This window comes from Anomaloglossus baeobatrachus, chromosome 2 (assembly GCF_048569485.1).
Source record: "Anomaloglossus baeobatrachus isolate aAnoBae1 chromosome 2, aAnoBae1.hap1, whole genome shotgun sequence".
In the NCBI taxonomy this organism is placed as follows: Eukaryota; Metazoa; Chordata; class Amphibia; order Anura; family Aromobatidae; genus Anomaloglossus; species Anomaloglossus baeobatrachus.
In genome coordinates this window covers 77,031,893-77,103,981 of record NC_134354.1, presented here as the reverse complement: position 1 = coordinate 77,103,981, position 72,089 = coordinate 77,031,893, and positions in this window count along the sequence as shown.

The following is a 72,089-nucleotide window of genomic DNA, read 5'->3' as shown; positions in this document are numbered from 1 at the left end:
AACATTTAGTAAACACAATACATATCTTCCTTGGAGGCTTTATTAGATTTTATATTTTTTTATTTTTTTATTATTTAATATAACCTTTTTTATTGGTAAATAATAATAATAATAATAATAATAATAATAAAAAAAAAACATTTAGTAAACACAATACATATCTTCCTTGGAGGCTTTATTAGATTTTAATTTTTTTACAAGACAGCAAGGTATTATTTCTTTTTGAAACCACAGGTACTGACCCTTATTAGTAAGTCAGCGTAGTCCGTCAGCCACCGCTAGTGCCCTCCATGCCAGGGATCCGGTACTGCGTCATGGTTTCCATTCATGACGATGTGAAAAGGACCTTAAATACACACTGACCCTTAGCTGAAAATAAAATAAAATTATATTTGCTTCCTTTTATTAAGTGAGCACAGGAGCATCTTACCCTGTTATCTCCAGAAGAGTTTCTATGGTAATAGATGAGAAAGGATTTTTGATAATTAATTGCTCGGTTCTCCGTATAGTCATTGAATGCTTAGTCAAGGATATCCATTTAAGTCAGAATAGATAGAAAGTAAAAATATTAAGTAACTGCATTTCAAACAAAAGTTCCTTAAACTAATCTTCTTCCCCGGAACCATGAATTATACTTGTACAATCTGAGTTAAGATCTCTCTAATGTTGACGTAAGAGTTAAAGAGCCAAAAACCCTGCAATGTCCATCTGAGAGCAGTTTAGTCATGCTAGGTACGGGGAGGTACCAAGCAAATGGTGAAAGAGAAGGGATACCCTGTGTCTAGGGAAAGGGAAGATGGTGATCCCTGACGAAACCTACTGCTGGTCCCTGGGGTCCCTCACCACTCTAGATAGGTTCTGCACATATGCTCCGAGCTGCATATCTGACCCTTGGTATCCCTAGTGCTGGGCCCTAAATAAGGAATGGATGGGATGAGCTTTTCGTCAACCCGCTAAACACTATAGAAGACACAAGAAGGAAACACTGGGGGGAAAACATGAACTACTTATCCACAGACTCAAGTAGAAAGTTATTAAAGTTGCAGCAACAGCACCACAGCTGAGTACAAGCCCCCTGCTTGCATCCAGGGTTTGAATGAACTGAAAAACATCAACAGCACAAGTGCAGGGAAGATGGGAGTATTTAAGCACATGGAGAATACTGATAATCAGAAGCGTGAAAGGAAGGAGAGCTTGGATGGGTCCCAGAGGGGAATAAATGAAAATCCAGGAGCAAAGCTACCTATACCAATAAATACTAACAGCAGGAACAATAGAAACGCATTGAGCATTTTGAGCAGCCAAACACTGTGACCTTCTATTGCCAGAAACCACATGACTGTCCCCCATGATACAGCCGTGACTGGCTTGTGTCATTAGAAATAGACAGATCAGGCTGAACAAGAAAATACATTGAAAGATTATTTGGCAGTCATTAGAGAAAATTCTTCTGAAGCCTCAAAAGGTCCTAAGACTCAAAGACAGTAACGTAGCTACCATCGAGGAGGAGGGGGTGGAGACAGTGGTTGCTTCAGGCCCCCACAATAGAGGGGACCACCCGAGGATTCTGCCTCTTTTAACTGTGCAGTGCCAGTATAGTTAATCTCTGTGGTAGAGCAGGGACACACGACCTCCCTGCACTGCCGCTCTCTGTTCTGTAGACTGCAGCCAATATTACTATGTAAGAGTCACAGTGGTGGCATTATTATGTGGGGCAGTGTGAAGAGCACTGTTTGTGTACCGCAAAGCAAGTGCAGTAATAGGTACACATATGACAGCAATGGCTCAGCATTGGGGTATCAGCAGGATGAAGAATGAGAATGAATGAGGGTGAAAATGTGATAAGTCAAACGAGTCGCCGCTGGAAGAAGTTGTAATGGTTTGGGTCAAATGGAAAAGATGGTAAAAGTGAGAGACTCCATCTGAAAGGCCATCACCCTTAAGTCACTATCGGTAAGGCACCCTTCACACATACTCAACAAACACAAAAAAACGAAGTGCCAGAATTGACAAATCAAATGTGATGCCTCATTTCTGGGGTGGCTGATGGCTGTTTTTTGTAGGCTGGGAAGGGCCAAATAACCATGGAAGTTTCAATCCCGATAATATCAGCCCGCAGCTGTCTGCTTTAACTATGTTGGTTATCAAAAATGGGGGGGGAACCAAACAATTTTTTTTCTTTAGCTATGCTCTATCTATCTATCTATCTATCTATCTATCTATGAACTATCTTTGCACACCTGTTACACATCTAAGCCATTACAGGGAATCATTCAACAGGTTTTTGGCAGCTAATCTAAGAACAGCAGAATGTAGAGACGGAGACACTGATTGCAGTAATGTGTCACTTACTGGGCTGCTTGCTGTAGTTTTGATAAAATCACTGTTTAATCATCAGGACATAATCATTCGAGGACAACTTGGCCTACTGCCACGTAGTCCAGCATATTCATGAGCTCTGTATAAGTGCATTCCCAACACTGATTGGCAGCCTTCTGTGTACACTCTATATATGCAGAGAGCTGCCAATCAGTGGTGTGGGCGAGGTTATACAACTTCACCATCAAATAATTGCTAGATCAGCAGCTGAGAAAACAGTATTTTTTCAAAAGGACAGTAAGCAACCCAATAAGTGATACATCACTGAAATTAGTTTTTCTGTCCCTACATTATGCTACTTTCAGATGAGTAGCAAAAACCTGTTGAGAGGTCCCCTTTAATTTCAGTCATGTGTTTTTTTTCCGGTATGTATCACACGATGTCACAAGGATGGCACACGGGGAGTGCACACGTACATACAGATAGCACACGGATGACACACATTCACACAATTGGACAAAACAGCACATGTCACACATGCATTTTTTGTGCTGTGTGCATGTGTATGTGAAGCCCCACAGGTGTTGTATCGGTGCATACCTTCAGGGACTCCACGTAGCTGGTGCTGGTCACAGGTAGGGAATCTTCGCTTCGGGATCTGCCGCCCGGTTGGGCCTGGTGCTCTCTAGCAGTCTCCTTACTTCCCACTCCGTGCTTTCTCTCTAGCTGAAGCTGGCTTTCAGGTAGCACTCCTAGTTGACCGTTCTCCCCCGTCAGTAGCCACTGCGCGGGCGCTGTTAGACAGCATCAACCCCACAGGTCTGCTCCTCACTGAGCCCTCTGGAGTTCTCCTCTAACTGACTCACTGCTCCTCCTCTCCTGTTCTTGCCTACGCCACCTAGCAACCAGACTCTCCACCACACCCCTTGAGAGGAGATGGAGGCTTTTGGCCCCCTCCACTATTCCAGTGAAGGTCAAGGCTTTGCCCCCTCCTGGGATCCCCAGGGGTCCTCTCAAAGGTACATGTGTGAGACCTGGTCACTATGCGCCTGTGTTCCACACCCCAGTCAGCCTTCTGGATTACCTGTATTGTACTGTCCCCAGCATGGGTGCAGTACTCAGTGGTGCCTGACCAGGTCAGGGGCGCCACATTCCCCCTTAGTTATCACCAGCACGTCCTCGGGCTGCAAGACAACATTTTAAAATGCATAAAACATTAAAACATGTAAAACATTTTTTTTAAAAGCACCAGGTATCAGACATCACCCCCCTCCACCCACAAGTCCGTTAACCCACCCATAAACCCTTTCACGTTGGCCGCGACTTCAGCCACTTCTGGCAGGATGTAGAGGCGGCTTTCATGGGCTGGTGGTCTCCAGGGCATACCTGGCCTGGTGGATCCGCGCCTTCAGCCTCTTCTGGCAGGATGCAGAGGCGGCCTCCACAGTTGGTGCTGACCAGGTACCCTCTTTGTGGTGGTGAGCCAAGGCCCCATAAACAGGCGTGCTCTCTGGTTGCAGGTAAGCCAAGGCCCTATATACGGACGGGCTCCTCCTGGTTGCAGACGAGCCAAGCCCCTAAACAGGCTGACTCTGGTGGTGGTGGCTCTGGTGTAACTATTTACACTGCGAGAGTTTGTGGCTATAGCCAGTTCATAGCCTTAAGGTTTATTTCTCACAATAGTTTTTGTGGGCACATTACTTAAACTTGAGAACGTTGCAAAACAAAACTTTTCAAAACTTCAACTGGTAACTTCTTTCTTTACTTTACTTTACTCTTCTTTACCAGGGCTTGAGCCTGTATGGCTGCGGCACCTGCTGCTTTCTTGCTCTTTGTCGTCGTCTGTGGTAGTCTCATCTGTAGGTTCCTTGTCTCTGCTTTCTCTATCTTCATCTGTTTCCTTTCTTGTGTCTGTTTCTTTATCTCTGTATTTTCTTTCTTCTTTGGGACATGGTGCTACATCAAGCGCATACAATCCTCGTTCGCCTTCATGCATAGTGAATTGTACTGTATTTCCCATCTTTAAGTTTCTGCCAGGGTGTCCTCTAGGCAGATGAGCGTTCACATCTCTTCTGTTGACAAATATCCCTTCTTTGATACCAGGGGCTACAATGAATCCATATCCACTTCTCAAATTGAAATCCTCCACTACTCCTCTGCAAAGGGGTCCTCTGACCTGGGCTCTGGACCTTCTCAGTAACCTTTTCTCCTGCAGGTCTCTGGCTGTGACTTCTCTCTGCTCTGGAGACTGTGGTGCAGGGGACAGCGTGGTTCTGTTGCGACGCCTTGTCTTGCGGGCTGGGTTTTTCTGGGCTGTTACTTCAGTGCCTGCAGTGCCCCAGGTGAGGTTTCTGGGCTGATCTTCGTCAGCAGACGGTGTCAAGTCCTCCTCATCCCAACGGGAATAGGGTAACATCTCCGGCTCTGAGTATTGCTCCACTGCTGGTGGCTCCGGAGTCAGCTCCTCAGCTTCTTGGTCTCCTCTCCCCCTTAGTTCTTCGCTGCACTCAGGTTGTGGCAGCGCTGGGGATGAGTGGTCCTCAGCTGGTCCGGGCGGTGGACTCTCTGGCGCGGCTGCAGGGGTTGCCTGAATCTCCTTGGGGGTGCGCGGAGGGCGCAGGTATTGATCCACCAACCACTGCGGAAACTTGGCCTCCATATCGGCCTTCAGCTGCCAGTATGTGGAGTTCTCTCCCAGCATGGGCTTCTTATCAGGGACCTCTGTGGACTGGGGAGCAGTGTCTGCTCTGGCCTTGCAGGCCGGGGTAAATGATGAGGTAATCTCTTCTTGGCGGGCCGCGCCTGGCATGGCGGCGGCCTGGTCTTGGCGGGCCGGGCTTGGCATGGCGGCGGCCTGGTCTTGGCGGGCCGCGCCTGGCATGGCGGCGGCCTGGTCTTGGCGGGCCGCGCCCTGTTTGGCGGCGGCCTGGTCTTGGCGGGCCGCGCCTGGCATGGCGGCGGCCTGGTCTTGGCGGGCCGCGCCCTGTTTGGCGGCGGCCTGGTCTTGGCGGGCCGCGCCCGGCATGGCGGCGGCCTGGTCTTGGCGGGCCGCGCCCGGCATGGCGGCGGCCTGGATCGGCGTCTCAGCTGCGATGGGATCTGTGCAGGCTGGGCTGGACGTCGCTGCAGCAGTCTGGGCTTGGCGGGCCGCGCCTGGCGTGGCGGCGGCCTGGTTCAGCACCTCACTTGCGGCGCGGACGAGCGTTGCTGCGGCGGTGGGGTCTCGGCGGGCCGGGCCTAGCAGGGCGGCGGCCTGGGTCAGCGTTACGCCTGCGACGCGGATGAGGGTCGCGGTGGCAGCCGGTTCTTTGCGGGCCGGACTGGGCATTGCTGCAGGGACCGGGTCTTGGTGGGCCGAGCAGGGCATCGCTGCGGCCGCTGGGGCTTGGAAGGCCGCACCTGGCGTGGCTGCGGCCTGCTTCAGCGTCGCCGCACCGGACGCCTCTTCGGGGACCGCGGGCGTGGCAGCAGGGGTCGGGGCACTTGCGCTGGCCGGGGCATCACTTGACTCACCCACCGGTGGCAGCATCGGGGTCTGCGTCGTCGCCGTCCTGTCTGGCACTCGGCGCGCGGCTCTCCTTTCATAGGCCCGAACCGCCGCGGTCATCTCCAGCATTTCCATTCGTTCTTCCCGGATCTGCTCCACAACCCGGGTCTCCAGTCGGTCACAGAACTGGGCCAGCTCCCGATACCACCAGGCAGCGGAGCCTGGTTCTGGGTTCCTGCGGTCAGACGCCATTTCTTCTGCGCCGTCTTCTGCACGACTCCCTAGCTGTGGACTCGCCGTTGCCTCTGATAACAGGCTGTGCAGTTTTTGCTCTGCTTCTTTCAGCAGCTCTTCTCCCAGCAGCAGGCTTGTGGCTTCCTTTCCTTCCCGCCGTCTCTGGACGCTTCCACTCTCATAGCTGGCAAGGTCAGAACTCTGCAGGGGATCTCTGGGTAGCCACACCTCTTCGTGGGCGGTAACTTCTTCCAGCGCGGGCTGCTGTTGTTTTTTAGCGCGCTTTTCATGGTGGCAATATGGCGGCGCTTCCAATTTTTCAAGCGGACCGCCTAGGCACATGGTCACCTGTCTGAACAGGTCTAGTCCTTATCCTGTTCGTGACGCCAGATGTGAAGCCCCACAGGTGTTGTATCGGTGCATACCTTCAGGGACTCCACGTAGCTGGTGCTGGTCACAGGTAGGGAATCTTCGCTTCGGGATCTGCCGCCCGGTTGGGCCTGGTGCTCTCTAGCAGTCTCCTTACTTCCCACTCCGTGCTTTCTCTCTAGCTGAAGCTGGCTTTCAGGTAGCACTCCTAGTTGACCGTTCTCCCCCGTCAGTAGCCACTGCGCGGGCGCTGTTAGACAGCATCAACCCCACAGGTCTGCTCCTCACTGAGCCCTCTGGAGTTCTCCTCTAACTGACTCACTGCTCCTCCTCTCCTGTTCTTGCCTACGCCACCTAGCAACCAGACTCTCCACCACACCCCTTGAGAGGAGATGGAGGCTTTTGGCCCCCTCCACTATTCCAGTGAAGGTCAAGGCTTTGCCCCCTCCTGGGATCCCCAGGGGTCCTCTCAAAGGTACATGTGTGAGACCTGGTCACTATGCGCCTGTGTTCCACACCCCAGTCAGCCTTCTGGATTACCTGTATTGTACTGTCCCCAGCATGGGTGCAGTACTCAGTGGTGCCTGACCAGGTCAGGGGCGCCACATGTAAAGGGGGCTGTAGATGTACTGCAGGACTGGTATCTACCACTGTATAACCATCATACAGCCAAAATATCGGTGTTGGCTTTTGTATGGAGAGATATTCCAGTAACAGCAAAGTCATCTACGGAGGTTCCCTTGTACCAACAATTAGGATGCATCACCGTAATTGTTACCACAGTTTTTTGGTTAGGTTAGGGCCCGCTCAGATGTTTGCCTACCCCCCCCCCCCACTTCACCCCTGAGCTAAATGAACTCAAAACTTCTGCTCAAACAACATCACGTCTGTGTGGGCACTGAGATTCTATATACAGATGTATAAGTGAATTTTACCATAAATTGAGAACGCGTCATATGTGAATATCTAATATATAAAGCTGAGTGTATGTATGTATGTATGTGTGTGTGTGTGTGTGTATAGTGTGTGTATGTATGTCCTCTAAAGGAATCCGCACCGTTGCATTTATAATCACAAAATTTTGCACAAACATCTCATTTGACTCAGGGAAAGTTGTAGACAATGGTTTGAAGGGAAAATGTATCCCCGCGCTTTACAGTTATTCACCAAAAAAATCTGCTTACATTAAAGTCAATGGTGCTGGGAGCTACAGGTCATTAATAAGAGCTTTGATTGGTTGCTATAGGCAACGAAGAACATTGTCAGTATAAGAAGCTTATTTGTGAGGTAATATGATATTGGTAGAGACAGACACACAGAAACACACAGAGACAGAGTCACACAGAGACAGAGACATACACACATAGACAAACACAGAGACAGACACACAGACACACACAAATACAAAAGCACAGAGACACACACACAGAGACACACAGAGACACACACACAGAGAGAGACATGAAGAGACAGAAACACAGATACAAAAACACAAAGACACACACACTGAGACACACAGAGACACACACACAAAGACAGACATGAAGATACAGACACACAGGGACATACACACAGAGACAGACACACGCAGAGACAGACACAGAGACACACAGAGACAGAGGCACACAGAGACAGAGACACAAATGCAGAGACACCCACACAGAGACATTCACACAGAGACACAGACACACAGAGATAGAAACACACAGAGATAGTAACACACAGAGACAGAGAAACAGTGACACACAGAGACAGAGGCACACATAGAGAGAGACACAGAGAGACACAGAGAGACAGAGACACATGGACACACACAGAGGTGCACATAGAGACACACACAGAGACACACACACACAGACAGGCACACACACAGAGAAAGAGACACACACAGACACACAGTGACACACATAGAGACACAGAGACACACACACACAGAGAAAGAGACACACAGAGAGACAGGCACACTCACAGAGACACAGAGAGACTGAGACACACACAAAGACAGAGACACACACAAAAAAGACATACACAGAGACACACACAGAGACACACACAGACACAAAAAGACACACACAGAGACAGAGAGAGGCAAACAGAGAGGGAGAGTGAGAGAGCTGGAGAGAGTATGACTGAGAGAGACAGAGAGACACTTAGTTACTATCCCGGGCAACGTCAGGTACTACAGCTAGTTATATCTAAATATAAATTGAGAGTTCAGATATTCATGACTAGTGCATCTCAGTTTACAATTGTATAGAATACTTTTTTAGATATCCATGATATTTATAAGGTGTATAAAGGTGTAGTGTGATTGTATTGTGTATTTCAGCTTCCTGATTTCGCCCCAACAGATCATGTCCGGGGAGAGTAGGATCCAGCCTGCATTCTTATGTATGGAGAAGTCAGAAAGAGACCTGTCAGCCTACCACTATATAATATACATAGCCACTTATAATTACCGTTCCTCTTGGCATAACATATTCCTAGACATGCCAAGTGACAATATCATCTTAAAAAATCAACATGATTTTGTGATACTCTGTTTGGAGAAGATTACAATATATGTGTCTCCCTGTTAACGGCCTTGTTGGCATGTATGGATATTAAATTAACGTGGGAAATTTGAATATGCAAAAGAACTTAAAGGGTTATTCTCATCTTCAAAATCCTATCCCAATATGTAGTAGGTGTACTATTAACAATATTAGCAAATATCTCCAATTAATGATGTAGTAGAGTTCTCCTGATAAGCTATGTCACTTACCTCATGTGCAGGGCATTGCAGGTTCTTAGTTATCCATGGTTATGACCCCTCAATAGTTACTGCTAGTTAGTTATTCACTAGTGGTCATGACCATAGATTCCTAAGCTGCTACTATAATGCCCTGCACATCAGGTAAGAGACATAGCTAATCAGGAGAACTATACTACATTTTTTAATATTACACCTATTGCATATTGGGATAGGATTTTGGAGATGGGAATACCAGTTTAAATAGAAGGTTATTGTGGACACTTCTGTATGTTAAAATATGAAATATTAGAAACTGACTTGGAGACGAGTGTAAGGCTATGTGCGCACGTTGCGTACTAGCCCTGCAGAAATTTCTGCAGCGATCTGAAGAGCACACGTGCGCTTCAAATCGCTGCAGAAAATGTCCGTAGAAAAAAAAACAAAAAAAGCCGATTCCATGCGCTCTGCCTGCAGCTCCTCCCATAGACAGAGCAGGGGCTGCCGGCAAAGCGCACGGAAGAAGTGACATGTCACTTCTTGAACGCAGCGCTTCGGGCAGCAGCTGAAGTGCTGCGCTCTAAGACGCCACGTGCGCACGGCCCCTGCACAATCTCCATAGATTATGCAGGGGACGCAGGACGCATGCAGTTACGCTGCGCTACAAAGCGCAGCGTAACTGCATGAATTACGCACATGTGCGCACATAGCCTAAGAGAATAATCACATTACAATGGCACATAGGGAAAAAATCTCTAGGTATTTTTGTAATTTTCATACACCCCCTTGGTATAGGCATGTGAGGACCCTGATGAGGGGCTTGCTTTGATGATATAAAAGCCTTTTGATAACGTCGGTTCCATCTGATTCCCTTAAGTTTTTTTTATGCAACGCAGATAAATCAAGCCAACTAATAAAGAATAAGTGAAGTGGCGAGGATGAGGACAAGAACGTCTGCCCATTGTTGTCCACGCTATGTATGTAACATTGCCTCTATATGGTCCTGAGGAATACAAAGCTTTCATTTTCTGTGTATTCCCTCTTGATTGATAAGTGATCTGGAGGGATGTAATGATTTGCTGCTGAAGGATGTTTTTATGTTTTTCTTTCATTCTCTTCTATTTAATTGCAGTTATTAGGACCCAGCTGATGCCCGCGGTGATAAAGTTTATTGTCACAGAGCAGCATGTTCAGCAAAGAGTGAGAATCACTGCAGGACATTGGGGTCTGTGGGTCCGGATCGGGGTCTGTGGAGGGCAGTGGGTACAATATTGCGTAGTGACTATAGATGGACATATCATACAATCTGTGCAACCTGTTCATCCCCACAGGGTCCCAGAAAGTCAAGGGGCTCTTGGCCACCAAAAAAAACGCTCCCTAGTATTTATTAGAATGAAACACCGGACTTAATTAATAACTAGGGATGATCAAATATCACAAATATTCGGCAATATCCGGCTTCGCGAATATCCAACAAATAGGTCGCCGCTATGCGAATAATTGATGCGCAGTGTAAGTCTATGGGAAGCCCGAATAGTTGCTATCGGGCAACTATTCGGGTTTCCCATAGACTTACAGTGCAGATCGACTATTCGCAAATAGTCGAATAGCGGCGACCTATTCGTCGAATATGGGCGTAGCCGAATACTTGAGGTATTCGATCATCCCTATTAATACCCTCTTAAATGTCTATATTGTCTATGTAAATACCTGTTTAATGTCTCCTAGTGATGGGTGGACTCGCAGTTAACAAGGATTGGCAAATCTAACCAGATTTTAAAAAAAAAAACAAAACGGGTCCGGCCCCGAATTGATCCCGGATATCTGGCCAGATGCCATTCCCTATATTAGTCTATGGGGACTATGATCCGACACTTAAAGATGATGGTAGAAGGGATAGGGGGATAGGAGCAAGCGCACTATACTTACATATTCTTTGTCGCGGCTGTAACTGGTTCTGGGCCTCTCATTAGCCTCATCCATATTCACTGCTTCCCCCTCCCAATTGCAGTCCTGACGTCTATGATTGGTTGCAGCCAGACACTGTCACAAAGGCTGGTGGCATGATGACTGCAGCCAATCACAGACCCTGTCTGCGGGTCACTGTAGATCGGAGTAAAAATAAAGAATGAAACAATTGACGTAGGTTCTCCCCATATTATGATACTCAGTCATTATATTGCATACGGCTACAGGCTGCAACCACCAGCCATGCGTGCTATCTTGGCTGTGTATCAAAATAAGAGGAACCGCATGCAGCTTCTTTTTTATTATTTAAATAACTTATTTTAAAAAGCAGTGTGCATTTCCCCCCAATTTTGACACCCAGCCATGATAAATCCCGACAACTGGGAGCTGGCATTCTCAGGCTGGGGAGACAGATGCTTATTGCCTCACCCAGCCTAAAAATAGCAGCCTGCAGCTACCCAGGGTTGTAGCACCATTAGATGTGACACTCCCGGAACTTTGCCTGGCTCTTCCTGATTGCCCTGGTGTGGTGTCAATCAGGGTAATAAGGGGTAATGGCAGCCCACAGCTGCCACTATGCCCTAGATTAGGGTCTGCTGGGGGAAGCAATGAATATGGATGAATGATAATGAGCGGTCCTGGAAGCAGTTACAGCCGCGCCGGAGACTCGATAACTATAACACGCTTGCTTCAATCTTATTTTCTTTATTTTTTTCCAATATTTTCGTTTTATTTCCCGAGTTGCCAAACCCGGATCATTGCGCAGAGCTCTCTAAGAACTCCAGGTCCGGGGCCGGCACTCGCGTACGTTTGAAAAACCACGCAGATCCGTACTTTTACAGTGTTAATTCATGAGTGCAAGACACAACTACTTTCCCCAATTTATTCATTGTGTTGTGTTATTTAGGCTACTGTATACTCATGTAGGCAAATTCCAGCACTGTGTATAATTGTATACAGCATCATTGCATTATGTACAGTGTTGTTCATCTACGTGGACTCTTTTTTTAATTTAATTTCATATATTTGGTCTTATAGGCTCTTTGTTTCTCAGCAAAATTAACTACAGGGTGTCCAGTGGTCAGAAATCAGCTGAGAATAAGTCAGAGAAAGACATGTCCTGCTGGAATAGACTCCCTGATGGATTTTAAGTTAACTCATTCTGCAGTCAGCAATAGACAAATACAACATGAAGGCTATAGAAACAAAATGGTGCAATTTTTTTTTTTTTTTTTTTTTTTTTTTTATTAAAACCCATTTGCAAGCATAATGTTTATCCCCAAATTAATGCAGGTAAGTAACAATAGAAATGTCCCAAAAGGTGGATAACGTTTTTAAACACTATATAGGACATGAAAGTCTGAGGATGTCAAGGTACAGCACAAAGCTCTAATCTTGGGCTGATCCTGGATATAGACACCTTATAGATTGTATTTATCATTATCAACGGTTCCGGTTACTGATGTATTAGTTTTAAAACCCCAACTCAGGAAAAATTAATGTCAATATTGAACATGTCACTGTTGTCCCAAGATAGGCTACACTGGGTCAATGATACTGCCTAAGAGACCGCAAATCCCGAATGGGTTCCTCTGCATGCTTGGCGCCTTCATTCTGTTATGTGCAGCCACAGTTCCCAATCGGTACTGTACGCTCTCACAGGAAGAGTGGCTCACACAAACGGTCCTACTACAGCTCCTGGGCCAACTCCTCCCCTTTTTGACACTTCTGAGCCTTTTATAATAAGTAGCTATCACCTGACCAGGCAGCGTTTCTTTCAATCTTGCCGACGAGGAAACATGCACTTCACTCTTATGTTCCGACTTGTCCTTTCTTTATCATTTCTGACCCATAGATGGCGATGTTCGCTTGAAGACACTGTGAGGTATTAACTGAGTGTGTCTTTCATTTCATTCCTTACAATAACTCTATTAACCTGCACATTAATCGAATATCTACAGGTTAAGGCCTCATTCACATATCAGTATTATTTAACAATATTTCATCGAATTTTTATGCCAAAACCAGGAGTGTCTCAAAAACACAGAACAGGTTTATAGTTTTTCTCTGTAAGTTCTACTCCAGGCTTTGGCATACAAACACAGATTCAAAAATACTGTGTGAATGAGGAATATAGTGTTTTTTACATGACAGGTTCCCTTTAAACACTTTACCTTATATAAATTATACATTTTTAATGTGATATTTAAAGGACGTGTGGCCAAGAAGTTGGATTGATCAATTAGTTGCTGATCTGGAGCTTGTCTGTCTTCTATATATGAGATTTGTTATGTTCTATAATGTGTAACATGGATAAATAGATATTTCTTTGCACAACATCTTTGAAACCCTAAATGCATTTATTTTGCATTGAAAATAAAGACAACAATGCAGCAAATAATTTTTCATTTATTAAATTAATATTTTTATTTATTTATTTATTTATTTTTTACAAATTAGGTAATCAGCAAAGCATTCGGGCATAATAAAGGTAAAGTTCTGTGTAACTGTAAGAGCACTGGAAAGTCACACAAAAACATTGATTCAAGTGCAGGCAAACATAACGTCCAAGAAAAGTGATTATTGAAGCATTAACGCACTGCAGGGGTTTGGGTATTACACTATCAACTAATCCCACCATTAGAGGGCTAATGAGGCATGAAACACAGGGGGGATAACTGGGGAAATCAAGTGAGACTGTGAACTGGGTAGGATCACATAGAAGCTTGTAATTCCTTCTATCCACATTTCCACAATCCCGGATTAGCAGTTTAGAGAGGTATTGACCCTTTGCCAGTTATTTTTGTACAAAAAAAGTCAATCTGGTAAATGTCAGTGCCAAAATATACAGTTTACCTACACAATTCTTCCTATATGCATAATTTTTTAGCTTGCAAAAAAGGTGTTTTCTGGCATTTATTGTATTGATTTATTATTTTTATTATTATTATTATTTGTAATAATAATAATAATAATAATATTTGTATATATATATATATATATATATATATATAAAAATATTATTATTATTAATAATAATAATAATAATAATTCAATACAATAAATGCCAGAAAACACCTTTTTTGCAAGCTAAAAAATGATGCATATACTGTATATATACTGTATGTGTGTATATATATATATATATATATATATATATATATATATATATATATATATATATACATATATATATATATATATATATATATATATATATATATATATATATATATATATATATATATATATATATATACTGGCAGACACAGACAGAACAGGGCCCCTGTGCAAAGGTATCATTTGGGCCCTTTGCAAGCCGAAAACTCATCAGAAGGCACAATTCCACTGGTTTGGTGGTAGAAATATGCTCCTGACCTCTTGGGCCCTGCACAGCCACGCAGGTTGCACCACACCAATGATATGTCCATCCCGGTAAATATATCATAGTATCATAGTATCATAGTTTTTAAGGTTGAAGGGAGACTCTAAGGCGGGCTTTGCACACTACGACATCGCAGGTGCGATGTCGGTGGGGTCAAATCGAAAGTGACGCACATCCGGCGTCACTTGCGATGTCGTAGTGTGTAAATCCTAGATGATACGATGAACGAGCGCAAAATCGTCGTCATCGTATCATCGCTGCAGCCTCCGACATTTCCATAATGCCGGGGGAGCGACAGGTACGATGTAGTTCCTCGTTCCTGCGGCCGCACACATCGCTGTGTGTGAAGCCGCAGGAGCGAGGAACTTCACCTTACCTGCATCCCGGCTGCAATGAGAAGGACGGAGGTGGGCGGGATGTTTACATCCTGCTCATCTCCGCCCCTCCACTTCAATTGGCCGCCTGCCGTGTGACGTCACTGTGACGCCGCACGACCCGCCCCCTAAGGAAGGAGGCGGGTCGCCGGCCAGAGGGACGTCGCACGGCAGGTATGTGCGTGTAAAGCTGCCGTAGCGATAATAATCGCTACGGCAGCTTTCACTATATATCGAACGTGCGACGGGGGCGGGACTATCGCTGCAGCATCGGTAACACATTGTTACCGATGTCGCAGCGTGCAAAGCCCGCCTAAGTCCATCTAGTTCAACCCGTAGCCTAACATGTTGATCCAGAGGAAGGCAAAAAAAAAAAAAAAAAACCCAATGTGACAAACAAGTTCCAATGGGGAAAAAATTTTCTTCCTGACTCCACATCCGGCAATCAGACTAGTTCCCTGGATCAATACCCTGTCATAAAATCTAATATACATAACTGGTAATATTACATTTTTCAAGAAAGGCATCCAGGCTCTGCTTAAATGTTAGTAGTGAATCACTCATTACAACATCATGCGGCAGAGAGTTCCACAGTCTCACTGCTCGTATAGTAAAGAATCCTCGTCTGTGATTATGATTAAACCTTCTTTCCTCAAGACGTAGCGGATGCACCCGTGTTCCAGTCGCAGGCCTAGGTGTAAAAAGATCTTTGGAAAGGTCTCTGTACTGTCCCCTCATATATTTATACATTGTGATTAGATCCCCCCCTAAGCCTTCATTTTTCCAGACTAAATAACCCCAAGTTTAATAACCTGTCTTCGTATTGCAGCCCACCCATTCCTCTAATAATCTTGGTCGCTCTTCTCTGCACCCTTTCCAGTTCAGCTATGTCCTTCTTATATATCGGTGACCAGAATTGTACACAGTATTCTAAGTGCGGTCGCACTAGTGACTTGTACAGAGGTAGAACTATATTTTTTTCATGAACACTTATACCTCTTTTAATACATCCCATTATTTTATTAGCCCTGGCAGCAGTTGCCTGACACTGTCCACTAAAGTGAAGTTTACCATCCACCCATACACCCAAGTCTTTTTCTGTGTCTGTTTTACCCAGTGTTCTACAATTAAGTACATAATCATAAATGTTATTTCCTCTACCCAAGTGCATGACCTTACATTTATCTACATTAAACTTCAATTGCCACTTCTCAGCCCAATCCTCCAATTTACATAAATCTCCTTGTAATATAAAATTATCCTCCTCTGTATTGATTACCCTGCAGAGTTTAGTATCATCTGCAAATATTGAAATTCTACTCCGCATGCCCCCAACAAGGTCATTAATAAATATGTTGAAAAGAAGCGGGCCCAATACTGACCCCTGTGGTACCCCACTATGAACTGAGACCCAGTCCGAGTACGTACCATTAATAACCACCCTTTGTTTCCTATCACTGAGCCAGTTTTTAACCCAGTTTTAGCCAGTTTAGCCAGTTTATATATATATATATATATATATATATATATATATATATATATATATATATATATATATATTTATATATATATATATGGTACTGCTTGAAAATAGTCACTTGTGACTGAAACGTCGTGCTGTATCATATGGGCCATTAAATAGGCTTTTTCATTCAAGATTGAAGCCATGTGCTGCCTTCACTTTTTGTGACTGATTGGAAGGACTTTGCACCACAACAGGTTAAGTTCTGCTCCTATTTTTGCATTTTATATATGTATATATATATATATATATATATATATATATATATATATACTGAATATATTTATATATTTTTTTTGTTTTTATTTATTTTTCTTTTGTTATATTTTTGAAGTTTTCTTGACCATTCAAGTTGACTTCTAGCTAACATCAATAAAAATGATGCAATAAATAACAGGAAAAATCCTGGAAAAATGGAAAGATGGAAAAAATTATTAGCAAAATAAAAAAAACTGCGTGTGAATGTACCTTACAATAGAATTTTTTTAAAGCCTTAGGCTATGTTCACACGTTGCGTTTTTTCCCGCGTTTCTGCAGCGTTTTTGGCAGCAGCGTTTTTGGGCAAAAAGGCATGCGTTTTTGATTTCCAGCAAAGTCTATGGGAAAAGCAGAAATCCTGTCTGCACTTTGCTTTTTTTTCAGCAGCGTTTAATTTGCATATTTGTGGTCAAAAACCATGCTGAAAAAGAAGCAGCATGTCAGTTGTTTTTGCCATTTCTGCAGCGTTTCCTTAACATTGGAGTCAATGAGAAATGGCAAAAAGCAACCAAAATCACAATTCCTGCGTTTTACATGCTTTTTACCTGCTTTTCAACTGCGTTTTCGGCTCCAAAAACGCATGCTTTTCTGGCCAAAAAGTAATGGGTTCTAATGTTCCTTTACACACACACAATAACCGAAAATTTAAATGTTAAAAAATAATAAACTTTAGCTATATTTCTGTTAAAATGTGCATAACCACTATTATTACATTAAAATTGATAATTTACCATATAATTTTATTAAAAGTTAATTTTATACTTTTTTTCTCTTTTTTCATTCTTTTTGACTAATTCAACTTTATTTCTCAGTGTCTTGATCTCAAAAACGCATCTGCAGAAACGCAGGTGAAAACGCAGGTAAAAAGCGCTAAAAACGCAATAAAAACGCGGTAAAAACGCATGCGTTTTTAGCGCTAAAAAATGGTCAGAAGCCATTTGGTCAAAAACCAAGGGAAGGAAAACGTGCAGAATAAACTGCAGGTACACCGACGCAACGTGCGCACATAGCCTTTTCCTTATTCACACAATGCTTTTGTGATGCATATTTTTGCTGTAATTTTCCAGAAACATGGTAAAAACATGATTATTTTTCTACATTTCTTAAAACTTGCAGCAAAAAAAATACATTACCTATCTTGCAATTGAAAATTCTGGGCAAAATCTGTTGTGAAAAAGGTGTGTCATAGCTAAATGGGGGGGTCCCATAATAGACGGGGGAACATGATATAAATACCCTTCAAATTTTGGTTTGCAAAATTAAGATGTTATGTTGTATAACGTTGGTTATTTGCTCAGCTTTTGGGAATTTTTGTAAAGCATAAGGCTTTGTGCGCACTTTGCGTCGAGGTTGTTGCAGTTCTAAACCCATCCTCTGGCAGAAATGGTTTTTGCCAAAGTTGATTCTGTCCGTAAAGTGCGATAAATACGCGTGCGTATTTACTGCGTTTTAGCCACATTTTTATTGCGATTTACCTGCTTTTTCAATGCTTAAAGTCAGATGCGTTTTGAATACAAACACACTGCTAAATAAAGTTTAAACATTCAAACACTATGAAAAAAATGGGAAAAATAACAAATATCCAGATTAATATCAATCAAAAAATGGCTTTTTTCATTTAAAATGATAAGTTTGTGATAATAATTATGCCTAAAACAATTATTTATGGCTTTTCATACAAATAATTGTCGGACTATGTGTGTGTGTAAAGAGACATATCATGCCATTAATATTTTGCCAAAAACGCATCCAATTAATTGGTCCAAAACGCATATTTTCAGCATCAAAAATGCATGTAAAACGCTTGAATTATGAGGTTGCTTGTGTTTTGCAATTTCTCATTGACTCTAATGTTAGCAAAACGCTGCCCAAATGGCAAAACAATTGACATGCTGCTTCTTTAAACGCTGAGTTTTTGCCCAAAAATATGCAAATTAAACGCTGCGTTTTTAACAGCAAAGTGCACACAAGAAATCCCCATTTCCCATAGACTTTGCTTGAAAATCAAAACGCGTGCCTTTTGGCATTAAAACGCTGCAGTTCAAAACGCTGCGGAAACGCATGAAAAATGCAAAGTGCGCACATAGCCTAAGAAGCAATTATTTTTTTTTAATTAATAAACTGTATGAATTTTAATAATCCGTCAGAAGAGTCATTCATCATAATAATTGGACTAAGAAACAACATACAACTGTGTCATACATGGTTTACCGGTCCCTTTCTATTTTTATAAAAAGTAGTTGACAAAAAATTTCTTACCCAAAAAGTCATTTTTACAACCATTTAGAATCAAATACAGACCTTAACATTAAAATTACAACACGGAAGACGGAATTATGGAAAGCACAGGATGGACAGACATGTTAATGATATGCAAATGATAAAAATAAGGAAACAACATTTTTGAAACATTTCGATATACTCAGTATTGCGTATGAGCGTCATGCACAGAAATCCCCGCACTTACACGAATTCAGCTTTTATCAGTTGAATACACTTGGGCAAATCATTATGATCCACTGAGCAAAAATGGAAGGGATCCAGCAACCGCAAATTGAAGATTAAAACATAACATTTAATAGTAAAACATTAATAACAGAACAAGTCCATAATTACAGCATGAGTAGACCAGGTGCCTGACTACGCATTTCAGGGGGACTTGAAATAGTTTGTGATGTTGTATAGATGGAATATTCTTGAAATCATAGACTTGGAATGACCAACTTCTCTTGATATGGCTGATAGGGTCACCCCTTTGGCCTTTATCTGGACAACCTGCTGCTGGAGGGTTTCAGTCACTTTGGAGTGGCACTCCATTTTTGTAAAGTCAAGGAAAACTGGAAAGTTAGGCTCACAGTTAAATAAGGTTTGTCAGATAATTAAGGAAATTTGCACCACTAACTTGCAGGTATCTGAAAGTGTTCTCTAATTTTGATCAGTGTTCTTTTTCATTTATCTGATTTACATTTTTATTATGGGCTTTTTGAATAAATGCAATTTATAAAATAAGCTTAAAATACTGCGAGTTTACTCATGTTAGGATATAATCACATAGGACTACACAATGTCCTTAACATTTAGCAAATTGTGTGTTGATCTTTAATTTTGATCTCCAGTGAATATATGATACTTTATATTCAACTTTTAGTTTATTTTCTCATCTGATCATTTTTTTTTTACTTACAGCTAATCACATATATTCAATCATCAAGCCCATCCTTCCAGAGCCACATCCGTCAATCTGATAGTATCCCACCATGCCATGCATGACAATGGCTGAAGACGAATCATGTCATCTGTTCATAGGTCACAATGCTGGTTGTGAATAAGGGATGTCGTACGTAACAAATCCGTGAATTAATTGTCAGATTTCCCTGTCATATGTTTCCTGTTCCTATTTCAATGTGATAGATGGGCAAATATAGTTAAATATTAACAAATAGTCTATTAGTAGGGGAATGCATGGCCATGTAGATAACCCCCCTCAATGACCTGTCAGCAGCCAGGTTTCCATATTAAGGTTGGTGGAAAACAAGTGGTTTGCAAATGTACTTGGCCTTATTCTAAAATTGGTATCGTGGCATAATGTAAGATAATATTGACTTTTTTTTATAACTTATGTTTAAGCCTTGCACTTATATACAGTACAGACAAAAAGTTTGGACACACCATCTCATTTCTAGAATGACTGTTAAGAGGAGTCTTTGTGCAGCAAGCCTTCATTGTAAAATAGCCGCTAGGAAACCACTGATAAGGACAGGCAACAAGCAGAAGACACTTATTTGGGCTAAAGAACACAAGAAATGGACATTAGACCAGTGGAAATCTGTGCTTTGGTCTGATGAGTTCAAATTTGAGATCTTTGGATCCAACCACCATGTATTTGTAGAAAAGGTGAACGGATGGACTCTACATGGCTGGTTCCCACCGTGAAGCATGGAGGAGGAGGTGTGATGGTGTGGGAGTGCTTTGCTGGTGACACTGTTGGGGATTTATTCAAAATTGAAGGCATACAGAACCAGCATGCCTACCACAGCATCTTGCAGCGGCATGCTATTCCATCCGGTTTGCGTTTAGTTGGACCATCATTTATTTTTCAACAGGACAATGACCCCAAACACACCTCCAGGCTGTGTAAGGGCTATTTGACTAAGAAGAACAGTGATGGGATGCTACGCCAGATGACCTGGTCTCCACAGTCATCAGACTTGAACCCAATCAAGATGGTTTGGGGTGAGCTGGACCGCAGAGTGAAGGCAAAAGGGCCAACAAGTGCTAAGCAACTCTGGGAACTCCTTCAAGACTGTTGGAAAACCATTTCCGGTGACTACCTCTTGAAGCTCATCAAGAGAATGCCAAGAGTGTGCAAAGTAGTAATGAAAGCAAAAAGTGGCTACTTTGAAGAACCTAGAATATAAGGCTATGTGCGCACGTTGCGTAATTACATGCAGTTACGCTGCGCTTTGTAGCGCAGCGTAACTGCATGCGTCCTGCGTCCCCTGCATAATCTATGAAGATTATGCAGGAGCCGTGCCCACATGGCGTCTTAGAGCGCAGCGCTTCGGCTGCTACTCGAAGCGCGCGTTCTAAGAAGTGACATGTCACTTCTTCCGTGCGCTTTGCCGGCAGCCCCTGCTCTGTCTATGGCAGGAGCTGCAGGCAGAGCGCATGGAATCGGCTTTATTTTTTTTTCACTACGGACATTTTCTGCAGCGATTTGAAGCACACTTCATAAGTGGTGATCCCATTTTTTTAGGTACGTCTTTTTCTTGTTCTTGCTCTTCAGATTGCTGCAGAAACGTCTGCAGTGACTGTATGCAACGTGCGCACATAGCCTAAGACATATTTTCAGTTGTTTCACACTTTAAGTATTTCATTCCACATGTTTTAATTCATAGTTTTCATGCCTTCAATGTGAATCTACAATTTTCAGAGTCCTGAAAATAAAGAAAACTCTTTGAATGAGAAGGTGTGTCCAAACCTTTGGTCTGTACTGTAGGTTCCTATATAAATATATTAATTTTTACCTAAACCCTAAATAATTCCCCTTTGATGATATCAGTTTATACCACTACTGTACAGCTATTATATTTACTCACTTATATAGTGCCATTAATTCCATAGCTCTTTACAGACACACTGTCTCAATTGGGGGGGTCACAGTATAATTCCTTATCAATATGTATTTGGAGTGTGGCAGAAAAGTGAAGAACCTGGAGGAAACCCACGCAACCATGTGGAGAACATACAAAATTCCTTGCAGATGTTCCTTGCAAGTTGTCCACACTGTGGCACCCCACTACATCTCCCCCTCATCTCTGTCTAACACCAACACACACAAACAGACACACACACACACACACACACACACACACACACACACACTTACATAGGTTGAAAAAAGACCTAGGTCCATCTAGTTCAGCCTTACTTGATTTTGATTTCTAGTGAGAATTTAGTCTAACACCAGAGCTGGATCTACAGATACACAGCTCAGTACAGCTGTATGATGCCATCCCCGTTGCTGCTTCAAACTATCTATGTGTTACATAGAGGTAGAAGAACAGAAATCCCTTTTCCCTTTTTCTCACTGTATTTAAGACCTAATGGCAGCAGTTCTACATCCGCTACAGAGAAAACCAAAAATAAATATAGCCTGCAGAGGGAAAAACTAGTGAAAAATTAAAGATTCAGCCATCAATGTTAGATTGGTGGGTGTCTCACTCCCGAAACATGCAACGCCTGAAGGTGTTGAGGCGAGCAGTGGTATGAATGGAGCTACTGGACCACAGTGGGAATTTGGGCTTACCCTGACATAGGAGGGGCTTAACTAAGCGACCAAGTGCCACTCCCAGGGCAGTGTCCGGGACTGTGGTAGCTGACCCCCAGGGCAGGATATCCAAGGACGGACAGGGGTGCAGGCAGGTACAAACTCAAGTGCAAGCAGATGCAGCCGGGGTGGCTAAGACGGACAGGATGGTTTGAGCAAAGGGGAACGTTGGGACGAGAGGGACAGAGAGGTATGGAAGGCAGACACAGGTATAGGTAACAGGACAGGAGCACGGGACCTCACAACCAGCTAGCAGATGGGTAAAATTACTAACTAATGGTGTTGTGAAGGCACCTCCCCTAGTGAGTAGATGTCTTAAGTATCTAACGCATCCGGGAAATGGCCCTTTAAGAGCAGGACAGGTGCGTGTGCACCATAAGCGCATTCCAGGTGGACCTATGACTATATGGCGCGTAGAGAACCCAGGAGGAGGAGTCACCAGAGGAGCACATGGACGCCAGAGGGACAACGGGGGAGGATGCCGCTCGGCAGTGACAGTGAGTGAGTTGGCGCCCCTGCTGGGGAGAGGCAGGTCAGTGCAGGGATACCGCCACTACAATTTCCCATAAAAAGGACAGTAGATCACTGTGTAGTGATCATTTTCCTTCTGGGACAGTTTTTTACTTCTGGAGGTGACTGTGCCTGGAACTACAGCTCAGTACTATTATCTTTGATGCAATATTGGTCTCCAGCACAATGAAGGGTACTGAGCTGTGGCTATGGGGCTCTGATCAAGGGGTGGGGGTGGGGGGCAAAATAAGATATATAAAAGAAAATTAGGTAGGAGCTGTTGTAATGTTATAACGTTTAATTTCTAGATAGTTTTAGTTTAATTTTAAGTATTTTTCATTTACTTTAGTCTATTTTCTTCAAACATACGCACATTTTCTATAGCTCAGTGATAGCCCCATTGTCCCGGAACTCTACCCTACAGGATTTGTTGCCAACAAAAGGTAAAATGTGCCGTTTGTAAATCCACCCAGTGCTTGTGTAGGTTTCCTTCAGTAGTGTTAAGAGTGTGATTTTGATAAGGGGCCTCAGGAAAATGATATACTTAGAATTCATGTCATGCAGATGCCAAACATGATGGTCTCCTGTGTAGTGTCTGTGTTAAAAATATATAGCTATGTATTGGAGCAGTGACCCCTAAGTTGGAAAAGTGGCTGCAACAGATTCCAGGAGCAACATCTGAACTCTCTGTCCAGAAAAGCCCAGTGTCGGGAACAACTAAGATCCTGCGCAGAACACTCAAACTCCCAGGCCTCTGATAGAGGACTCGAGAATGAGGAAGGACAAACAACCACCCACAGTGAGTGAGAGGGCAGTATATATATATATATATATATATTTTTTTTTTTTTTTCTTCACTGTCTTCTATTGGAAGCTAGATGTTGAAAAGAGTGTTTCCATTCCTTTTAGGTAAAAACTCAGTCCATACCTCGGTTTTTGGGTTCTATCCCCTTTAATCAATTCACTATGGAAATGACACATTTAAAATGTCAAACCCTGAATACAGGTATATGGGTAGAAAAGGATACCTTGATCCTCTTTATTATGGTTGATTGTTTCAGTTAAAAGACGTAAGTGGGATGATTGCTCGTGAGAAGAGGTCTTGGAGCTGGAAATGTCCTAAGTTCTCGGGATTTTGCCAAATGTGTGTTGTACAACTTCACACCTTCCCTTACCCCTATCAACCAATTCTAATAGACTGGTATACATTGATACTGGAAATAAGAAATTGATCTGTCTAATAACAATATGTAAAGATATAGCTGCTGCCAAACCAGTCAAAGGTATTTACTAAAGATGAGCAACCCCAAGGTTCGGTGTTGGGTGTTCGTACTAAAACCACATTTTACAAAAACAGAGTTCCAGTTCGGAGTTCGGGTGTTTATGTATGCAAAATACTCGCACGAGCATTGCTGTCCTCAGGGGTATGCTCAGTGCTCAGTTCAATGTGAGCCGCTTGCAGTGTTTGAACGGCTCGCACTGGGGTAAAACAGCATGAAGCGATGTAGTATGCGCAAAAAAAAAATAATGGAAAAACCCTGCTGACCCACCCCTGGAAGTGATCTGTTTATGGCTGGCTGCATGTGACCGAGATCTGAACTGCCCAATTAGTGACTTCCATTGGGGATCAGGTCAAATCCGGGCCCAAAACCAAACTTTAAAGTCAGTCTGAATCCATCAAACTGAGGATCCATTGCTTATCTCTAAGGTTACGTGCCCATGATCAGGACCCACTGTGTCCGGTCCTGATCTACAGGGCCGCAAGTCTCCTCCATAGGAGACCGCAGCTGCCCATGCTCACGATTAGGATTCGGGCAATTGCGGTCTCTCTCTTCTGTTCTCTCTGCGGAGAACGCTTGCGACTACGCAGCAAACAATTGACATGCTTGCGGCTTGAGAAGTCACATCGCAGGTCAGTTTTCGCTGTGGGCAGTGCACGCACAGTGGGCATAGGATTTCTAGAAATCCCATCCACTGTACTTATACTGTACATCGCAGCGTTTTGTACGCAGCTGAAACACGCTGTTTCCAAGACGCTATGAACACTGATCTTGGGCAAACACCCTAATATTTACAGGCAAACCAGTTCTAGCAAATGTTTCCTTCCAGGACTGGTAAAACATGCACATCTCTTCTGTTCTTCCTAGAATACTGCAATATGTTATGTTGTCATCCAAACATCACTAAGCCTCCCGTCTAGCACCGTGACTAATGATACAGATGGAAAGTGTCAATCACGACATCACACCATCTTTACTAGTTTTTACACATTTTAAGAGCCATTTTTCTTATATTCCATGAATATTGAGCCTGTTAATCAGACTTTGCTGGGAATGCAGTGAATGGCAGGAATGCTGACTTTAGAAATAGTCATCACATTCCATCCTGAACTTTTCATTTCTGATATAATGTGTAGCGTCACTCTAAAGCTCCACAGTGGTCTGGCATCTGCTTTGGGAGTACGAAAATTCCTAGATGTACATAGAATTACAATGGACAGTATGAAAAGGAGTGGACAGCAGTCATCGTACTAAACAGATGTAAACTATCTTGCTGTCACTGTTTCCAACAGCTGTCAATCACCAGACAAGACACCCCTGAGGGCCAAAGTCAGGATCTCTGAAGGCTTGTCATCCTCATAGAATCTTCTCAGTGGGACGTATTGTGGGACAGGTTACCTGTCAATTCAAGTTTTCGGAGATCCATGGCTATAGACTTTGACTTAAACAAACAAGCAGGGAGGTTGAAAGCTATTCTTTGGAAGCACACTTGGAATTTGCTGGTCAATTGGACAGAGGAACAATAGGAGGAACAATGGAATTAGCATCCAATTTGTATCAGAGCCCCATAGATTTAAGCTAAACCATGTTATCCCTCTTGCTCACTCCAAGCCAGAGAAAAACTAAGCCATGTAATTCTCGATCTTCTGACGAAGATGTGTTTTCCTAAACTCCTTTAAGGAGATTACAATGGCCTCAGTTGTTCGGCTCGCGGACACCTCTTTTCTCTTTGCCTTCAGATACTTGATTGACAATACCCTGGGAGATGTCACTTTACTTATCTCCGTCATTGTCGAACCCAATGCGTGAGAGCTGCATCCTGTGTTGTTTTTCAGGTGTTCCACATAGTTGTCCAGCCTCGGGAATGATGGACAGGAATTGGGATCACATTTCTAACATCTTTGTGTCTGTTAAAAAGGAACAACAAAAATCATTTACAATTCCATTAGGCCAAAAAAGAGACAAAACTCAAAAAGCAGCATGTGTGGAATGTCAATGTAATAATGCGATTGACAGTTTTCCTCTGGTTTCCTGGTACCACAAAGCTTTCTTTGATGGCTTATGAAAGGGGAGCATTGTGGGATGGGGATAGTGGCACTGCATACATTTGTGAATGTTCTGCATAACTTGGATTCTACTTAATGCCAAAGTTATAAAATAGCCCGTCAAACTCTTTTACCCATTGACCAAGGGCACTGGTGTATGGAGACCCAGTGAACTTACCAATGTGAAGTACAGTGCAAATCATTATCTGCTAACATACAGAATGCCTCTGAGTACTGCATGTGCGCCTTTCTCAAACATATATTTTCATACATGCATTCTCAATGGGTCAGGGCACAATAGTGACATTGTGCTACGATAGTAATACACGTAGGGATCAAATGGGACTTGCGTTTTAAAATATTGAACAACATATAATTAGCTAAAAATTACTTTTACGAACACAAAATAATGGGGCATATTGATCAGCCTTAAAGGGAACCTGTCAGGTCAAAAAAGCGTTATAACCTACAAGCAGGAGCCTGTGTGAGCTATTAACTCCTTCCTACCCATCCCTTTCTTGTAATTTTGTGTAACATGAAAGTAATAATACGTTTTATTATTCACATTCCCTATGTAAATAAAATAGATCTCTAGCCCAATGGGCGTTGCATCGCCCTGTGGGCGTATGCATGCTTTCCATGGTATCACACTCCTGTGGGCGTGATACCATGGATTTACTTGAGCGACGTCACGTCCGCTCCTTCAGAATCTCGCGTGCATGCACTTACCATTCTCGACGCTGCTTCATCCTGGTGCTTGCTGGTCGGTTTCTGACACGCATTGCGCATGATAGGAACTGCAGGAGTCTTCTGAGCATGTGCGGTGCGCGTCAGAAGCCGACCAGCAAACACCAGGATGAGGTGGCGAGAATGGTAAGCGCGCACACAAGAGATTCTGAAGGAGCAACGTCAAGAAAATCCATGGTATCATGCCCACAGGGGCATGATACCATGGAAAGCATACAAACGCCCATGGGGCGATGCGATGCCCATGGGGCTAGGGACCCTGTTCATTTACATAGGGAATATGTAAGTAATAAAACGTATTTTATTACTTTCATATTACACAATATTACAAGAAAGGGATGGATAGGAAGGAGTTAATAGCTCAGACAGGCTCCTGCTTGTAGGTTATAACGCTTTTTTTGATCTGACAGGCTCCCTTTAAGCTAGGGTCACATGTCTTGTAGTCATCCTTTATCACGGATACATTTGCAAAAAAGTTGCGCAAACACAGCTTTGTTCTTTGCTATATAACGTATATTGGCAGGATCCGTTTTTCACACGTGGAGTCTATGGACAACAGATCCATTAACAGATTGCTATTTATCGCCCATTTGTAATGGATCTCTTAAGCAAACAATGGATCCGATACAAATGAAAGTACAACGGATGGCTAAATATCAATCCGTTAATAGATCCGTTGTCCATAGACTCCCATGTTAATAAAAATGGATCCGGCAGAAACAGTTTCCCATGAAGCCCCAAGTCAAGAAAATATGTGTAAATCTGGTGCAAACTTTTTAATGATTTTATGCCAGCAGGGCTTAGTGGAAGGTGACCCCACCTATTCATTATAATTATCGCCACTCTTGGGGTACATTATGGTTGAAATGTACTTTAGTTCCCAACTACAGTACTTTGCTTACACTGCCGCCCAGAAGCTGTAAGATACCTTTATTAGGAGATGCGCATGTCTTAAGGCTGCTTTACACGCAGCGACATTGCTAGCACTGTCGCTGGTGAAAGCACCCGCCCCCGTCGGTTGTGCGTCACAGGCAAATCGCTACCCATGGCGCACAACATCGCTAGGACTCGTCACATGTACTTACCTGCCTTGCGACGTCGCTGTGGCCGGCAAACCGCCTCCTTTCTAAGGGGGCGGTTTGTGCGGCGTCACAGCGATGTCACATGGCAGGCGTCCAATCGAAGCGGAGGGGAGATCAGCCGAAAGAAAGTGACGCCCACCTCGTTGCCGGAGGACACAGGTACGGTGTTGTTCCTCGTTCCTGGGGTGTCACACGTACCGATGTGTGCTGCTTCAGGAACGACGAACAACCTGCATCCTTCAACAGCAACGATATTTGGTATTAGAATGATGTGTCAACGATCAACGATTAGGTGAGTAATTTTGATAGTTAGCGGTCGTTTGTACGTTTCACACGCAACGACGTTGCTAACCTCAGCGATGTCATTGCGTGTAAAACCCTCTTTAGTAAAAGTTTAGCATTTTATGTCAGCGGACCTTGCATCAAGACTAGTATTCAAAATACCACACTTCATGAATCGGACCATTAAATTTACACACTTTTTCTTCCATAAATGTGTAGTTAAATTCTGGTGCATTTTTTAGTGTCACATGTTAGTCCTCGCTCCCTTGGTGCAAATAGTGTTTAAATACATAATTTAATATGTGAAGTTATAAAATACAGTTTTTGACACAAATTGTAACTTGCTAACTCTGAATGATAACACATGACCCACACTCCTCTCACACCACCTTGTATACGGTACTAAATAACTGACACAAGAGACTAAATATTATGGAAATGAATGGCCGTGTTGTTTATTAAGAGTTAATTCATAAAAAATAAATTAAACTATTTTTTATGAAACCATAAAACCATAAGAGTGCCACTAAAATCCAGTCACTACCAAAACCGTAAATAGCCCAAATCCACCCAAATGGCTGGGCGATTCTTCCTCACTAATAAAGCAACACGACAAGGATAAAATACATAAAACAATTAAAAATACCTAACATTAGGGCGGGTGGGAGAAAAAATCCTCTTCATCAGCTGTAACTGAGAAAAAGGAGCCAGCACGATCTGAAATTGGCATGCATCATATAAAAAGTGCAAATTCACAGATGTTGACAGGGGTGGCTCAAAGAAATGATCAATTATTTGCTAAAAATCTCAATTTATATTATAGTACAGTTGGAATAAATCTGTGAATTTGCACTTTTTAAATGATGCATGCCATTTTCAGATCGTGCTGGCTCCCCTCTCTCTCTGTTTGGTTGTAGTCATGCTACAAATGTCTGGTGGCTGGTCACCACCATGCTATGCACGCCTCATCTCGGTTTGCAATATATTCCTCCTGTTGGTAGCTGTTCACATTCAGTTGCCTCACCCCTTTCCACAGGCATTGCTAATTAAGCACCGTACTTAGATCTGGTCTGCCTTTATCAATGGTTGCTGTCTGGGAGGGTCAGTTCTGATATAGTCCTGGTAGGTGTAGAGCTTGCTCCACATGCTGGGACCTGGGCTGGCCTCTATCCACAATTGCCTCTTTTGCAACATAGAAGCGGTTATATACAGGTTACAGGTATGTGTGCTCCATTATGGTTCTGCTTTTAACTTTATCTAGGAGGCCGCATGGCACATGAAATACAGAATATAGGTTAGGACCCCCCTATTGAGATTTGCCGTGACGTGGCAGGGGTGGCTCAAAGAATTGATCAATTATTTGCTAAAAATCTCAATTTATATTATAGTACAGTTGGAATAAATCTGTGAATTTGCACTTTTTATATGATGCATGCTATTTTCAGATCATGCTGGCTCCCCTCTCTATCAGCTGAGAAAACAATCCCTTTTATAGGAAAAAGATCCCGCTCAAAACTTGAACCACCAATCATAAAGTTGTAAAAAGCCATTGGTTACCAAGGCTCGCTCGCGTTACCAGGCAGACATTGCTTTAACCCCTTAATTAGCCTAACTAAAAATCCCTAATCTAACCTCCTGAGGTCAATGTAATCATGCAATCCCTGCACTAGGCGCTAACAGGGATTGTTTATGATATCGTAGCACAGAGGTAACGTATATTTGAGGAAATTCTTGCTCTCCAAATAAGGTCCCACTCCATAAATTAAATTGTAGAATGAATATTACACTCCTTTGATAGGAAATATTTATTTAGATTATTCAAAGTATAGAAGTGTAGTGTACAAGGAGACATTTTGGTCTCAAAAAATGGTTAACAGAGGTAACATAACACGGTGACATCACAGAACAGAAAAAAAATCTATGTATGATGACATCACAGAACAGGCATAATGCACACATGATGTCATAGAGCTGGGATGATGAAATCATGATGTCACATGAGTGATGCAAAAAGTACTGATACCGAAAAAGGACAATGCACACAGCTGCCTTCATCAAGAATGTGCCTCATGTCAGAGTAGTTATTGGCCCTCCAGCAATCACTACGGCTGCTCCTCCAGTAGTTACATCCATACCATCTGTAAAATCATAACTATGCTAACATCCCATACTGGAGGCTGAGAAATCTGTGGGACAGCTCATGTAATAGCCAGCCTAGCCAGAAGCAGACAGAACTAGATGTCTCAATAGAATACATTACTGTAGGCATCTCAAGCACCTTCCGAGCTTTGATGGATGATGTCACAGAGGACAAGGTTACTGAGGTCTTTCTGTGGAAATATCTTCAGACTTCTACTGTATGTGGCTCCTATTCACTGTGACAGTCTACGAGTCCCTGAGGAAAGGCTCTCAGCTGTAATGAAATTTATATTTCTGGGACTAGAAATAATTTCAGTGGGGATTTGGAGGAATGAGTAAGATGCCATATTAGACTGTTTCTCAAGAACATCACTGTGATGATAGGACAGTCCTGACTAATCTTTTTTCCAACCTTCAGTAATAATTGAATCTAGAAATACACATACACTAATCAAACTGTGCAAAGTCATGATTGTCAGCCTGCTCGTTCTTTGGGTCATTGATTGATCCAGTTAGTCATTCACTGAAACTCATTTGAATAGCAATTCCGGCACAGAACATTCCCTGACAAAATATGATGCTCCTTGCAGCAGGTTCCCCTCATAGTATGATGTTACCCATAGAGTATGTTGCCTCTATGGTATATACATACACAGTTTGATGTACCCAAAGTACATTCCTGTCAAAAAGTATGATGACCCCCCCATATAGTATGATACACCCAACATCGCCCCCACATTGTATGATGCCCGTACAGTGCCCCCACATACAGTATGAAGGCATACAGTCCCCTTTATTAATGGATTAGGAGTAGTCAGGGCCCCGGACAGTTTACAAAGCATGGCCCCCCAGCCACCAATGTATCACAGGGCATGTCACATGATTCTCTTTAGTACATTATGTGATGTCATGTGATTAACAAGCAGATACTTAAGTACATATATGCAGATGCAAAACAAAAGAGACAGTGCCGCATAAATGTTTTCCTTTTTGTACAGCGCTATACATAAAGCTCTATGCATAATAGACCAGAGGTGGGCAATTAATTTTCCGAGGGGCCACATATGAGACCGTGACTCTTGTGGAGGGCTGAACCAATAGGCTGAAATTAATTCTATATCAAAAAAACACCAAAAAGGAGCCAAGACAAATGATATGTGCACACACAGAATATGGTGAGCCTTCCTCATAAAGATGGCTGCAGCCGAGGTGCAAGATGCTGATGTCACAGCCACTCAACCTCCACACTAGGGGGAGGGGCGGCTGCTTAGTATAAGACATGCACACTAATAAGGCTTGCACTGGGAGCCCATCATATAATGAGTGAAATGCACAGTGTCTGAACTGTGACCTATAAATGACGCCAGAAACCCAGGTCAGGCGGGCTAAACAGCACTATATAGGTGCATCTCGCACGGATACACGAGGTCGCACAGTGTCTGAATAATGGCCTATAAATGGCGCACAACACCAGGTCCAGGCGGGTCAGTTAGCACTATGACTACATAACACATGACAGGCTCACCATTTAACCACCTGAATTCAAAAGGCCCACACACATCCTGCAAAAATGGATAAAATGTGCCATACCTCAAATAGCAAGATATTAGTTTATATTTTGGCCCAAAATATGTAAGCTCGCAATCCGTTCGTCAAGGATTCTCACACTTGCGAGTCCCTACACTGAATAAGTTAGAAAAACCACAAAGAACTATATCAAAAAAACACCAAAAAGGAGCCAAGACAAATGATATGTGCACACACAGAATGTGGTGAGCCTTCCTCATAAAGATGGCTGCAGCCGAGGTGCAAGATGCTGATGTCACAGCCACTCAACCTCCACACTAGGGGGGAGGGGCGGCTGCTTAGCATAAGACATGCACACTAATAAGGCTTGCACTGGGAGGCCATCATATTTATGAGGAAGGCTCACCACATTCTGTGTGTGCACATATCATTTGTCTTGGCTCCTTTTTGGTGTTTTTTTGATATAGTTCTTTGTGGTTTTTCTAACTTATTCAGTGTAGGGACTCGCAAGTGTGAGAATCCTTGACGAACGGATTGCGAGCTTACATATTTTGGGCCAAAATATAAACTAATATCTCACTATTTGAGGTATGGCACATTTTATCTATTTTTGCAGGATGTGTGTGGGCCTTTTGAATTCAGGTGGTTAAATGGTGAGCCTGTCATGTGTTATGTACTCATAGTGCTAACTGACCCGCCTGGACCTGGTGTTGTGCGTCATTTATAGGCCATTATTCAGACACTGTGCGTCTCGTGTATCCGTGCGAGATGCACCTATATAGTGCTGTTTAGCCCGCCTGACCTGGGTTTCTGGCGTCATTTATAGGTCACAGTTTAGACACTGTGCATTTCACTCATTATATGATGGGCTCCCAGTGCAAGCCTTATTAGTGTGCATGTCTTATGCTAAGCAGCCGCCCCTCCCCCCTAGTGTGGCGGTTGAGTGCCTGTGACATCAGCATCTTGCACCTCGGCTGCAGCCATCTTTATGAGGAAGGCTCACCACATTCTGTGTGTGCACATATCATTTGTCTTGGCTCCTTTTTGGTGTTTTTTTGAAATTAATTCTGCTAAATATTAATATTAACAATTTAATTATAATTATTATTTTATATTATTTGTCTTAATATTGAGCAGAAATACACTGATGAGCAAAAGGGTAACAATGTTCTGAACTTTTGACTTTCAGGCTCCATATGTCACCATCCACTACATCTTTGGGCATGAGCCTACCATCATTTTCTAGACAATCATCTTGGCTATTTCATACATAAATTTTATTTACAACTATTTAGCATATGATAAGTTATGCAGATTCTTATGTCACAGCATTGTTACAGTTTTACTCCTGGTGGTGGAAATAAATGTTTTTTTCTTCCTGTATGCTACAGATTACAACCTGTTCTCACATTCCCTAATAGCTCGGTGTAGTATTAGGTTTATTTCTAATTGAAAGTTCACCGGTTGGAGTCGAGGAACAGTCATGAAAATTTCCCAGTGAAAATGAAACAGCATCATCCAGCTCATTGATTGCGATATTTAAGCAAATAAAATTGGGAAACTGGATAATGTGAGGCCATGACAGTTGGGAGAATAGGGAGAATATGAAATTAAGTCGTCCATCCATTCAAAACCCAAGAGGTGACGTCCAGGCAAAATATTGGAATCGACAAGTCGGCTCTTTACATGATCTATCAGTTCTGGTGCGATAAACATGGCATTGACGGTGGCTCATATGCTTCATAATAGTGAGATCACAGATGTCCATGCAAGTACCATGCGATGCAAGTTACACAAGTCTGGACTGGTGGCCTGAAAAAAGGTGAAGAAGCCTCAACTTCAATAACATTATAAGAAGCGTTGGCTCTAGTTTGCAGAAAAGTATGAAAAGTGGACAGTAGAAGATTGGAACCAGGTGATTTGGAGACACTATACAGTGTATCCACCCATATCCTGTCCATCGCCAATAACTTGAGAACAGCGGCAGCTATAGGAATAGAAGTGGTGTATAGGTATAGTAAAGTATCCATGCGCTACGCAATGAAACCACCTATAGCGCCACCTCGTGAAAAACAACGGAGTTAGCATTTTTATCTCGAAAACAGAACGAGATAGAGAAAAAAGTGAACTACAAAATTGTAGGGCATCATCTCATCTCAGACAAGGGTCTGATGGGTGCAAATGAGTGTGAAAAAAGGGGCCAACGGATCAAGAAAGTGAAGAAACTGTCAAGTTCAGTGAAAGAATATAGGATTGTTTCATAGTCAAAGGCGTTAGATACTTGACCAGGATCAATGGTGGTCTCATTGTTGAGCTATATGTGTGTATCCTACAAGACAAGTTACTTCATACACGCTAGTTCTATGGGTAGGAAAAGGACAACATAGTGTTTCAGCAGGACAATAACCCGAAGCACACATCTAGATTAGGGAGGAAATGGTTCAAAGACAATGAAGTAAAGGTGCTGGATTAGCTGCCACAGTTATACCTGAACCCAATAGAAAACTTGTATGTAAAGTTGAAGAAAAAGCGGTATACAAGCTAATCAAAATCCTAGGAACACTCTGCACCACACCCACCAGTGGACGGCCTGAGTGGCATAGGGTCGCCCACTTGAGGGGTTGGTTAAGGGGAGGTCAGGAGTTAGTCAGTTGAGTGTTGACTCTCGAGAGGAGACGTCAGGAGCTGGGCTCTGTGAACTACTAGGTAGCAGACATTGGTCTGGGCCTGGTGGGAGCTGGACCGCCGGTCACAGGGGATCGTGACAAGGGGCACGGACTGTCGAGGAGGACAGCCGGTGGCCTTGTGCCATCACCGGGCAGGGGCCAGGGCATGACGGGGTACGTGGACTCTATGTCAGGAAGTAGCTTCAGGCGTCCTGACAATTTACCCAACGAGGACGGAGCCTTCAATATCCATTCTCCACCTGTTCCATAATCGGGGTACTAGTGCAACGAGGGGGATAGGACATTCCCACTACATGGTCCAGAAAATCCCAAGCGTGAACCCTGAGAGCAAGCTCACCCAGTTAGCCATCCTGGTGAGTGGGACCCGACCAGTTTTATACTCAAGGGACCAACCAGAAAAACTAGGTGCTAACGTAAAGGTCACAGACTAACAGGCAACACCAATGGGCAAGGGATCCAGGCGTGCTCCCAACCAGTGGCAGCGGTGTCAAGAACTTTGGTTTACCACAGTTGTCGGTGTCAGCGTTATTGGACTGAGTGAGTACACAAGTGACCCTTACTGTCCCAACGTCACCTCCCCATCACGCTCATCGAGTTTCGGGGCATTCCCCCTACCCGTGGAGGGGTTAAACACCTGGCTGCCCACACCATCGCCACCGGGTACTCTCAACTACAGCGGTGGTACTCCACCTTACCAAACACCACAGGTGGCGTCACGAACTTCAAACATAACACCCCATGTAAATATTCCCCCTTTATTCCGAGAGGCCGCGCGACCCCGGCCCCCGGGTCTGGAGACCCCTCGAGCCACCGCGGATCTGGATCCGTGCAGCCCGGCTGCTGACGCGGGGGCGGCACACATACACCTGCTGTTTGATGTGACCTCACAGAAAGAAGTCCAATGGGGTCAGGTCAAGTGAGCGTGGAGGCCACTCCACTCAGCCACCATACCCAATGACTTGTAGGAAGGTCTTCATGAGGTATCGCTTCATGTCCGCAGCCTTGTGAGTTTTACACGTTCTAATCATAGGATTTCTGCATGCAAGGTGCTGATTCGTATTTAATTGATGATGCCCTACAATTTTTCATTCACTTTTTTTCTCTATCCAGTTCCGTTTTCGAGATAAAAATGCCAACTCCATTCTTTTCCACCAGGTGGCGCTATAGGTGGTTTAATTGCGTAGCGCATGGCTACTTTACTATACCTAGACACGACTTCTATTCCTATAGCTGCCGCTGTTTTCAAGTTAATACCGGTGGACAGGATATAGGTGGATACACTGTATAGAGTATTAGCCCTCAATATTGATGGGGTTATCTTCTTCTTTACTTTATGAAAACAATTTGTTTTAATAACAGCGATCACTTATGGTGTTATAGTGTGGTAAATCCTTGTATCTTCTAATGTCACTTTGACTTTACGAGGAACATTTCTTTCTGATTCTGTATGTTTGTAGCCTTTGCCAATCCATTACTTTATGGTTAAACTTGTATTTCCATATTTCTACTCAAGAAGATACTAATTCCATGGTATTTACTTTAGAGGAACTTGATAAGTCTCAGCTTCATCCTATTGAAAATGTACTCACTGTCAGTGGTTTTATAGAACTGAAGGTTTTATTTATATTTTTTAAACTTTATTTGCAGTGTTGTTATCTTTATTTTTACATGTAAAAAAAATCTTCCTATAGGATTCAAGTACATTATTATTGATTATTACACAAAAGTACTGTATAATGATATTTAGAAGATTGTGTGGGACAATAGAGAGTGGGCTCTCTATTATCCTACAGTGAATTAGGAAGGAAACCATTGTCAAGAGTGGATGCATTCCAGAGACAAAACACACTCCGACCCTGTTTAATTTCAACAAGTGCCAACAGACGGAGTTTATCTCTGGATTAGAATATGGCCAGCATGACAGTATTCTGCTTTTATAAGGTATGCGGCCGGAACCCCCACCCCAGGTGTAGGTAGAGGCCGACTTGACTTTGGTTAGGGGGAGGTGACCAGAAGAGGGAGATGGGTATCAGGGGACCATTGGGGAACATACAGGGCAGTTTTGAGGGGGAGGACCTCTTTGGCCTGCAGTTCCCTGGCAATTGTCCAACCCGTCCTCCCTTTTTGAGGGTCAGCAGGGTCATAGTGGCACTTGGCGGTTGGGGTGGGTCCTCGAAGTTGGTGTAAATTGTATTGGGGTCCAGGGAGATGTGGATCACTTTAATTTCCTAGTTTGAGTTGGTGGTCTGGTGATGTTGGGAGAACACCGGCAATGGAATGTTGGGTCCCGTGTTTAGTATTTAACCCTTCCCCCTCCCTTTTTACATTGGTGCTCCCGAGTTGGTGATTGCGGCTGGGAGTAAGAGTGGTTTAGGGGGAAGGTAATGTTTATTGGGTTACTAGTCAATCACCAGATTTATGGGCTTCGAAGACCCCACCCCTTTTAATATCTATTCTATGTATATATTTTAAATAAAAGCTTAAAAGCTACAGTGGCTATTTCATCCAACTTTGTTGTCTGTGGTTATTTCATAGTTGTTTGGGTTAAGGGGGTTATGTAAAGACGTGGTGAAGGGGGTCACCGAAACTCAACTATACCAAAGTCCTGTTATAGTGGACTTATTTCTGTCTGTACTCTGGTGCACCACGTACAGTCATGAAAGCAGTGAAAATAAATGATAGGCTCGACATAAGCACCCATGCAATTTTGGCTAATATAGCTTATGCATAAGGAACTGTTGTACGTACGTAAAGAGTACGGGGCCTGGAGTAAAGAACATCAGCGCAATTTTTTAGAACTTTTCACTGGAGGTACTCCAACCCAAGTTTGGAAACACTTTTCCGACCAGGAATACCAGTGGAGGTATATCACTCTCCACTCACAGACCCCAGTAAGAAAACACAACTGCTCTCTCAGAGGTTCCTTCCTGGAGGCATAACCTCCACACACTGACCAGGTGTCAAAAACCTAGTCTCCATATTAACAGATGAGACACACCAATGGGCAGAGGTAAATGGATAGCCAGACACCCATCTCTCCAGCTATCTAGAACATCTGTCCCTGAAACACCCTAGTAATACTCAAGGCACTACAGGTACCAGAGCAGACATCCAGGTTTACATCACTTTAGTGACACATATCCTCTGCCGTGTTACAGCTGTTATATTTATCATGCTGGGACAGATGTGATATCTCCATGAATCCTGCTTTCCTCTCATCAGACTTTTCCAGGAGACATCTATTTTGGCCATTAAAACTATATATTAGTACCTACAAGGAAAGTTACCTAGTATTTATTTTGCTTGTTGTGTGGCTTTCTAAGCAAGAATATTTAGGGCGGTTTGCGTTTAGTTGGACCATCATTTATTTTTCAACAGGGCAATGACCCCAAACACACCTCCAGGCTGTGTAAGGGCTATTTGACTAAGAAGGAGAGTGATGCGGTGCTACGCCAGATGACCTGGCCTCCACAGTCACCAGACCTGATGCCAATCGAGATGGTTTGGGGTGAGCTGGACCGCAGAGTGAAGGCAAAAGGGCCAACAAGTGCTAAGCATCTCTGTGAACTCCTTCAAGACTGTTGGAAGACCATTTCCGGTGACTACCTCTTGAAGCTCATCAAGAGAATGGCAAGAGTGTGCAAAGCAGTAATAAAAAAAAAAGGTGGCTACTTTGAAGAACCTAGAATATAAGACATATTTTCAGTTGTTTCACACTTTTTTGTTAAGTATTTCATTCCACATGTGTTAATTCATAGTTTTGATGCCTTCAATGTGAATCTACAATTTTCAGAGTCATGAAAAAAAAGAAAACTCTTTGAATGAGAAGCTGTGTCCAAACGTTTGGTCTGTACTGTGCATAGTTGAAACCAGAAGTTTACATACACTTAAAAGACACATATGCATGTTTTTCTCACTATCTCACAAGAAAGCACAAAAAACCTTTCACGTTTTAGGTCAATTAGGATTACCAAATTTATTTATATTTGCCAAATGCCAGACTAATGAGAGAAAAAGCTTTAAGACATTTTTATTACTTTTCTCCAAAGTCAAAAGTTTACATACACTAAGAGTACTATGCCTTTAAACAATATGGCACAGCACATATGATGATGTCATGTCTTTGGAAGCTTTTGATAGGTTTCTTGGCAACATCTGAGTTAATTAAGCGGGCTTTACACGCTGCGACATCACTAGCATTGGCTAGCGATATCGCTACGGCAGCATCACACGCACATACCTGTGCAGCGACGTCGCTATGACCGCCGAACAATACCTCCCTCAAGGGGGCAGTGCGTTTGGCGTCATAGCGACGTCACTGCGGGGTCACTAAGCAGCCGGTCAATAGAAGCGGAGGGGCGGAGATGAGTGGGACGTAATATCCCACCCACCTACTTCCTTCCGCATTGCCGGTGGATGGAGGTATGGAGATGTTCATCACTCCCGCGGTGTCACATATAGCGATGTGTGCTGCCGCAGGAACGACAAACAACATCGCTAATAAGCAATTAATGATTTTTTGATTCAGAACGACCTCCTCGTGGCGAACGATTTTGGACACTTTTGCTATCGACTAAGATCGCTCGTACGTGTCACATGTTGCGATGTCGTTAACGTCGCCGGATGTGCCACAAACACCGTGACCCCGACAATAATACGTTAACGATATCGTAGCGTGTAAAGCCCGCTTTGGAGACTCACCTGTGGATGTATTTTAATGCACACTGGAAACACACTGCTTTTTGTTTAACATCATGGGACAGTCAAAAGGAATCAGCCAAGATCTTGAGAAGGGAATTGTGGCCATGCACAATTCTGATTCATCCTTTGGTGCAATTTCCCGATACCTGAAGATGATCTGTACAAACAATTATACGCAATTACAAACAAGATAGGAATGTAAAGCCATCATACTGCTCACGAAGGAGATGTGTTCTGTGTATTAGAGATGAATGTGATTTGGTCAGATATGTGCGCATATCAACACAAGAATAAAAGCAAAAGACCTTGTCAAGATGCTTGTGGAAGCTGGTAAGATTGTGTCACTATTCACAGTGACACGAGTACTCTATCAACATGAGCTGAAAATCCACTCTGCCAGGAAGAAGCCATTACTTTAAAAGAAACATTTAAAAGCCAGATGAATGTTAGCAAATGCACACAGGGAATTTAATTTTTGGAGGCACTTCACAAAATAGATGGCATCATGAGGAAAGAAGATTATGTGGCAATACTGTAGCAACATCTCAAAACTCAGCCAGGAACTTAACCCTTGGGCAGAAACGGGTCTTCCAAATGGACAATGACCGGAAGCATACTGCCAAACTGGTTACAAAGTGGCTTAAGGATATCAAAGTCAATGTTTTGGAGGGGCCATCACAAAACTGTGTTCTCAATCCTATTGAAAAATTATGGGCAAAGCTGAAAAGGCTGGTACGAGCAAGGCAAACTACAAACATGGCTCAGTTACACCAGTTCTGTCAAGAGGAATGGGCCCAAATTCCTACCAACTATTGTGAGAAGCTTGTGGAAGGATATCCAAAATGTTTTACCGAAGTCATACAGTTTAAGGGCAATGGTACCAAATACTAATGAAATATATGTAAACTTTTGACTTTGCCGAAAGTAATAAAATGCCTTAAAACATTCTCTCTCTCATTATTCTGGTATTTAGCAAATATAAATAATTTTGGCTCCTAATTGACCTAAAACAGGAAAGGTTTATTGTGATTTCAGGTAAGATAGTGAGAAAAACGTGCAGATGTGTCTCTTTTAAATAGGATAGTGCAAGTAAACTTCTGGTTTCAACTGTATATAAGTATGGTATATAGCTTTGCCATCTTCTGATCACTCTCATCACTGATAATATTGCCAGTCAGTAATGTTGAGCAAGTGTGATCACCACTGCTTGATACTCAACCAAGCATCGGGTTGCTCAGGTTCACTCAGTGGACGGTATCATAGGTGCTCAGATGTGTCGTTTATGAAAAATTTGATAGAATGAGCCAGCTCCCTTCAATGAATGATGGGAGCCGGCACCACAGTGAGAGCCACTTGTAGTCTCTGAATGTCTCTCTCGGGGGATTAAACCAACATTTTATGATGTCATCGGTAAAACTCCACCGCCCCAAAAAAACACCCACCTACCTACCCACCCCAGGAAATGTCCTGTTTATGCCGGCTGTAGGTGGGTGGAGAGTCAAACTGCCCAATCCTTTACTTCTATCATACTCGTTATTCAAGTCGAGCCCATCAGAGTGTCCAACTTGCTTGACTTGAGTAAAGAGCACTATAGCACTATAGTGCTTACTCATCTTTACCTGATGGTGATCTACTGACAGTTAACTTAGGCAGCCATGCCGCATAGGGAAATGCAGATGCAAGGACCTTCTTTTGGCCCCCTGGTCCTTAGTATTTTCTTTTGAAGAAATAAGTTATATGCCAGTCTTTTGCATTGAGCACACATTATTTATACATATAAATGAAATCTACTCTGAGACATCTTTTCTCTAAGCTGAACAAGCACAACTTTTCCAATCCTTGTGATATTCTAGTTACTCGCCTTTGAACTCACTCTAACTTCTGAATATCCATTTTAAAGTGTGGAGCCCAAAACTGGATCCAATATTCTAGATGTGGCCTTACAAATGATTTATAGTGGGGTAACAATAATATGTTGGGATCATGGGATCGAATCTCTCTTTTTATTCACTCTAAAATCTTGTTTGCTTTTGCAGCTGCTGCCTGACATCGAGAGCTGCTGCTCAGCATACTAGTAAACAGAATACTCAAGCCCTTCTTCTGTTCTGTAGACCCAAGCTTACTTCCATGTAATGTATACGCAGCTATAGGATTACTCCGTCCTAGGTGCATTACTCTACATTTATAAACATTAAATCTCATTTGCCAAGTATTTGCCCATTCAAACATTTTATCCAGATTGTTTTGTAATATTGTACTATCAAGGTGGGTTTTTAATATCCCACATAACGTGTTTCCGACAAAGTAAGACAGGACTTTTATGGGGATAGGTCTTATTTTTGGGGAAACATGGCTATGTTTACCCCCAAAAGAAGTCAGACCTCCCCCCCATCAGGAAAATCACACTTATCAGACCCCAGACAACTGTGTCGCTGTCAGGTCCTCAATGGTGTAAATTTCGGTGTCCATACTTGGTATACTTGGACACTTAGTATTCATGCATGGACCCCGAACACTGACTTCTCAGGAATGTCCATGTTACTGTTTGGGTTTGGCTACCCGGATAAACATAATATAAAAAAAGTTAAAAGGAAGCACACTGGCGAGTGTGTATGACGTAGATGTATCATGCACACAGGCTTCAGAAGGAGGACGAAGATGGCCGAAAAAGGCGGCACTGCCACCGGAGAGTGGAGATGCCCATCTGAGCCACATCCACTGCAGCAAACGGTTTAGGTGAGTATTATAAAGTTTTTCATGTTCTACACCACGGTCTGGGCTCTTATATACAGCATGTTACAATGCTGTATATAAGAACCCACTGGTGGTGGCTGCAGCTCATAGGGCAAAAAAATGGTGACAGGTTCCCTTTAAATGATTAATTTAAAAACACAAAAAGTGTGGTCCCACCCCAATTTTGATACCCAGCGAAGATAAAGTAGACAGCTGGGGGCTGGTATTCTTAGGCTGGGGAGCCCCATGGTCATTGGGTCTGGGCACTTATATACAGCATGTTACAATGCTGTATATAAGAACCCACTGGTGGTGGCTGCAGCTCATAGGGCAAAAAATTGGTGACAGGTTCCCTTTCAATGATTAATTTAAAAACACAAAGTGTGGTCCCAACCCAATTTTGATACCCAGCGAAGATAAAGTAGACAGCTGGGGGCTGGCATTCTTAGGCTGGGGAGCCCCATGGTCATTGGGTCCTCCACAGTCTAAAACTAGCAGCCTGCAGCTTCCCCAGAATTGTCATGTTCATTAGATAGGCACTTTACCAGGCTCATCCCGATTGCCCTTGTGCGGTGTCAATCGTAGTAATGTCAGGGGTTAATGACAGCTGTAATTTGTAAGAAAAAAAAATCACAGCTGTCGTCAAGCCTGAGGATAGTAATGGGGATGGGTCTATGAGTCCCCCCATTACTAACACTGTAGGTCAAAAGAAATAAACTCAAAAACAAAGAAAAGTCCTTTATTTAAAAACAAACAAACAGAAAAACAAACAACAAAAATGCAACCTCTTACTCCAATTTTTTAACCCCCAAAACACTCTGCAGGTCCGACGTAATCCACATAAGATCCCACGATGATCCCAACTCCTGCTATATCTGAGGTTGCGGTGTGTGGTCACATTATAAAATGTGACTGCTCACTGTGGCATTATGTACACACTGACGGAGCTGCATCTGTGAGGAGCGGGGACATCACTGAGTTCACCTAAGGTCACAGCTTGGGGTTCCCATGGTACCATAGGTGAACTGACCTCTGGTGAACTCAGAGACCACACCTCAGGTAGTCATTGAACTCAATTCTAGATTACTGGATTAGTCAGTGTGTGCATATAGAGTACTTGGTAGCAGACATTTCTGCACCAAATCTGCATCTCTCGGCAGAAAAACGCATGCGGTTTTGATGTGGTTTTTACCAGGAGATGCATATTTGGTGCAGAAATGTCTGCACCCAAATACTCAATGTGCACACATTGACTAATCCAGTAATCCGACATGAAGTTCAATGACTTCAGCTAAGGTGAGGTCTCTGAGTTCAATGAGTTCACCAGAGATCAGTACCACCTCCAGCATCGTCAACTCCTGAGTCACCAATACTGTCATAAAAACATGTGTGTCTGTGTGCATGTAATGTATGTATGTGTGTGCGCGAATGTGTCTGTGGCATCTGTGTGTATCGGTGTCTATGTGTATGTATTTGTGCATGTCTCTGTATGTGTTAGTTTTTGTATTTGTCCATGTGTATGTATGTACTGTATATATGTATTTGAATATGCATATGTCTATCTGTATATATGTGTCTGTGTGTGTAAGTGTGTGGCTATGAATGTATATGTCTGTATGTGTCAGTGTGTATATGTATGTGTGTATATTTAAGTGTGACTGTGTATGTATATGTGTGCATGTATGTATCTGTGTGTATGACTGTATATGTGTACAACTGGGTATAAGTATTTGTCTGTATGTTTATGTGATTGTGTGTGTGTGTGTGTGTGTGTGTGTACACATGTAGCCATTTTTGTGTGTATGTATATAAAGGTGAGTGTCTGTATGTGTGTATGTAATTGTGCGGCTTTGAATGTATATGTCTGTATGTGTCAGTGTGTATATGTATGTGTGTATATTTAAGTGTGATTGTGTATGTTGCATGTATGTATCTGTGTGTATGACTGTATATGTGTATAACTGTGTATAAGTATTTGTATGTTTATGTGAGCGTGTGTGTATACAGATGTAGCCATTTTTGTGTGTATGTATATGGAGGTGAGTGCATGTGTCAGTGTGTTTGTGTATGTGACTGTGTGTGTGTGTGTATACAGATGTAGCCATTTTTGTGTGTATGTATATGGAGGTGAGTGCATGTGTCAGTGTGTTTGTGTATGTGACTGTGTGTGTGTGTGTGTGTATACAGATGTAGCCATTTTTGTGTGTATGTATATGGAGGTGAGTGCATGTGTCAGTGTGTTTGTGTTTGTGTATGTGACTGTGTGTGTGTGTGTGTGTGTGTGTGTGTGTGTATACAGATGTAGCCATTTTTGTGTGTATGTATATGGAGGTGAGTGTCTGTATGTGTCAGTGTGTTTCTGTATGTGACTGTGTGTGTATGTGTAAGGATGTAGACAACTTTGTGTGTGTAAGTGACTGTGTACAATGTTTAGATTATGAGCCTTAATGGGGACAGTGTCTGTAAAGCACTGTGCAATATAATAGTGCTGTATAAGCGAGTAAAATAAATATAAATATAAAATGGCTAGATAGATAAAAAGGTAGAGAAAAAAAATAGAAATAAAAATAAATTAGTTACTTTGATATTCATCTGAAAGTTATGATAGTAAGATATATATTATTTATTGAATGTATTGTCTATGGCTTTTCATATATATATTTCATTCTTTCACTTTTACTTGGGGCTTCTCACATGACATTCCCAAATATGGTCTCACACCACAGGGCCGCGCTTATTGCCTGCAGTGACATAACAGCAAAGGAATTATAACAATATAAATAGAAACAGTTTGCACTGTGAGATGCTCTAAAAAAGTACAGACATAATAAAAATGCATTAACAAAATCCCATATTTTTAGCAAATCAGCAGAGTATCTGACTCCTGTCTGTTCAGCAATCACACGCGTGTATTCACTGTGGCAGCATCTTGTCAGGGTAAAAAAAAATATGACGTGGTTCAGAACAAAAAGTAATTTTTATCCTAATTATCAAAAGTATTTTCTAAGATAATTTACCTAAAAAGCCCTTACCATTCCCTAACTACACTCATTTCTTTTTTTTATTTTACAATTTTTTTTTATGACACATGGTTTAAGAATCCCAGTGCATGCTGGGATACTCAAATGAAGCTTCATCGGGGGGCAGAGGTGGCGGTCACTACCACTCTACGTTTATCAACATTAAACTTCATATGCAATGTATTTGTCCAAATACACACCCTATCCAGATTAGAGATGAGCGAACCCCTGTGGCTCGGCTAGCGGAGCTGAGCAAGGGGTGTACTTGTGAGCCTTTATCGAACCAAACACAAGCCTTTATCCAAGCCTTTACCTTTCACTCAGATGACCTCCTGATGACAATCCCGCGACACCAGGGCTTCCGAGGGGGGGTGTCGTTAGGAGGCCACCCGAGTTCATTAGATACTCCAATGACCTGTGTGAGACTGTGACCGGGGTTATCTATGACGGCCGGTATGTCTCGCACCGGTTGTGCTCACTCCATGATAGAAAGTAGATCCACTCCAGGGTTAATGCTGTTTCCCTACAGGCTGAAGGAAGGGTTAAATGGAAACAGGAACAAGGGCAGGTGTGCCGGGTGTGAGGGAGTGAACAGAACTCCCTGAGCTCTCTGCTGGAGAGGCACATGTATATTGTTGTGGACTTTTGTTTGGACATTAAACCGTGTGCTGTGAACCTTAAAGCCTGGATCCCGTGTCTTCTGCTGCGCAGCCGACCACGCTACATCACATATGGTGGAGAATGCGGGCATGCCAGCCCGGTGAGGTGTAGCATCCATCCCTGATGACCCGGTAGCACATGTCCTGGATTCGAGCGGCTATACTACAGCCCAAACCCGGTGACGCCATGGAGGACATACTAAAGCAGCTGGCTCAGGCTAATGCACAGCAACAACAGGCTAATGCACAGCTACAAGAGGCTAATGCACAGCAGCAACAGACCAATGCACACCTGCTCCGGGCATTGGAACGTCAGCAGCAATCCTTGCAAGGGCAGGACAAAAGGCACCAAGAACAGCTGGTTCAGGCCAATGCACGTCAGCAGCAAGCCTTGCAATTGCAGGAACAAAGACATCAAGAACAGATGGTTCTCCTGGCCAAGTCGATCCGTGCCGGACCGGCAGCAACAACCCCGGGACCGGGTGACGATGGCAGCGTCCGGAAAGCGGTGAGACAAGCGTTGCAAAAGATGACCCCGGGGGATGATGTGGAAGCGTTCCTGGCGGTGTTTGAGCGGGTGGCCGAGCGGGAAAAGCTACCGACCCCCCAGTGGGCTGAGGTATTGTCGCCCTATCTGACGGGGGAACCCCAAAAAGCGTACCTGGACCTCTGTACCGAGGACGCCATTGACTATGTGACCCTGAAAGCCGAAATACTGGCTCGGTTGGGGGTGAATACCTATGTACGGGCTCAGCGGGTAAATCAGTGGTTCTATGAGGAAGCCAAACCCGTACGCTCCCAGGCCTATGACTTGTTGCATCTTGTAAAAAAGTGGTTGCAGCCTGACACTCTGAGCCCGGCGCAAATGGTGGAAAGGGTAGTAGTGGATCGTTTTGTGCGCACTTTACCCGTCACCGTTCAACGGTGGGTAGGACAGGGTGACCCGAGTACCCTGGACCAATTAGTGTCCCTGGTAGAGCGGCATGTGGCTACGCAGGACTTGATACGGGACACTGAGACTTTGCGTACCGCCCGTCGGTCCGGCCCCTCCAAGCCTAGGGCCAAGGACCCACCGCTGACAACGGTGCAGGAGTCCCCTACCGTCTCGTCTGAGGCCGCGGCCGCCATTCCTGAGGTCCGGAAGGTTCTGTACCCTAAACGACAACCCGTCAAGGGGGTTTCCGTCCCCATTAGATGTTGGCGGTGCCAGCGGGTGGGACATATGGAAGCCCAGTGTCCACTCACCACGGAGCCCATGGATTGTGGGGTTACCCAGCGGGGTTCAATGTATGCTGAGGTGGTGTGTACCGCTGACCTGGTCTCCCCAGAGACGGAGCCCCACTTCTGCCAAATACAGGTGAATGGATGTCCGGCTACAGGATTGTTGGATTCCGGAAGCTTAGTGACCCTTGTGCGATCCACCTTGAGGGCTAAAGTAAAGGCCACAGGACGTACCGTGGGGGTGGTTTGCATACATGGGGACCGCCGAGACTATCCCACAGGGATTGTCACCATCACAGCACCTTGCGGTCAGGTGCAACATGAGGTGGGACTTCTTAACACTCTTCCCTATGACGTGATCCTAGGAAGGGATCTGCCCTATTTTTGGACTTTATGGAAGGGACCCCCTAAGTCTCCTCAGATATTGGTCAGTCCGGGACCTGAGCCCTACAATCCTGAATCCGGGACACCTGCCGTAGGGGTCCCCATGATAGGGACAGAATGTGAACCCGATAGGTCGCCCCTAGAGGTATTGGCAGGAGAGGCTGAGACGGTTGAACCCATCCCGGAGTTGGAGGCGTCCCCGGATACGTTTCGGACTGCCCAACTCCAGGACCCTACATTAATACATGCCCGGAGTCGGGTGACAGTAATTGACGGGGTGGCACAGCTGCCCGGTGCCCAGGTAAGGTACCCCCATTTCGCTCTTAAGCAGGATTTACTCTACCAGGTAGATGAAATACGGGGCGTGGGGGTAGAGCAGTTGGTGGTGCCCCAGCCGCATCGCCGGCGGGTCCTCGACTTGGCTCATAAACACCTGATGAGTGGCCACCTAGGGGTCAAGAAAACGCAGGAGCGAATATTGCAAAGGTTCTATTGGCCCGGAGTCTTTGGGGAGGTAAAACGGTTCTGCGAAACCTGCCCGGAGTGTCAGCTTACCGCACCCCTGACCCATTTTCGCAGTCCGTTGGTACCGTTACCCATTATAGAAGTCCCTTTTGAACGGATAGGGATGGATCTGGTGGGGCCCCTCGTAAAGTCCGCTCGAGGGCACCAACACATCCTAGTGATCGTTGACTATGCCACCCGGTATCCCGAGGCGATACCTCTCAGACATACTGCAGCAAAGCTTATAGCTCGGGAGTTGTTTGCTGTGTTCTGCCGGGTGGGGTTGCCCAAGGAGATCCTTACGGATCAGGGGACCCCATTCATGTCTAAAGTGACCAAAGAGCTATGCCGGCTACTCCAGATCAAGCAGTTGCGTACGTCTGTGTATCATCCTCAAACGGACGGTTTAGTCGAGCGTTTCAATAAAACCCTGAAAACCATGCTAAAAAGGGTGATTTCAAAAGACGGGAAAGACTGGGATATGATGCTTCCCTATTTGATGTTTGCCATCCGTGAGGTGCCACAGGCATCCACGGGGTTTTCGCCTTTTGAGTTGTTATACGGGCGACATCCCCGGGGATTGTTGGACCTGGCAAAGGAAACATGGGAGCAGGAGCCCACCCCCCATAAAAGTGTGATTGAACACAGTTTGGGTATGCAGAACCGCATAAACGCGGTCATGCCAATTGTGAAGGAGCATTTACAGGAGGCTCAGGCCGCGCAAAGCGGCCGCTACAATAGACAAGCCACCGTGCGGACCTTTAAACCCGGGGATCCGGTGTTGGTATTAATCCCCACGGCGGAGAGTAAATTCCTGGCTCAGTGGCAAGGCCCCTACGAGATAAAGGAAAGAGTCGGGGTGGTCAACTATAAAGTATTGCAGCCCGGTAGGCGGAAACCTGAACAAATATACCATGTCAACGTATTAAAACCTTGGCAGGAACGGGAAAGCCTGATGGCTGGTTTTTCCCCATCTCCCTCCTCTTCGGGTCGTTCACATCCGGCTCCAGCGACCTCCGGAGAGGACGAACCGGAAGTAAGGATTGGAGAAGCCCTCACCAAGACTCAGAGGCGAGAGGCCAGACGGTTGGTTCAGCAGAACCCCGATGTCTTCTCCGAGCTGCCCGGTAGGACCAGTCTGATACGACATGATATTGTCACCGAGCCCCACCTGAAGGTACGCCTGAAGTCATACCGGGTACCGGAGGCTCGACGACAAGCCATATCGGAGGAAGTAAAGACAATGTTACGCCTGGGGGTCATCGAAAAATCCCGGAGTGAATGGGCTAGTCCGATTGTCCTAATACCAAAACCCGATGGCTCCTTAAGGTTCTGCAATGACTTTAGGAGATTGAACGAAATATCCAAGTTCGATCTCTACCCCATGCCCCGGGTGGATGAGCTGATTGATAGGCTGGGACAGGCGCGATATTTTACCACGCTCGACCTGACCAAGGGGTACTGGCAGGTGCCACTGACGGAGTCCGCCAAGGAGAAAACCGCTTTTGTTACGCCGGAGGGTCTCTTCCACTATGTTGTCTTGCCTTTTGGGTTACATGGCGCTCCGGCCACGTTCCAGAGGTTGATGGACTTAGTGCTGGAACCCCACCAGGCGTATGCATCAGCGTACCTTGATGACATCATTATTTACAGCTCCGATTGGCAGACCCACTTGGAACAGGTACAAGCGGTGGTGGACGCGCTTCGAACAGCCGGATTGACAGCCAATCCCAAGAAATGTGCGTTGGGACTCACGGAAGCCCGCTACTTGAGCTACGTGATAGGCCAAGGAGTGATTAAGCCCCAAATTAACAAGGTTGAGGCGATCCAGAAGTGGCCTAGACCCCTGACCACGAAGCAGGTTAGGGCCTTCCTGGGTATCGTGGGGTACTACAGAAGGTTTGTAAAGGATTTTGCGGGACTATCAGCCCCCTTGACGGACCTTCTCAAAGGCAAGAAGTCCGTCATGGTGCGCTGGACTCCGCAGGCCGAGGACTCCTTCCGGGCCCTGAAGGAGGTCCTGTGCGGACAGCCCGTTCTCGTACACCCTGATTTCCGGAAGGAGTTCATAGTACAGACTGACGCCTCAGAGGTCGGCCTGGGGGCAGTGCTGTCTCAGGTGGTTCAGGGGGAGGAACACCCCGTCACCTTCTTAAGTAGGAAACTCACCCCTCCCGAGCGGAATTATAGCGTAGTGGAGAAGGAGTGCCTGGCGATCAAGTGGGCCTTGGAGTCCCTACGCTATTACCTGCTGGGACGGCAGTTTCGCTTGGTGACGGATCACTCTCCACTGGTCTGGATGAGGTCCGCCAAGGAACGGAATGCCCGGGTTACCCGGTGGTTCCTTTCTCTGCAGAACTTCCGGTTTACGGTTGAACATAGGGCCGGTGGGTTGCAGGGCAACGCCGATGCCTTGTCCCGCGGCCCGTGTTTGATGGCGGGAGTTCAACCCCGCTCGCTTGAACTGAGGGGGGGGTATGTGAGACTGTGACCGGGGTTATCTATGACGGCCGGTATGTCTCGCCCCGGTTGTGCTCACTCCATGATAGAAAGTAGATCCACTCCAGGGTTAATGCTGTTTCCCTACAGGCTGAAGGAAGGGTTAAATGGAAACAGGAACAAGGAAGGTGTGCCGGGTGTGAGGGAGTGAACAGAACTCCCTGAGCTCTCTGCTGGAGAGGCACATGTATATTGTTGTGGACTTTTGTTTGGACATTAAACCGTGTGCTGTGAACCTTAATGCCTGGATCCCGTGTCTTCTGCTGCGCAGCCGACCACGCTACCTCACACCTGTCACTGCACACATACTGCGGGGCACTCATTGGCGATGCTATTCCGGTTCCGCGTGTCTACATCTGCAATGGTAATGTGTGAATCCCAGTGGCTAAAAAGGTCAAAATGAGCGCAATGCTGGAGCTGCACCCTGTAGCCATGGGCTTTATCTGTGCTGGGTAGCAGAATATGGGAAGGCTTATGCCAATTGTTTTATTTATTTATTTTTATACCATGATACTACTGACTCGCAGACCGGTAATGTGTTTGGTTACTGTCAGTTGCTGTGACACAAGCTGGGGGTGCGTCTGACTGCAACCAATCACAGACACCAGGCCGGTTGGTGGTCGGGGAAAGCAGTGCATATGTAATTTGTGGTACAGGAAGTGAAGGAGAGACCAAAATAGCAGTGTACAGACACGCGGGAGCAGAATGACAGCCGCCCCGGGGATCAGTGAGCATGAAGTGCCTGCTCCTACCCCTTCGCGCCAGATTCCAAATGTATTTTTTGGTGTTCGTTGGAAAACTGAACCGAATGCCGAGTTTAAAGTTTAATGCTCGTGTTGGCTGAGCCTGAACAAACAAGCTAATGCTCGTACCAAACTTGAGTTTGGTGAGCCTTTACCGAACAGGTTTGCTCATCTCTAATCCAGATCACTTTCTAGTACTGTACTATCAAGCTCAGTCCTTACCAACCCACATAGTTTGATGTCGTCAGGAAAGACGGACACTTTACTCTCAATCCCATCCACTAGGTGATTAACTCCTTTACGAACTTTGAAGTACATGTACATCAAGGTCCATGGTCCATGTCCCTCCCTTTTAAGCTGAAGGCACACTTGCATGTGACTCGCGCGAGTCTCACATCGACATCACCCAGCATAGCCGCACACTCTCCGGAAGGAAGCGTCTCAGCTGCATAGAAATACTTGCAGCCGACCTGCTCCTGTCAGGAGAGTGTGCAGCAGTGCTGGGTGCTGCCGAAGCAAGACTCGCAAGTGTGACTTTGGCCTAATGCAGGCTCTCACACTGATCCCACATCTTTCCTGGCAGATGATGGCTGATTTAATGAGCCAACATGTGCCTTTAAAAGACACAGGTGGAACGAAGTTCTTCCCATGACTGTTAATCTATTAAATGCCACTGTCAATCTCTGACAGCGGCATTTAACACATACCTGCAGGTGGCGTATGATTCAAAGTGCCCATTAGTGTGCCCGTGACATTGGCATGGGGCGCTGATGGGTTGCCAGGCATCTGAGGGTCAGCTAAAGACCTCCATGCCTGTCATTACGATTCTCCAGTGAACAGCAGCGTTTAGCTTGATGTCATAGGAGATTGTGAGCTTAGCCATGCATAGGAGATTGTGAGCTTAGGCATGCAAAGGAGATTGTGAGCTTAGCCATGCATAGGAGATTGTGAGTTAAGCACAAGTCATCAGATAAGCCCAGCTGCAAGTCTCCTAAGGGGCCTATTAAATACAGTAAATTATAAAAACAAAAATGTTTTTAAAAATATGAACCACCCCGCAAAAGTAGAAATCACCCCCCTTTTGACCCATTAAAAATAAAACTATAAAAAAAGGAAAAAACACAAATTTGATATTGCTGCGTTCATAAAAACCAATCAAAATATGAAATAAATATTCCAATCGATAAAGAGCATAATGTGAAAACAAATGGAAACGTCACAATTATGAGATTTTTTGACAGCTGTAACATTGCAATAAAATGCAACAAGAGGTGATCAAAACATCACATCTAACCCAAAATGGTATCAGTAAAACATCAGCTCAGGGTACAAAAAAGAAGTCCTCACACAGCCCCATATCCTGAAAGTTGAAAGCAATATGGGTGTCAGAAAATGGTGACACTAGCAAAGTTTTTTTATTTTAACAAATTTCAGATTTTTTTTCCAACACTTAAATAAAACAATACATGTACATGCACACACAAACACACACACACACACACACACACACACACACACACACACACACACATGCACGCACGCACGCATGCACACACACGTGCGGTATATATACACATGTTTGGTATCTTTGTAATTGTACTGACCTGGGGAATCATAATGCCAGGTCAGTTTTACCGCATAGTGAATATGGTAAAAAAAAAACATTGTGGAAATGCATAATGCGTTTGAGGGGAAAAATGAAAGCACGACAATGGAAAATTCCTTGTTGTGAAGGGGAATAAAGAGATCAAAAATTATCGGAACTAGCACAGATCCTTGTGGCCCACACTGATTAATTTATCCCATTTAGAAAATTTACCATCTACAACTCTTTGTTTCCTATCTTGTAACCAGTTGTTTCCTCTTTTGCATATAGTAGTGATGGGCAGACCAGTTCTTTTTGGTGATCCAGTTCGGCTCACCAAAAAGAGCCAGCTTTTTTGGATTGTTCATGGCTCCCTATTAAATATGTGTTTCCCCCAGCAACGAGCAGAATTGCCTCCCTGGTCTGGGTAAACAAATTGAAATAATAATACTCATCAATAAAGCAGGAACACTGGGCACTATTCTTTAAAGCTTAGACTGGTGGAACAATTCAAAATTGCCACTGGCAATAACAAATCAGTGATTGACCACTCTGTTACACCTTTGCAGGTGTGTAGCATGAGCCCGAGCTCAGATCTACTAGCCGGAGTGCGCTGCAAAAATGCAAAGCCGTGGTAATACAAAGGAATGTATAAAACGGAGGCACTCACCCGTTTTGTAGAATTTTCAGACATAACATTTATTGAGGCATAGGGGGAGGGTTCTGGGAGAGCGTGCACACAGACTACAGCCGTTTCGCACCGATTACCGATGCTTCTACGGGTCCCTTTCTACAAAATCGATGAGTGCCTCCATTGTCTACATTCCTTTGTATTACCAAAACTGAAATAATAACCCTGACAAAACTGTATAACAATTGTTTAACAAATGTGAAAACACAGACCTGACCATAAAGTAGCTGTATCTCTCATCCCACCGCGGCTCAACGCGTTTCACCTGGCCTTCTGCAGGTTATGTTTGCTGTCTCTTTTGCCCTACTATGCCTATTGTTTGTATGTTTTTATTTTATTCTAATAAAGCCATATATTTTTTTTAAAAAAGGATTTATTACCATCATGAGCATTCCTTTGGGGATACAAGTGTTTTGATTGATATATAGGATGCTATCCTGATCACTTAATTGGAAGATGTGGAATGTGTTATTCTAGAAGATAAATTTACGTTAAGAATATTCCATTATTGATATAGCTCTTGTATTCTAAACATTCATAATTCTGCTTATTATTACTAGAAACCATCAACAAGTTTTTTGACTGAGAAATCTCTAACTGGTTATCTGAGATCTCATAATGCAGTAGGACAGAGATTACAGTATAGTCCTTAATGTAAGTACTAACAATTAAAAGGGTTCTCCAAATTAAATAAGAGCTGAGCTGCAGCATCCATGGGTATCCACTGTGCAGACGGCCAGAGAGCCCCATAGGGGTGAACAGGCCCATGACGATCGGGAGGGTTAGGGTAGGAAAGAGTTAAGTGCTAAGGTTGGAGGCACATAGGGGCTGCCTGATTGGTGGGAGAGTCGAGAAAAGGGATTGGGTGAGGGACAGGATATGGGAGGGTTGGTGTGTGGGTATAAAGGGGGCTGTGCAGAGGTCACTGCCCCTTTTGACCTACAGACAGTGTGTCCCCCCTGCGCTGCTGCCTCCCTGACTGAAGAATGGTGGTGGTGCTGGAGCTGGGGGGGGGGGAGCATCTGAGGACATCGGCGAGGACGCGTCTACAGGGCTGGAGCGGCTTCTCTGCTCCTGCGCCCGGAGCTGCGCTGCACGCTCGGCGGGCGCGACCGCCGGAGCGTTACTCCCCCGTCGGGGGGGAGAAGACAGATTTAGGAGCCCCTTCGGGGACCCTCCGGGGCAGCGGAGTGCACCTCACCTTTGGATGTGTCTCCGGCCGCCGGGAGGAATCCTCGTCGGAGATTCCGCGGGCCGGGGGTGGGCGGAGCTTATGCGAGGCCTACTTCCGGTCTGCGGCCTGCCCGGCCACGGACCAGAGCAGCGGCAGCCCCCAGTGAGGTGCGGGCTGGGGGTGGCGCCCGGCACCACAGAGCGGACGGGGAGACTCCCTGCAGACGGCAGGGGAGAGAGAGCATGGATGGAGGGACGGATCGGAGCGGTAGTCGGAGGGTGCTGGTGGCAGGGTCTTGCGGTCGGCAGGGCCCTTGCGGCGGTCGGTTATTACGGTACCTCCCAGCAGGGATCAGGCTGGGGGGTGTTCCTGGCATCCGGACGGAGAGGCACGGCCTTCCTGCAGTCGGCAGGGAGGGGGACCACCGGGGGGCTACAGAGATTACAGCGGTGCAGCAGGAGGGGGCAGCAAAGAAGGATGGCGGCAGGACGCCGCTCCGCGGCAGGAAACAGAGGACAAATAGGAGGTGCACGGAGGAGCAGGGTGCGGTGACCGTGGGGGTTGACGGCCGCAAGGTGCGGGCTGTCCCCTCGCTGGTCCCCCCAGCGGACTTCAGCAGCTCCTCTTATTCGGGCGAGGAAGAAGGACCGGAGGAGGCGGCAGGACGGATGAACGGCAGCAGGATGTTCGCGGTACGGCTGCTCCGGATTCGGTTCAGAGGCAGCCCGGTGAGAGAACAATCAATATGTTTAATGTTGTGGGTAGTGTTAGCGGGGACGGGGGTTCCACCGCGGGGAGTGGTTTGCCGGGGGTTTAGTGCGGTCGGTCAGTCGGGGTTACCCGGGGCGGAGTTTTGGGGGCAGCTGCTAAGGGTGTTGTAGGGATCGTCGGCTGGGCGGTCAGGTCGAAGCGGGCCTGGGTCCCTGGCGGGGGGCGTGGGTGGGTCCCACGGTCAGGGTGGCTGCCGGTGGTACCGGTGCGCGAGGTAGAGACTTAGGAGGTTGTGCCGGCGGTCGTTGCGGGTCAGGCGGACGGCGCGGCGGCCGTGGCGTGGGTTAGCGAGGAAGTGGAAAAGGATGATGAGGTGGTGCGTTTGGATGATAGGGCACGGAGCGAAGTTACGGGTGTTTTGGGAGTCCGTTAGGGGGGCATTTAAAAAAGGAGGTGAGGGAGTAGATAAGAAAAAGGGAGTATGGGGAAATATTTTCACTGCTTCCCTTGGAAAGTTTAATTTGGATACGGTGAAGGCAAGTGAATCTAAGAGATTAGGAGGTTCAAAAAAAAAAAAAAAAAAAAGGGGGAGGTGTAGGTTGATCCCGAGGACGCTTACTAGCTGGCATTGGAAGGCTGCGCGGCCGGGCATCTGGTGGGAACACAAAAAGATATGTTTGGGGATGCGCTTGATAACGGCTCCGGCGCAGCCCCCTTTTTGAGGTGGTGCCAGGGGCCCGGGTGCAGGGGCACGGGGCCCGGGTGCAGGGGCGTGTTGTAAATTTAGTGAGGGGCAATGTAAGTTTGGGGGCAGCGTGTCGGTTAAAACACGAGTGTTCCGGTTGTGGAATTTTTTCCCACTCTTTGGACAGGTGTTTCAAAGGGGGAATGAAAAGTCGGGGGAAGGTTTTTTGGTAACAGGAAGGACGCTAGTGAGGGTAGAGGGATGCGTCCCTATTTAAATAGATATCCGGATGACCGGGCGGCGGAGCTGTTTGCTACGGGTTTTATGGTAGGTTTCCGGGTTCCGCTTGATTTTGGGGCGCCGGTGTTTCGCCCAGGTAATTCGTGGTCCACAAAAGGACATCCGGAGGTGGTGACGGAAAGGCTGCAGAAGGAGGTGGAGCGGGATGGATGGCGGGTCTGGTCCAGGACCCGTCACCCCCCCAACTTGAGGGTTTTCGCTGCTGGGAGTGGTACCCAAGAAGGAGTCGAACGAGTACCGGCTCCTTCATCATCTCTCTTACCCGGCTGGGTTGTTGGTGAACGGCGGGATTTCACCCGAGTGCCGGCGGTCTGTTATGTATCATTTGACAAGGCGTGGGAGTTAGTGTGGGTAGTGGGCAAGGGGCCCTGATGACCAAGGCGGACGTGGAAGCAGCTTTACGGTTACTTCCGGTGCACCCGGAGAGTTTTTTGCACCTTTGGGTGCAGGTGGGATGGGCAATACTATGTGGATCAGTGCCTGCCCATGGGTTGTTCTATTTCGTGCGCTTAGTTTGAAGCGTCAGTTCGTTTGTGGAATGGGTAGTCAGGGATGTGGCGGGTGTCCACTCAGTGATACACTATTTGGATGATTTCTTTTGCGTGGGCCCAGTGGGCTCCTCGGTTTGTTCCTTGCTGTTATTTACATGAGAACGCATTGCAGGAAGCCTGGGGATTCGGTGGCACGGGGGGAAGACAGAGGGGCCAGTGACGTCCTTGTGTTTCTTGGGCTTTGAAATTGACACGGTGGCTATGGTATGCCGATTGCCGGAGGACGAGCTGCGTGTTTGAAGGTGTCGGTGCAGTTGTTGCACTGGGCTGAGAAGGTGCGGTTACAGGATTTCAGTCGGTCCTTGGGAAGTTGAATTTTGCCGGTCGCACTAGGCCTATGGGGCGAATATTTAGCAGGCGTCTGGCGAGCGCAATGGCAGGGGTGATTGCTACAAATTATGTGTCAGAGTGTCAATGACAATGAAAGAAGGTTTGCTGGTGTGGGGCTGCATTCCTTGAATGATACAACGGACGGACGTTATGGGTGAGCAGGGTAGTATCAGATAGCCAGCCGGAGCTGTTATTGATGCGGCGGGGGCATCAGGTTTTGGGGCAATTTTAGGACGCATCGGTGTGTGGGCTAATGGCCACGGCTTTGGGTGGAAAAAGGGGTTTGTGACATATTTGGCGCTGGTGGAAATGTTCCCCCAGCATAGTGGTATTGGAGTTTTGGGGCCCAGAATTTGCGGGCAAGAAGCTTGGTGTGCATTGTACTGACATGGTGGTGGTGTATTTCGATCAATTCATGGTCTTCAAAATCGCTCCCGGTGGTGTGCTACTTGAGACATCTGGGTTGGGTTGTTTAGAACCCAACAGGTGCGGGGTGGCGCAGCATGTGCCCGGAGTGCAAAGTGAAGTGGCTGATGCGCTCTCGGTTTCAGTTCAACAGGTTCAGGCGAATGGTGCCTGGAGCGGACAAGGTGGGAGAACTATGCCCGGCATGGCTGTGTGACCTGGCGTCGGGTAGCATTTGAGGGAATCAGGAGACCGGTGACTGAGGCTACTTGTGCCGATGTCAGGCTGTGTGGCGAGAATGGGAGGAATTGGAGAAGGCGGCTTTTATGGAGCTTGGTTAGACAGGCTGAGTGCTGGGGTTTTTTTTTGTCATTGATTAGCTGGGATTTTTTCAGCAGGCCGGTCCGTTTCGGTGATGATTACAAGTTGGGCGGTGTTGGCCTTCTTGTTAAAATGCAAGGGGTTCGGGACGTGGCAAAGGATTTTCTGGTGCGGTGGGGGATAAAGGGTTTTCAAAGGACGCGTGGTCGCGAGACAGGAGACGGCCACTATTGTTTCCGTCGTTGATTGGTTGGTGATGTGGTTGGGGGATATATGCTCGTCCGATTAGGTACGAGGCTGTTTAAGGTTGCCTTCGTATTGGCATTTTTGGGGTTTTCTGCATCAGAGAATTTGGTAGCCCTGCCAGGCATGCGGTAGGCGGGCTGTTATTAGAGGTTGTTACGCTTGGTAAGGATGGCGTGAGTGCCGGTATGGTTTTCGATAGACAGACCAATTAGGTGGGGGACGTCTGGTGACATTGTTTGAATTGCCAGGGCACCACCTATGCCCAGTGGGTCAGGTGGTGGAATTCTTGCAGGTGTGGGGTGGCTACCCCGGTGTTTCTTTAGACATGTGGATGGATATGCCTTATCGTGAGTCCAGTATGGCAGTGTTGAAGAAGGCTTTAGTAAAGGCCGGGGGAGTAGCCAAGGGTTATGGGTCCCACTCCTTTCGGATTGGGGCAGCGACCGAAGCGGCTAAGTGGGGGGGGCTGAGTGAGGATGGGACCCGGTGGATTGGGAGCTGGGATTCCTCCGGGTTTCGTTTGTATATTAGACCACATCTGATTAGGTGATGTTTGGTGACAGGGGGGGGGTCCTTTATTGAGGACGGTTTGGTGGGCAGTCTCTTTGCACGGAGCGGCGATGTAGGAAGCCCGTGTAAAAAAATGGCTCGGAGTTCGGGGCATGACTTGGAGTAGAGTTCGCCCTGAATTGGTGTATTATAGCCGGATTGACAAGGAACCTGTGGTTTTAATGCTGCAGGTGGGGGGGGGGAATGACTTTGGAGCGTGGATGGTGTGGGAGTTAAAAGGGAGAGCAAGGTGGATTTACTTCATTTGTGGAGGGCGTTCCATGGCATGGTGATTGTGAGGTCCGATATGGTAGCCCGAAGGCAGTGGCGTTTTAGGAGTGGATCGGATTAACAGGGCCTGGGAAAAATGGAACCGGGCGATGGGCAGGTTTGGAGCGTGGAACGGAGGTTGGTGGTTCGATTCGAGGAGTTGGAGAAGTACACCGAGCAGTATTTGAGGCGTGATGGGGTCCATTCTCACGGATGGCGGTTGGATTTGTGGAAGTTGGGTTTGAAGGATGGAAAGGAACGAGCATTGGGGGTGTGGGGGGCCCGGGCCAAGTAAGGTGTCACTTGGCCGGTCTGTGGCGGGGTGATAGGTCCGTTCAGAGAGGTTTGGTGTACCGACAGTAGGTTTGTTGGTATGAAGCCACTCAGGGGGAGTGGCTTTGAGTTGGATGGGAACTTGTAGGCGGAGGTCCTGCAGGTTCTGGGGAGGGGTAATTAACGATGGAACGTTAATTACCCTACACCTCGGGTCGGTTTGGTCACGGCCGAGGTGGTCCCCTGGGCCGGTTGGAGGTTACGGCCGGGGGATAGGAATGATGGTTTGGCTCTCGGATGGACCTATCAGGTGTCATTTTGTGGAGAATATGTATATATGTACAGGTTCAGGTGTTAATGGGGTGGCATGTTGAGCCACAAGTTTGGTACATATATACTGTTGAATAAAGCTGTGGCCATTCGGCAATAAAGTTGGAGTCTGTGTCGTTACTAATATGTTTAAATTAAGGGGAAGTTTGTCACTGGAGACCCGTTTATCCCTTATAGATACGTCAAGACGGCCAGAGAGCCCCATAGGGGTGAACAGGCCCATGACGATCGGGAGGGTTAGGGTAGGAAAGAGTTAAGTGCTAAGGTTGGAGGCACATAGGGGCTGCCTGATTGGTGGGAGAGTCGGGAAAAGGGATTGGGTGAGGGACAGGATATGGGAGGGTTGGTGTGTGGGTATAAAGGGGGCTGTGCAGAGGTCACTGCCCCTTTTGACCTACAGACAGTGTGTCCCGCCCACCCGCCCTGCAATAATAAAAAAAAAAAAAAAAAAAAAAAAAAAAAATATATATATATAAATAAATAAATGAATAAAAAGGATAATAATAATAATAAAATGAATAACGAGTATATAAAAAAAAAAAAAAAGAAAAGAAATTAATAAAAAATGGAAAATAAATGTGAAATATATAAAAAAAAAAAAAAAAAAGGAAAAAAAAGGAATGTTGTTTCTTTTGAGTTGTTGTCACAGCGGGGTGATAGGTCCGTTCAGAGAGGTTTGGTGTACCAACAGTAGGTTTGTTGGTATGAAGCCACTCAGGGGGAGTGGCTTTGAGTTGGATGGGAACTTGTAGGCGGAGGTCCTGCAGGTTCTGGGGAGGGGTAATTAACGATGGAACGTTAATTACCCTACACCTCGGGTCGGTTTGGTCACGGCCGAGGTGGTCCCCTGGGCCGGTTGGAGGTTACGGCCGGGGGATAGGAATGATGGTTTGGCTCTCGGATGGACCTATCAGGTGTCATTTTGTGGAGAATATGTATATATGTACAGGTTCAGGTGTTAATGGGGTGGCATGTTGAGCCACAAGTTTGGTACATATATACTGTTGAATAAAGCTGTGGCCATTCGGCAATAAAGTTGGAGTCTGTGTCGTTACTAATATGTTTAAATTAAGGGGAAGTTTGTCACTGGAGACCCGTTTATCCCTTATAGATACGTCATGTCTGGCTCTGTACATTATGTACTCATAATACAGCGGATTAGGGGAAATACGGGCCCCCAGCAATCTGATATTGATGACCTATCTCAGGGATGCCCCTTCAAGTAATAATAGATTTTGAGGGTCTTCTTTAAATAATAATCCCTCTAGCATCCCTTCAGTGCTCAAGAAGTATTAAAGACCCCTGAGTTCCCTATTCAAGTAATATTGCCCACTCTGTGACCCCATCATGTAATAAATAATGCCACCTTGAAAATAATAATGCAACTTGGGTGCCCCCTTCAAGAAATAATTTCCCCTAAATGCCCTTTTCAAATAATGATATACCCTAAACCCCCTTCAATTAATACTTCCTCCTAAAAGTAGAGTCACAGCCATTGAGTCTTCTTCTGCCCTGCATGCAAAAGTGGTGGCACCGATAAGTCATGGCCTACAAGGCACAGAATGGTAAGGCAACTCCCCACTCCATAGCAGGATCAAACTGCATTGGCATCATGATGGCACTGATACTGTACTCACTGGGTATCTCTGGCACTGACCTGTCCAAGGTTAGCTCATCACTATCTCAGCTCTAGAAAACCACTATAAGTAATAAAATGTTTATATCTACAATAGTACACAAGTGGAAAATAACGTAAAATAAGATCTAACTCAAAACTACTACACCTGACCCACCCGGGTCTTGTACAGACTAGAGGTCCCAGTTACGCAGTCCCTAATAATGGCCCGTACGCAAACTGAAACAACGTTAACTGGATAACTCAGATGACCACTCGGATCTTAGCTTCCTAAGCGGCCATCAAGTAAATCACGAACCTCCTTAACAATCTGGGGGAAGGTGCAGAGTAAAAATAAGGCAAAACAAAAGAAATAATCTGTCAGAAGAAACACTTGACAGACAGACTGTAATTCCAAGTAGGGTCCACTTCAGAAATATCACCAGCAGGAAATGCAAGCTTGGGGAAGCTTAAATAGGTGCACTCGTAGGGGGATAGGGCTGGCTGAATTATAGCATGGAAACACTTGTTGGCAGAAAGGCAATAAACAGAAACATAGTGTTCAGAACCAGGGCAGCACCTGAACCTAATTCTGGCCCAGTGAGGAGGGAGATGGACAGAGCACAGGAGGCTGCTGGATCAAATTGAAGGTGTGACAATAATCCTAGAGAAGGTTGAAATTTATTTTTAGGTATAAACTGTTGATATAGTTTCAAAAGGAGAATATTGGATGTGCTCTAAACCCAAAACTGTGAGCTCACTTATACCACACGGTGGTCTTACATAACATTTCCCTTAATATGTGTATGTGCGATTCACAAGAAACGTTTTTAAGAAGTAAATTGAATTATTTGATCTTAAATCAAAAATGCCTTCAACATGTTGTGTGTGTAAATAAGGAGGATAGATGATCAATCAACCCGTTTCTACTTATGGTCTTGGTTCATGTAGTGGATGATGTCATTGCATGAAATTGTTAATGAGGGATAATTATAACAGAATGCAAAGGGCAATGCGGAGAAATAATACAATTAAAGAAGGGAAAAGAGTTTAGGCTTCTATGAACAGTCATCCTTTCCTATATAATGAGGATTTTTTATTCTTTAAAGGGAACCAGTCACTTGTTAAAATGCTATTAATTGCTAATTAAATGCTAATTAATGCTAGCTAAATAGATATTGGCTTAATCTGCAGGTTGATAGCAATTAAAACCTGCCTGGCGCTTGCACATTAAACTCCGCTGCTGGGAGGAAAAGAACTTTAATCCTCCCAGCAGCATTCTGGTTTCAGTCACAGGGTGGCGCCAGCATGGATTCAGTCATGGCTCTGTGTAACCACGCTTCCCGCAGTGACTGGCAGCAGCTCAGCATTAGGCCCGTTTCACACGTCAGTGAAAAACACAGACGTTCTTCACTGACGTGTAAAACACGCACATGCCCCTCCGTGTGCCGTGATTCACGGCACACGGGGGTTGTCTAAGTGCAATCCGGGCTCCATTCTCCGTGGTCCGTGATTACACATAGATATTAACTCACCTGTACCCGCTCCCGCTCTCCATGGTGCTGAACGCTCCCGCGGAGCAGCATCCGGCCGGTGCTGACCTCCGCAGCAGCTGCTTCCGGGTCGGCTGTGTCATGCATTCATGAATATGCGTGACAGTAATGAGCCGGATCAGAAGCAGCAGGGAGAACAGGCTGCAGAGAGCACGGCTGAAGCCGGGTGAGTAAAAATGATTTTTATTTTATATGCACGTTTTTTTCTGGTACGTGTTTCACGGATTACACCACTGCGTGGTCCGTGGGACATTAGTGATGCCAGAAAAAAATGGACATGTCTCCGTGCAGCAATCATGGACACGCGTGTACGACGCACGGAGACACGTTCAGTGAAAAATCACTGATGTGTGAGCAGACCCATTCATTATAATGGGTCTGCATATGTCAGTGATTCTGGTACGTAGAGAAAAAGCACAAACGTACCAGAATCAATGACGTCTGAAACAGGCCTTAGAGGAAGTTGCCTACACGCTGCTGTGAACAACAAAGCTTAAAAAAAATAATAAAAATGACATGGGCTCCCCTCTATTTTTGATAACCAGCCAAGGTAAAGCTGACTGCTAAGGGTTGCAGCACATAAACTGGTTATCAAAAATAGGTGCAATCCCACATAATTTTTTCTTTTTCAATCTTTATTGTTCACAGCAGCATGCTGTTATCTTCTGCATGCAATAAAGCTTGCTGCAGCCTTTCAACAAACTTTATTAGCATACAAACATTACCCGAACTGTATTTGAGTTTGATTCCTGGACACCTGTTGTCCGGTACAAGACACAAACTTTACCATTCAGGTTCGCTCATCACTAATCCTAATACAATAAATAATATTTATAATGAAAATAACAAGGATATATTTTGCCATCTTCTTATATATTTGGGACAGTAACCTCAAAACATCAACACATGTTTCGCCGTCACCTGTGGTTTTGTTTTTTTGCTTAAAAACATAATCACACACTTTTTTTTTTGCAGGCTTTTTTCAAAACATCCTCAGTATAAAAATTGGCAAAAAAAATATTAATAGCTACATAAAAATGGATTATCTATAGATTAGAATACGATGAGTTTTAAAAATATTTTTGAAGTGTTTTTAAGAGTCTACTGAAAATGAGTAGAACCTCTAAAATTTGAGTAGTTGTGTTTTTTTAGGAGGATTTGAAGGGTTTTTGATTACCAGCATTGTGCGCACTAAGTTTTTTGTGGATTTATTTTTTTTGGAGCAAAAACTGAGAGGAAATGCTCCAAATCCTCCTCCAAATATAAAAACTCCATCAAAACCACAAAAAGTTCCCTCCTGCTATATATATCCCTCTTGGTATATATGTTCGCAGCTTGGCCCCCTCCTGGTACATATGTCCAGCTCCTGGTATACATGTCCCCTTCTGGTCTTTTCCTGCTATATATGTCTGCAACAAAAAAATATAATAAAAAAAAAAAAAATTTACACACCCTCCCCGACTCCCATGTTGTGCAGTGTCCTCTCTGAACAGCAATGCATTTCAGCTGGATATGCACCCTTGGATGTGTGCCGCCCCTGCGTCAGCAGCCGAACTGCTCGGATCAGGATCCACGGTGGCACGAGGGGTCTCCGGACCCAGGGGTCGGGGTCATGCGGCCACTCAAATAAATGGGGGAGTATTTACACGGGGCTGTTTGATTAAAGTTTGTGACGCCACCCGTGGTGCGTGGTAAGATTGAGTACCATCTCTGCAATTGGGAGTACCCGGTGGTGATGGCGTGGGCAGCTAGGTGTTTTAACCCCTCCACGGGTAGGGAGGATGCCCCGTGACTCGGTGATAGTGACGGGGAGGTGCCATTGGGACAGTAAGGGTCACTCGTGTACTCACTCAGTCCAATAACGTTGACACTGACAACTGTGGTAAACCAAAGTTCTTGACACCGCTGCCGCTGGGAGGAAGCACGCCTGGTTTCTGTGCCCGTTCGTGTTGCCTGTTAGTCTGTGACCTTTACCTTGGCACCTTGTTTTCTGGTTGGTCCCTTGAGTATAAAACTGGTTGGGTCCCACTCACCAGTATGGCTAACTGGGTGAGCTTGCTCTCAGGGTTCACGCTTGGGATTTTCTGGACCATGGAGTGGGAAAGTCCTACCCCCCTCGTTGCGCTAATACTCAGATTTTGGAGCGGGTGGAGGACGGATCTTGAAGGCTCCATCCTCATCGGGTAAATTGTCAGGACACTTGAAGCTGCTCCCTAACCTAGTGTCCACGTACCCAGTCGTGCCCTGGCCCCTGCCCAGTGATGGCACAAGGCCCCTGGTTGTTCTCCTCGACAGTCCGTGCCCCTTGTCACAATCCCCTGTGACCGGGGTCCAGCTCCTACAAGGCCCAGACCAACGTCTGCCACCTAGTAGTTTCAAGGAGCCCAACTCCTGACCTCTCCTCTTAAGAGTCACTGCTCAACTGACTGTCTCATGACACTCCTGACCCCCCTTCCTTAATCAACCCCCCAAGTTGGCGACCCTATTCCACTCAGGTCAGCCACTGGTGTGTCTTGTGGGTGGGGTGCAGAGTGTTCCTAGGATTTTGATTAGCTTGTTCTTGCAAACACCAAAGGTTAGGCACCCGTAACCAAGGAGGAGGTGGATATTGTACAGAAGGGCAGATTGCACAATACCCTGTGACGACCTGATGTGCCAGGGCGTCACCTATGCACATGTAGATAAAGCAAAACAGGGACTGGGATCAGCGATCCCCTACCACTCCTCAGTGATAGTCCCGCTCCTGCCTTCAGCTCATGGAGCGCTTATGTTACTCACTGGCTGCTGGGTCCTCAACAGCTCTGTGTTGCCTGCAACAGTGTGATGAGGTTGCAGCTTGATGACCTCATCACACTACTGAATGCTGGGTCGTGGGATGACGCGCCCTCGCCCTACTCTGCCCTACCGACTCTGGCACCACCACATGGCTAATTTGCATGCTAATTTGCATGACAGGCGCCTGAAGTACATGGCCTTCAAATTAGTGATGTGGCAGTGTGAAGGGGGTCTGGCCAGAGGCTTCATAAAGCAAAGTAAGTACCCTGGCCGGGCCCCCCTATTCACCGTGCCCCATCAGTTAGAGCAGTAATGCCCTGATGGAGGACCTGCCAGTAGGTGCCACTGTCTGGGCCCAATCAAGGATCCTCCGTTTCTCTGGTGGGCCAATCCGACCCTGGATACTTAGGCTAGGTTTTGTGCACACAAAGATTTTTTTTAAGCACTTTTCAAAGCAGAAACTGAGAGGAAACTCTCAATTTTTTTTCTCCAGATCTTAAAAACCCTTAAAAACCTGTTCCACAATCACAGCAAAAAGACTACATGTGCACATAGCCTGAAAAGTGTTTTCACCCAGCTTTCTAAACATGAAAGGCATATTATGCTATGTGCACATAGAGTATTTCTAGGAGTTTTTGGACTAGAAACAGATCTGAAACTCACCAAATCCTCCTTTAAATCTCAAAACTCCTCAAATACTTTTTTTGGTTGTTTCCAGAGTCTTTTTGCTAATTTTCTTGAGTAAATTGAATGGAACGTTCACATTTTTTAGGTACTTTGCATATTTTGAGGAGGATTTGAAGAGTTTCCTTACAGTTTTTTCTCAGTTACCTCGCCAAAAACTCAAAATATTTTGTGGACATGGCCACTTTCTGCTCCGAAAACTCAGCAAAAAGACTTTGTGTGCTCATAGTCTTCTTATAATAAACTTACACCGCGGGTTACATCACAGCAGTCATTGCTTGTATTGAATTGCTCTGTTCAGTTTGTGTCATTTTATGCAGTGTAATTGAAGTTACTGGCAGTATTCTGCATATAAAAATACAGGCACTTAGAAATTTTGGTCCCGGAATAAATGAGATGTGTGAAAAGAAATATTCAATTCCGCTGGTAAATTGAATAAAACACTGGTGAAAATAGTGAGAGGGTCAATGTCACCAAAGTATAAAGGCAAATATGTAGAAAGTTTCCATGTATCGTATTCATTCCTAGTCATTTAAGAAGTGGCTGTTTTTCATTTTTAGTTCTTTTCTCCTAATGTTATTTCGATTGAGCAACAAATCAATCCAAAGCTAATAAAAAAAGCAATAACATAAAATATTAACATGATAATTAGTATAGCAGCTTATCCACAGTGACACCAAAAGAGAGAAAATTAACGGATATCCGCACAGGAATGAACGTCTACCACCACCTAGTGGCTAAACCTATGCAGTGCATAATGTATTCCTTCAGTTTGTTTTATTTACATTTTGTACAATATCATTGTCTCCTATACAGTAAGAAATAATATAAATTTTCAGAGCATTTTTATACAAGAGAAAATATTACAAGTAACAGCCCCTACAATTGGTTATAAATATTGTGGTCAAATCGGGGCCATAAATTGCAGACATGCGAGGCGATTCTTTACATATACTTGCACATATATTTCCATGAACAAGTTCTGCACAGTTACGAAAAGAAATATATCACTGGGTTTGCATCCAATAGATTTGTCACAAAACCTTTTTATTTTTTACACTCAAAAGAACGTAGTTTTCCTGACTGATTCATTTAAGACCAAGTAGAAAAATGAGTAGACTCCAATTAAAATCTTAAAAACAAAGATACATTTTAGATTACAAAATTGTAATTATAAAGAATTCATCCACAGAAAGGTCTAATTTTTGATTACACGGGTGTCCATCAGGCAGTTGACTATAAAAGAAAACCCTTCCCAAGCGAAGAAAATCCTTCCTATTTCACGCTGTCAGCAATGGCACCACATGGAAGAGAAATGTCACAAGACACTTGAAAGAAAATAATTTCTTTACCCAAGAAAGGTGAAGGCAACAAGAAGATCAGTAAAACTTTACTTATCAGTCAGAATATAGTAGCAAAAGTGATACTAAAATGTAAAAAAAGATGGAAATGTAACCATCTAATAGACGTCCAGGCTGCCCTTGGAAGTTAACACCTAAACAGGAGCATCTTCTGATTAGAAGTAGCGATGAGCATGCAATGCCATTCCATTTCTGGAAGGTCACCTTGATTGCCAAGGCAACAGTTCAATCGGAAGGAGCCAAGGCGAAGCACCAAAATTTCAAGCACCTCATCAGGGCTGTATTTTGCCTTCATGCTGCCCTAGGCACTTTAAGTGGTTGCGCCCCTTAGTGACAACGTAACACTGAGCTTTCGCACACGACATCTGTTTAAGGCAGATCTACTCTGTAAAACACTTGAAAAAGTATCAATGAGAAACAAAGGGCACTAACCCCCCCCCCCCCATGGGGATCACCGTGACCTCATGATGCTTCACTTCTGGGCTTCTGGGGTGGTTGATGGGTGGTATTTTTAGGCTGGGGTGGGCCAAATTACCATGGACCTTTCTTGCCTGATTATATCAGCTCACAGCTATTTGCTTTACTCAGCTGGTTACCAAAAACAATAGATGGATAGATAGATAGATAGATAGATAGAAGATTATACAGCTGTTTAGCCAAATAAATAATGAAAAAAAACCTTTTATCAAACATTTTTGATAATCAGCAAAGCAAACAGCTGCAGGCTGATATTATTAGGCTGGGAAGCTCCACATTATTGAATACTTCCCAGCCTAAAATTAGCAGGTCGCAGTCGCCCAAGAAGTGGAGCATCACATTAGAAGCCCCATTTCTTGAGCTTTGCCTCCGCTCTTCCCAATTGCCCTGGGGCGTTGTCAATCGGACTAATGGCTTCTGTGGTTGATGTAATCGGTGGATTGTCTAAATACACAGCTGGCATCAAGCCTTGGTTTCAGTAATTTAGAAGTGTAAAATGCAATAAGAGGCAATCCAAACATTGGCAAACCACAAGCCCTCACATGAAAAATACTTGTCCCATAAAAAAGCCCTCATATATGCCTGTCTGGAGTGTTAAAGAGGGGTCAAGGCCCCAGATATGGTTACACAGTGCTCTGTTCTTGTTTGTCCATCCCTGCTCTTAGTGAATTTCTCTTCTTCCCTCTGACATGTATACAAAAGATCGGGGGCCACAGAAAACATCACGAGAGGCCAAACATTTTGCACCTTTGCACTAGACAAAATGCATTCTGATGTGTAGCATATCATGAATTAGCATTAGATGAAGTAAATACTACAATTTTTTGTCGTCTGTATGTTGTAATATTTCTCATTTAACATTGTCTGCATGTTTAGGAAAAAATATATACTGTACATACTGAGAAATCAGTTTTTTGTATGTTTTTTATTCAGTATGTCAAACTCTAAACATAATCGGCAGCTATTAGTACAGCATTATAAATCCCAGAGTGCCACCTAGTGGCCACATAGATTATATCCTCTGGAAGGAAACAAGTTTGAGAAAAAATAATTGCTACATTTCTTTACAGTATTTCTGCCTATTATACATCATAGAGATGTGCGAATAGCGTAATATTCGTAATCGCAACACTTGAAACGAGTACTTTGTAAAACTTGAGTATTCGTTCCGAATAGCGAGTACAATATCAATGGGAAATGTGAGTAATGTTCTGCTGGACCCAACAAAGAGGTCTTGGGGCCTGAGGAAAAGGCTGAAATGGATGGGAAAGTGAAAAAAGGGAATGGGGAGAGCCTGGAGAATATGTCTGCATGTATTTCTGACTCACATATGGTTTCTGGGAATGAGGATGTCACAGTAGTACGCCACTTTTACAGATGCACAAGAACGCCTACCAAACCTAACCTAAATTGCATTTTACAGGCCAAAAAGGTTAACAAACATTTTTTCCTACATAATCACTTGTATGTAAGGCGCAACAAACCAGAGGAAAAAAAATATCATTTTAGCGTTTGCTCACACTTTGGGGTACTTTGAGCACTACGACATTGCAAGCCGATGCTTGCGATGCCTAGTGCGATAGTCCCCGCCCCCATCGCAGCAGCGATATCTTGTGATAGCTGCCGTAGCGAACATTATCGCTATGGCAGCTTCACACGCACTTACCTGCCCTGCGACGTTGTTCTGGCCGTGACCCGCCTCCTTCCTAAGGGGGCGGGTCGTGCGGCGTCACAGCGACGTCACACGGCAAGCGGCCAATAGAAGCGGAGGGGCGGAGATGAGCGGGACGTAAACATCCCGCCCACCTCCATCCTTCCGAATAGCCGGCGTGAGCCGCGGTGATGCATTTAAGCTGATGTTCCTCGCTCCTGCGGCTTCTCACACAGCGATGTGTGCTGCCGCAGGAACGAGGAACAACATCGTACCGTCACTGCAGCGAAATTATGAAAATGTCGGACACTACACCGATGATACGATTACGACGCTTTTGCGCTCCTTAATGGTATCAAAAAGGATTTACAAACTATGATATCGACAGCGAGGCCGGATGTGCGTCACTTTCGATTTGACCTCACCGACATCGCAGCTGCGATGTCGTAGTGTTCAAAGTACCCCTTAGTGTTTTGGCTTTATTTTACTTTTACAATTAAGGGGCCGTGACTTGTACATTTTGTAGGTTTCTCTGTCATACATAATCTCTAGTTAGCTATTCCATAGCACTTTACAAGGCCAGCTAGAATGTGCCCGTTTATTTGTTGATCTTTGATCTGAGGAGCCTCAAGTGGTCCAGTAACATACGTTTTGGAGGGACTGCTATTACTTATACATTTCAGCGGTCCCTCCCTCATTGAGACTCAGTGAAATACATATTCTATAGCCATTTACATTACAATGTCCCCCTCCTCTTCCTCCTCTTCCTCTTCCATGTCATTCTGCGGCCCTCATTTCAAGTTTTCAGAGAGCCAGCAGGTGTCAGGAAACCTGAGTTTGGTGAGCATACAGAGGTGGCCCAGTAACATACGTTTAAGAGGGACTGCTCATACTTATACATTTGGGCGGTCCGTCCCTCATTGAGACTCAGGTAATGGAATACATATTCCATAGCAGTTTACAATGCGCCCATTGTAGCGGTGGCTTTACCCTCCTCCTCCTCTGTGTCATTCTGCGGCCCTCAATTCAAGTTTTCAGAGGGCCAGCAGGTGTCAGGAAACCTGACTTTCGTGAGCACCCAGAGGTGGGCCAGTAACATACGTTTAAGAGGGACTGCTCTTACTTATACATTTGGGCAGCCACTCCCTCATTGAGACTGACATAGTGGAATACATATGCCATATCAGTTTACAATGCAGCCCATTGTAGCGTTGGTCTTTACCCTCCTCCTCCATGTCATTCTGCGGCCCTAAATTCAAATTTTCAGAGGGCTTGCAATAGTCAGGAAACCTGAGTTTGGTGAGGGCCCTGAGGTGGCACAGTAACATACGTTTGGAAGGGCCCTCCTCTATAAATTTTGAAGTGCCCTCTTCTGTACATTTAAGAGTGCGTGCCCTCACTTATTCATATTGTAGGGCTCTCTCTCGCTCATTTAACTCTTTTAAGGGCACAGACTACAGAAAAGAAGGGCAAGCGACATGGAGTACAAGAAGGGAGCAGTGACTGCAACCTGTGAGCCTCATGTTGGGCTGAACTTCTGCCAACAGCAAAAATAAAGCTGCATTAGTCAACTGGTTGAGGAGCTCTAATATATCATTTGCAAGTAAATGAACATAGGATATAATAGGATATATGGTGCCCCCCTCCAGGATGGGTTGGAGAAACTCCTCCAAATGGCTCAGAGAAATTAATTGGCAATAATTGGCAAATTTCCCCAGATTATATAGAAAGAGAAAACTTGTTGATTGATACTCTAGTACTTGGTCCAGTGCAGGATGTGCATCAGATTTCTAAATGTACTCCTGGCGGCTGTGTCTAAAGCCCGCTTTACACACTACAATATATCTTACAATGTGTCGGCGGGGTCACGTCGTAAGTGACGCTCATCCGGCATCGTAAGGTACATTGTAGTGTGTAACAGCTACGTGCGATTGCGAATGAACGGTAAACCGTTCATCGCACGCACGTCGTTCATTCCTCATGAATTGAACGTCAGGTTGTTCATCGTACCCAGGGTAGCACACATTGCAGTGTGTGACACCCCGGGAACGATGGACAGATCTTACCTGCTTCCCGCGGCTCCCGGCCAGCAATGCGGAAGGAAGGAGGTGGGCGGGATGTTTATGTCGCGCTCATCTCCCCCACTCCGCTTCTTTTGGCCGGCTGCCGCGTGATGTCGATGTGACGCCGAACGTCCCTCCCACTCCAGGAAGTGGACGTTCGCCGCCCGCATCGAGGTCGTATGGACGGGTAAGTACGTGTGACGGGGGTTAATCGTTTGTGCGGCACATTCAACAAAATTGAATGTGCCG